At 35.2% G+C, this 59,598-nt stretch overlaps 1 protein-coding gene and 1 non-coding gene across 3 annotated transcripts; both read left to right on the forward strand.

The window, feature by feature from the left end:
• Nucleotides 1-9,243: 9,243 nt before the first annotated feature.
• On the forward strand, nucleotides 9,244-42,759 carry LOC18421920 (CA-responsive protein). Of its 2 annotated transcripts, XM_006826718.4 has the most exons (6): nucleotides 9,244-9,954; nucleotides 41,319-41,371; nucleotides 41,526-41,619; nucleotides 41,717-41,815; nucleotides 42,036-42,166; nucleotides 42,253-42,759. In XM_006826718.4, exons 1-6 carry the CDS (start codon nucleotides 9,328-9,330, stop codon nucleotides 42,287-42,289), a joined length of 1,041 nt encoding a protein of 346 aa, XP_006826781.1. In that variant the 5' UTR covers nucleotides 9,244-9,327; the 3' UTR covers nucleotides 42,290-42,759. The 2 variants fall into 2 exon arrangements, with proteins under 2 accessions (XP_006826781.1, XP_088723669.1); XM_088867543.1 differs by lacking the exons at nucleotides 41,319-41,371; nucleotides 41,526-41,619; nucleotides 41,717-41,815; nucleotides 42,036-42,166; nucleotides 42,253-42,759 and adding an exon at nucleotides 15,388-17,494.
• On the forward strand, nucleotides 40,432-40,532 carry LOC148781976 (small nucleolar RNA snoR99). The gene has a single exon (XR_016056731.1). It is a non-coding gene; the product is annotated as a small nucleolar RNA snoR99 (small nucleolar RNA).
• Nucleotides 42,760-59,598: the final 16,839 nt, after the last annotated feature.

Raw genomic sequence — 59,598 nt, forward strand, 5'->3', positions numbered from 1 at the left:
GAATGTTCAGCGGAAGTGTGCCAATCGACTTCTAATAAACTTCCACATTCATCTGAAATATCTTAAATACATAATTAGTTCATGCATGAATGGGGATACCTTCAATCGTGAATCAAAACTTAGGCAACTGAATAAATGAGGAAGAAGCCCTGAGGCTCCACCACTCCAAAGTCATTAAGGAACCATTTGGCCTCCAGAACCTCTATTTTCATATACATCTTTCATATTTGTCATTAAAAATAAGAAGAGTTTTTGTTGTTAGGGATAGATTTGCAAGTCAAACTACAACCCCACATCTTAATGCACCACTAGGATAACTGACTAAGGTCTTTAATAGATTCCTAAAAGAGCATGTGAGAGCACTTTTTAGTGTTTGACGCCATGGCTCCGAGGGCATAGAACTTATCTCCACAACCCTCCCTATGCCTTGGCTATCCTTACTCTTGAGCCCCGATTCATTACTAGCAAGACCTCTCTAAAGCTCTGAGGACCATCATTTTGTTGTCTTGACCACTCACATTTATCTTTATGTGAGCAGCCATCACTAGTGGCTCTCCTCCCCCAATCCTTATACCATATTTGTCAAACAGAAAAGCTCTTCTCACTCAGCCCAAACCTCACCATATCTCCAATCTTCTCTCTTTGAGACATCTAAAAAAGAAGGTTTTTGACCTCTTATCCTTGTTCACTCTAATTATGAAATTTGAGGTTTTAAAAATGGTGTAGATTGAGGATATCTATAGACACTTCAAAATCTTGAAAATAGATGGTCCAGATAACTTATGAATTAAACTTCTTTTTTTTTTTGGATACCATACATCTCAAGGCCAAAATGATCAATTGCAAAGTTTTTCATCTTCGGGATACACTTTTCTGCTAAATTTTTCTGGTGCACACTAAAGTACACACTCCAGCCATGTGTGTGGTCGCAACCCGGAGACACCGCTTCCGGGTAAGGGAATTCTAGGAAATTTAAAACCCCAGAAATCGTTTGAACTCTGGCCTAGTCATATTCTTGGACCTAAAAACCGACCCACTTAATACCTCAAAGTAATCATTCTAGACACCCCTAACTTAAGAAACATAGGAAATAACCAATACACAATTTTCACGTTAAAAAAATTGAAAGCCACACAACTTAAAAGTCTAAGCCTTCTAGACCCCTCAAAAATACCCAAATTGGACAAAACTTGATTCCAAAATATACATAACGTTGTAAGCATTCCAACGATTTAAAAATCGCCCGAGTCCGTATGCGGTTTGGAAGGTATGACCCGAAAAAGTTGGTTTATCCTATTTTCAAGCCCTAAATCTTCCTTAGTTGATCCTAAATACACTTACAAAACCTTAAACTTAATCAAAAACCTATTTCTCAGCGTAAAATACCCTTGGGACCGTACTATACCCATGAACTCTAGTCTACCCTACTCCATACAACTCAATACATTAATTAAACGAACTCAACTACCCAACTGAACTGGCTAATGTCCTAGTCATTTAGTTCATCATGAGACTTGCTAAAACACCTTGAAACCCTCCTAATTAAGCCTAAGACGCCTTTAAACTTACCAAATTAGGACCTAACCTACTAAGCTACATCTAGGCTTACCCTAAAATCTTTCAAAACAAGCTCAAACCTGTTTTAGAACCCCCTAATCGTGGGTTAGATCCTAATCAACCCTCGACCCCACCCATAACCCTAAATTTGACCTACCTCACTTATTAAAAAAGCCATGAATTGGCCATTCAACACCCAAAATCATGCTAAAACCTGCACATCAACGGTTATAAACATTCCTTAGAAATTTGGTGAGGCAGGTGCCCAGAAACTGTGGATCCCGCCAGACACTGCTTGGTGACACAGCACACACGCATGTTGATACAATATGCATGTATAGGGACACAACTCATGGATGATCAATGGCTCAGATTGAGCCACCACTTTGCCAGGGCCATTCCTAGCTTGTTTTCTTATAAATATGCCATTTTCAAGATGCTCTTTGGGTCATAACCCTTCCATTTAGACTTAACCCTAAAAATTATGACAAAATTACTATTCTGCTACTCAATCCTAGAAACCCTAGTCTTAACCAAACCCTAGCCTCAACTATACAACCCACTTGCAGTTCCAACAAATATAGTTCACTTATCTAAGCCCCACACAAATCCAAAAAGCTTCAAAATCCTAAGCTAATGACCACCCTAGGCATCCTAGTGCATCACGGTCCCTTCTTGCCTTAAAGGCCATACTTTGACCCAAAGAACTCTGAATTTGAGCGTCTCTCTCTGGCTGCGGACTATGAAAGACAACAGGAACCGCCCACTCACACTAACAATTCTGACTCGGGCCGACAACTCCAGGTGTCAAGCATGTGGGCCCGACTCTCAAGTGAGCTCACAGTCATTTTTTTTTCTTTTTTAATTTTCATCATTATTTGCTTAATTTCAACACCTTTTTTGTTTTAAAATCCAGCTCCGAAATTCCTATGCTTTTCCTAAAATTTTCTCTTTGATTTTCAATTTTACTTCCTCACAAGGCAGCACGACAAGTGGTACACAAAATGATACTCTCATGACTAGTTTCTCTCGGGACCGTTTGGATACCTGGAAATATATTGTCTGTGAAATATATTACAAGCATAATACATTACATCATAATACATTACCTGCAAGCAATTCGGGAAATACATTGCTACTGTTTGGCTATGTCTGGAAGAAATATGAGAAATGTATTATCATCCAAATATGAAAAATATGGTTATGTTTGGCTAACATGATTAGACTTTGGTTTGCAGTACCAATTTTTTTTTTTTCCTTTTTTGGCTTTATAATTCCTATTAGTATGTAGCTTAAACTTTATCCCTATTAGTATGTAGCTTAAACTTTATAATTGCATCAGGCATAAGAATTAGCCAAACCTTTTGTATGCCTTTCCATCTTGACTTGAAATCACATGTTTTCAAGATGTTAACACTTTGGAATAACATACTTTTATTATGATAAGCCATCATATTTTTTATGTTTTCTTTTCTTGTGCTAAAGCCTTTTTATCATCTCTCTAGAAAAACTTCCATGGGCAAATTCAAAAGACAAAATAAAAAAAAAATTGGAGAAGTTTGGCTAGTAACCTAGAAGGCTTTATGACTAAATGAGATGTATTGGAGAAGAAATTATGTTGAGGCAGGAGATTGAATAGGTAAATTAATTTAAAAAAAATTTGAAAATAAAAAAAAACAATTCAAGCACACTGATTTGACAATTCTACTTGAGTGAAGTCTAGTATTTCGAATTTATCAGTACACAATAGCAGCAAAAAATAAAAAATAAAACCAAAAAGTTAAATTGACTTATCTTAGCAGAGAACCCAAATCCGTTTATTTTTTTTGGAATAATAGCTACATTGCAGAACCTAAAAAATAAATCTTGGATATCTAAAAATAAACAATAACTAGTTGAAGAACATGGAGCTGTTCTGTAATTTTTAAGATTTAAATATATGTACGATTTGGTTTGCACAAACAATAGCTAATTGAATAAGATGGAGTTGAAAATGGAGCTGCTGTGTGATTTCTGAGATTTAAATATATGTACGATTCAGTTTGCACAGGGAGCTAATGGCCCAGAGGATGGGGCTACCAGCTAAGGTCAGAGAAGATTGGGCTACCAGCTAATGGTTACAGAAGATGGGTCCAACGTGGACTACCAGCTAAAGTTGGAGAAGATTGTGCTACCAACTAATGGTTACAGAAGATGGGAGGTTGGAGAAGATTGGGCTTCCAACTAATGGTTACAGAAGATGGGAGGTTGGAGAAGATTGGGCTTCCAGCTAATGGTTACAGAAGAGGGGGCTCCAACCTTAACATAGGGCTACCATCCAAGGTTGGAGAAGATTGTGCTACCAGGTAATGGTTACGGGCTCCAACCTTAAGATGGGGCGATAAGGTTGGAGAAGAAGATTGTGCTACCAGGTAATGGTTACGGGCTCCAACCTTGGGGCTATAAGGTTGGAGAAGATTGGGCTACCAGGTTACAGAAGATGGGGCTACCAGCTAAAGTTTGAGAGGATGGTACTACCCGCTAAGGTTAGAGAAGATGGTGCTACCAGCTAAGGCCGCAGAAAATGGGGCTACGTTTTAGTGGCTAGTTAAAGATTTTTTGTTTTTGTGGTTTATTAGGAGATGGGGCTAGTTGAAGATTTCTTGTTTTTGTGGTTTATTAGGAGGTGAATCACGGGATTTTTGGGTAAAAAAAACGGGCTCGAAAGATTTCACCCGATTAGCCGTGAAGAGTGTAATAGATTTTTCTATCTTCACCGGACGTAATAGTTTTTGTGATTTTTTGAGAAATCTCGGATAATTTTTTTCGATTTTCTTACCATTAAAATGTACCCAAACATTGTAAATATCATATTTCTATCAAAAAATTGTGAAGTGTATCCAAACTCTAGAAAGGTCATATTTTCGTGTAATCTATTTTCATGTAATAGATTTTCAGGTTCCCAAATGGCGCCCTTGTGAACCATAATTTTACAGAGCCCCAAAATTACCTCTGATTCACTCCGTTTAAGTTCGACATCCACCGGTTGGTTAGATAGAAAACGCTCGGGTCCCGAGTCCGATTAGGGCCAGTTTTGAGTGTCAGGATGATACACACCTCGTAAGATGTCCCGCCTAAAACCGACCGGTTGGAGGTCTAACTGGTCAATTTTCTGCTAACTGGACCAATTAGCCGAAACAACGGGTGGTTTTTACAAATAACAGGCATGTGAAAACTAACGGTTATTATTTTCCAAAGGAGGCCATTATATGTTGCAGGCCACTTTTTCGAGCTTTTTTTTTTATTCGTTTTGCTGCCATTTTTTGGCTTTTTTTGTGCTTTATTGTTGTAAATCACTATCTAATCTCTATAAAACAAGTAATTTCGAATGAAAGATTGAAAAAGAAAGAGTTCTTGCAGATTGAAGTGGCGGATTTTCACAGCTTTTGAAATTTCCGCCATCTTTAAATAGTAGCTTCAATACCAAATGCTTCTACATAAAATCTAGGGGTTTTGAATCGCAATCAAAGTATTTACTATATTTATGTTTCAATTTGTTCAAAACACGGAAGATTGGGGGTGATTCAGCCTGAAAAGCTGCGGCTCAAAGAACTTGTGTTCCATCCAAAAAAGCAGATTTTTTATCAATCTATTGCTCGTTTTTTATCAAATTGAGTTATGGATTTTGATGATATAGGCTCCATCTATCAAATAAAATGGATATGTTTATTTATTTATATGAATTTTTTCTTGGTCGATGTCATGAAAATTTCATAGAACTGAAATTTCCGCCATTTTTTCAATAACATCTTCAATACCAAATGGTTCTCGATGAAAGTTAACAGTTTTGAATCATAATCGAAGCATTTACCATATCCCTGTTTCAATTTGTTCAAAAAACAAAAGATTGGGAGTTGATTTTGGCCTGAAAATATGGGGGTTCTTGATGATTTTGGCTCGATTTTAGCGGTTTTTGAGAAATCGATTTTGGCTCGTTTCGATCAGCATATTTGGTTGATTTTTTTGCGCAATCTCATCTTGTTTGTATGGTTTTTAATCTATTTTTTGAGAATCAAATAATCTCATCTTGTTTGTATGGTTTTTAATCTAATTTTGAGAATCATAGTTTGTATTAATGAATGAGATATTTATTTGTATTGCTTACTTTTAAATAATTATTTCTGCTTTGTACTAAAATTACTGCTGTGAAGCTGCATGCATAATCTGTGGTGTTTGTGTGAAAAAGAATACTATCAACTGTTGGTGCTATATTTGCACCTTTGGTGTTCATGTGGGAGCTAACAGAGTGTTGACTGCTCTGTTAATTCTCATTGGTGTTTGTCTTCATTGTTAAGGTATGGAACCTGTATATTTCTTATTATCACATTTACAGAACTGTCATATTGAGGGGGTCTGGGATTAATCCTCTACCTCTTGTACCCTTGTGGACTTAAGTGCATATCCTGCTACAATGTTGCCCGTTGTTTGCTTACCCCCTCTGAAATTCTTACTGTTTGTTTTTCGGCGTTCATGACATTCATCTTAGACCAATATCTTCAATCCAAAACCATCACTTGTGTTCGGTCGATTTTTGCTTTTGCTAACTGCTCTATGTTCCATAGCGTTCCAACTTCTCTCACAAATTCTTAATGCTTGCTTATGGGGGTTCCTGACAATAAGCTGAGTTGAATATTTTAAGTGCCGAGGCACCAGTCATATAGCCTGGATGTTGCTCCCAAATTACACAGCCTTCCAATTCTCAAAATTCTTTCTTCTTTTAGTTATCCTATAGGGATGAACTTATCATAATAATAATAATAATAATTAAAAAAAATTAATATTGAAAGATGCTCGAGATGGGGAAACAAGTGTTTGGGCCTGGCCCTGAACCCTTGAACCAGCACTACTGACAATCTCTTTGCCTTCCTACTGCTGATAATGTAGGTGGATGGAAAACTCATGTTGCTTGCTTATATCATTGAAGCTTTGATGCACCCCACCTGATTGGCTCTTCTGAAAACCTCTGACTGCACTTAAAAATATGTTCAGGGCTTTAGCTACATCAAGCAAATACATCTTGCCCCATTTATGTACATATTGCCCCACTTTAAAAAAAAAAAAGATTGCTTTTTTGTGTTTTTGTCAATCAGGTTAGGACTACTTTTCTAGGAAACAGAAAAAAAAGGCCCTCAGAGTTCTCATGTTCCCCAAAAGTGTGCTCTCAAATAAAAATTCATATTAATGTCAAATTCTAAATTGTCTTGAATATCTTCAAAGTATTCATATATTAATTTATATAAAAATGTGTTTCGATTTTTTATTTTTTTAAGATAAACGTAGGAGATGTCTAGTTAACCACCCTGTTAGTCTGGTTAACCGCCTTGTTAGTTCGGTTCCGATTCTAACCGCTCCCGGCCCTATGTCCAGTTAACCATTCCGATTCGATTTTACTAACATTGGATCCAGCTGAGTAGTTGAAGCATTGTTCACCTCAAAAATAGGCTTAAACACAATTATAATTAGCAAGTCTCCAATTAAAACATGATTTTTTAAAAAATTCTTCGTTTTTTGAAATCTATGAAGAACTTAGAGTTTTTCAAAAGATCTTCAAAAAATCATTTTTTCTAATAGAACCAATTTAAATCTGTATTTTATCTTTTTAAAAAAAAAAAATTAAAAAACATTTTTACCTCCGTTCTCTTCAATAATTTGATATCTATTTGTTTTGGTTTGGAGATAGGAACATTGAAAGTGAGATTAAATTAAGAATATTGACTTAAAAAATAACTCGATCAAAATTTTCGAAGCAAATTCTCTTAAAAAACGTATTAAAAAACAAGGAATGTATTCCTAGAAAAATAATATCTCAAAACAATTCTATATATCAAAATAATAGGTAGAGCTCTAGAAATATTAACCCAAGGAAATCTTTTCTCCAAACCAAGAGCACCATATAAAGAGTAGGAGAGAGATTCAGTTGCAATTAACTATTTAGGTAGCTGTAAATTCGAGACGAGGTTCGAATATTTGGGTTTGCTTATACATATTTTCGGTACTAGTATGCATTTTGTTGCTTTCTTGTTAAAAATTTCGTATTGTTTCATTGTACGCTCCAAATTAATCCATGGTATGATTTGTGTAATGATAGCAGAGCAAGCATTGCCTTGTATTTTAAAAAAAAAAGTTTAAACAAATTTCTTCTCAACCATCTCTTTTGTTTTTACAAGAAAATCTTCTCAACCATCTCTTTTGTTTTTACAAGAAAATCTTCTCAACCATCTCATGAGGCAATGGAGTGTTAATGAGAATTGTGCCTTCACATATTAACTGTTAACCAACAATTTAAAGCTAATATACTGTTTGTACTTAAACAAGTATCATAGTAAGTCTTTCTTGTGATACGGTATGTAGATTGATGGGGAAATTACAAATAACCCTCAAGAATAGGTTTTTTATACAACTTACCCCAACCAAACATTTTACCCCAAAATATACTTTCATAGCAAATACGCCCAAGTAAAAGAGGGCACATTTGTTTTGATGAAAATACCATTTTTTGTATATAAAACATTAATTTTGGCAGGACATTCAGGTGGACTTATATGGGCTATCGGAACGCCATGCACCAATCACTAGACCTTGTTAAATTTAAAAAAAAGTACCGGACGACTCTTTGACATTGTCGAACTGCACTTTAGGCTTGTTGTTGGACTGCATGGGGCTGTTGCCAGCTGCATGGCCCTATTGCCAGACCGTTCATCGACAGTGCCAAGCTACATGGGCCTATTGTTGGGCTATTCTTTGTTAGTGTCGGACCGCTTTGGGATATTACCAGACTGTTTGTTTATACTATCGGACTGCCTTTTTCTGTGTTATGGGAAAAGTTTAGTAGTCGGAGCTAGAAGAGAGAAAAGGCATTTTGTTTCTAAAACTATACCTTTTTTAGTGGGGGGTATTTGCTAGAAAAGTTTGTTTTTAGACTAATAGTGGGGGTATTTGCTAGGAAAGTTTGTTTTTAGGGTAATTGGTTGGGGTAAGTCGTAAAGAAAGTTGGGTGGTCTTTTTTTTTTATTTTTTTATTTTTTTATTTTATTTTATTTTTTTTTTTGTAATGTTTCCTACTTTTATTATAAAGTTTATAAAAGAAGTGTGTTATTTATCGATGCTCTAAATAATCAAAGTTGAGCACACCTTCAAACAGTATTGATAAATATAGTTTCAATATTGAAAATGTTTGTGATATCATTAAAATATATATATTCGTCTCTAATTATAAAAATTTAAAGCTTCCAAAATAGTTTAGATCAAGCATATCAATGAAACTTAAAAATTTTGAAAATTGACAATCCAAAAAGCATTACAAGATGCACTATTTTCAAAATTTCGAATTCATTTTTTTTCTCATATCCATGTATCTTGTTGTCGAGATGATCAATTTGAGGATATTTAAGCAGCAAAACAACTTGTTCCCGTGAAATTTTTGATGTGAGCCCTAATTTGATTGTTTAGAGCCTTGGCTCTATAAAAACCGTTACCGTTATTTGTTAACAGTCCGTTAAACATTGTAACGAAGAGGGAGTGAAGAGACGGACACGTTTTGGGCAGTAGTAAAGCAACGCCCGTTCGAAAGTAGACTGAGAAGATGTCTTTCTTTAGCTCGACGCCTGACCTCCCTTCTTTCTCTCTCTAAACCACTTTCTCTCTCTCTAAGATCTCCTCCTGACCCAAGAACCTTCTGTTCCCTCTCTGTCTTTGCGCCCTGCGCCCTGCTGCGTGGAATGACGCTTAACAATGGCACACTTCTCTGTGCTCAATCCTCCTGCCATCCTCTTCCTCTTCTTGACTTTCTCTCTCTACCTTCTCTTCATCTCTCTCTGGAAAAAGAGAGATAAACCCAAAAACCCTGCCTCTCCCTTCGAGTGCTCCATCTCTGCAAAATCTCAGAGCAACCCAAGAAACCTAGTTGTAGATATCCCGGCTTCGAATGCGTGCTCCAGTGACCAGGCCCAGTCTCCTTCCCCGAGCTCCCTGGTTTGCTCCGAGCTCCCACTTTCAGGGGATGTATCGGAGGAGCGAGAGAATGTGGTTGTGAAGGTCGTTCATTCTCAGGAGGGGGATGAGCCAGATAGAGGTGGGGATGACGGAGAAAGTGTTGGGGATGAGAAAGAAAGGGCGGAGGAGTCTAAGGTGAAGAAGAAGAAGAAGAGGAAAAAGAAAGGGAAGAAGAGTAAGAATGATTCGGAAGATGCAGAGTGCAGGGAAGAGGAGGAGGAGATGGTCTGCCCTTGTCGAAAGCTTCATGATTCCGCTTGTTGCTACCCTTTTACTTCTCCCTCGAGTGCTATTCAGAGGAAAATAAAGGAGCAGTATGATCTGATCGTGAAGTCTGGTAATTCAAAGGGCCTCACATTGGAACAGGTTCTCTTCTTTTCCTCTTTTGTATTTCTTTACAACTCTCTCTTATCTCACTGCTTTTGTCTTTTGCTCCCGAACATTTTATCTTTGTCTTTCTACCGTTTACTTTTACTTCCAAACATTTGAATGTTCAGTGTGCAGCTCGGCCTTTGAGAGAGAGACAGAAAGAGAGTTTTGATAGATGTAACAGGATGAAAAACGAATCAGATAAATAGAAAAGGAATTGGAGAAGCTTAGAGTAGGTTATATTGAAGAAAAAAGGTCTTCAATAGAGAGACTGTTCTTTAGCTATAGTCTTCTTCACTGCTAATCTCTCTCTAGTTATGGTTAAAGAAAATGTTGGGTATTTGAGAGAGTAGATGAAATTCCTCCATAATGTGATGGAAAGAAATATTGGACCTTAGGCCTGTAAAACGCAAGGGTAGAAGCCCTTTGGTGGTGAGTCACACACTGTTGCAGAGAGGTCTTATCAACTCCACCTAATCTGTTTTATCATGAAATCCATAAGATGACATGCATTTAGTCTAGCAATTTGTCAAGGAAGTCTAATTTTACATGATCATATGCCTTCTATATGTATCACCTGACTACCTGCACTGTCCATTGATCATTTTCCAAAATTTGTCTGCCCCTAACAAATGCACGTTACTTAGGGAAATGGCAATGTCAAGAGCATCTCTCTTTGAGTAAGTAGCACCTCAGCAAAAACATAGCAGAAACTACCTGCATGACTCAGAAGCACCTCCTTTCATAAGAACTAAGCTTAAAAATGTAATGTGAAGGTAAGGATTTTATTAAGGTGGCATCTTATGGTGAAATTCCCAAACCACAACCATCATATCTTCCTTCATGATGAGTTCCTAGCAGAAACTCATAAACATTCATATAGTAAGTGCAAACATTGCATCTCTAACCCCTCCACCTAATAGCTTCTTTCCACTTTAGCTGCCATCTCTATCCGATTGCTAGTAAATGACCATCTGTTCAATTTTGGTTTCCAACCATCACTCCCAAATCGAAAAATCAAAGGACCATTTTCTTGTGTCAACTATAACAATATGCAGAAAAAGCATACAATCATTCGTAAATTGGATGTAGAAATGGCATACAATCATGTCAACCGAGACACTTGACCAAGTTGTGCATCTCTTGGAATTTGGCATCATATGGAGAGCATGGATGAAAGTGTGAATCTCCACAATCCATTTCTCCATCCTCATTAAGTAGTCCCCATGGTCCCCTCGATCAGAGCCTTTGACAAGGGAATTCTCTATCACATTACTTGTTTACAATTATAGCAGACATCTTCAGTTGATCAATTGAATGCCTATATGATTAAGGCCTGCTGGAAGGCTTTACGACATCCCATAATGGACCAACCATATCACATATCCTCTAAGCCAATTACACATTGGTGTTTTGTGACGCTTTGCCACAATATATCAACAACTTACAGCTATATGTAAGACGATTGGCGCTATGTACTGGTCTCCACATGAATATGGCTGAAAGCAGACTTATGACTGTGGATGTGATCACTGATGAACTATTGAGCTTGGAACAACACCTAGGTTGTAGCATATATACCCTCCCTGGCAAGTGCCTGGGCCTTTTATTGTGCTAAGGCAAACCTCTTGAATCACAATGTCATGGGATTGTGGAAAATTTTAAAGAAGACTCCTCTCATTGAAATGCAGATTCTTGCCATTGGGAAGAAGAATAACCCTCATTAAGGCCACCCTAGCTATGTATGAAATGACCATATTTGAGATGATTGCGAACTTTATCTGAGATGCTTGCGAACATTATCTGAGAGACGAAATTTCCTTTGTGGCGAAAACAATAGAAATAAATTTCATTTTGTATGCTAGGATAGAGTTTGTGGACCAAATAGGTTGGAGGATTGGAAATTAGAAAAACTTAAGGAGGCCAATATTTCATTGCTCAACAAATGGTGGTGGCGCCTAACAGTTAACCAAGATCAACTTCGGGTCCAAGTTGTCAAACAAAAGTATGGTTTAGGCCCCAAGGATTGGTTATCCACATGACAAAGCTAAACAGGAAGCTCGCTTAGTCGAATTTTGGGGATCTGGATAGGAAGCCTTTCCCTCAAACAAGAATACTGTAGCATACTTGGTTGGCTACTAGAAAGGGTGTTAGAGTTACGTTTTGACAAGAGCTATACATTGGTAGTGGTACCTAGTAATCAGCTTTCCCTGTATTATATATCATGTTAGCCAATGGCTAAGAAAGCATCAAAAGCGTGTTCAAAAGAATTTGAAGCCAACAAGTGTGGACGCCAAAGTTGAGACATAATAAGGATGATGAGACGATAGATCTCATTAACTTGCTAAACCGTAGTTGTTGGGATCGGGAGTGGTGTCGGGAGCAAGGGATCATTAAAGGTTAGAAGATCCCATTGGTTGGGAGCGCTGTCCATACAACACATATGTTAGGGATTGAGATGTGTTATATATCTTGGCAGCAGATGACTAAGAAAGCATCAAGCGTGATCAAAAGAATTTGAAGCCAACAAGTGTGGACGCCAAAGTTGAGATGTAATCTCAAGGATGATGAGACGAAAGATCTCATTTACTTTGTAAACCCTAGTTGTTAGGATCGAGAGTGAAAGGGATCGTTAAAGGCTTGAAGATCCCTTTGGTTGGGGGCGCCATCTATACAACGGATATGTTAGAGATAGAGATCCCTAAATGTTAAGGATCTCTATCCCAACGTTTTGTGCTTGCTCCCAACCTTAAAGAGTATATGTGGTCCAGGACTATATACTCTTTAATGTAGGGATTTCTTTATTTAAAGCTAACAAACAATGCAAATATATTAAAAGTATAGTTGCATTGCTAGCTAGATACAGATAAACAATATCATCATATTGATCTTATCTTGGCCTTTAACATCAGGATCGAGATACATAAAGTGGGGATCTAGATCCCAAATTTAAAAATCGAAGTCCCTTTCCTAGAGCGTCGGAACTAGATTTCAGAGTGGGATTGCCATGTAGGTTGGGAGATCCCAACGATATTGTGGCAGACATCCTCAAGTCAATCTTAATTCCATTGCAAGGAAGATATAGGCTAATCTAGTGTCGAAACGCCAAAGGTATTTGTCTAGGTCTCATTCTTTTTGTACTACACTATACGACTTAGGCCTAACCATCGATTTCCCTACTCATATGGAGCATTCCAGTGCTTCAAGTGTGCAAACCTTCAATTGGTTAGCCATCTCAAATAAAGCCCTCACCTTGAACACCCTAAAAACATTATGGGCTTCACACTCCTGAATAGATTCCCCATGTATCCTGAAGAGTAGGAAGTCGTCGATCATTTGTTCTTGTTTTACAATGCTGCAACAAACATATGTTCCTTTTTTTGTCTTTGTTAGGTTTGTCCAAGGTCCATGGAAAGCCTTTTTTCATTGTGGATGAATCCTTTGTCCCCTTGCACAGCCAAATATCTGGGGTGGTTAACCATAAAATAAATCAACACATCCTTTGTTGAAGGATCACAAGAATAAAGTAGTTGATCTTTTGCACCAAGTCCTGAACTATATGTCCATGGCATGCGAAGAGTTACAAGAGCTCTCGCCAACCATGCTACAAAACCTATGTTAGAAGGACAAGGAAACTAAATTCACTGTCTGACGTTGATTTATGTATCAAATATGCCAACTCCAAAATTGGTCTTTTAGACATGGCATGTACATCCATCATTTAGGTGTGCTGAGAGTTGGGATTTTAAGTAGCATTAAGTACTTCCAAAGTAAGACACAGGTGTCTAGGTTTTAATAGTGTTAGGCATGATTGTTGTGTCAATGATTTATCTATGAATGCCTAGAACTTTGGACACGTGTCCAAGTTACATCATACAAAACATATGGAAAGGCGTATTATGGACAACCAAAACTTTGTATTTCAGTTTGGACAACCTAGAAGAAATAATAGTAGGGGTCGCTCACCCCTCTATCTTAACCACTAATTACAGTTCCTAAAATGTATGAAGAATCATAAATCTTACCCATGAAATAGGCATTTACCCAGACTGGTTTTGGGAATTTATCATCCAATTCCCTAAAAAACCAAACAGTAGACTAGTTTGTTATATAAGGGCGTACAGTTCTCGATTTTGTCAACCCTTCAAGGGAACAGCCCATACTGTACATTTTGACCTTTCTTCAAGTAAAAGTCACATGTGGCAGCCATCCATTGAAGTTGTGAAAGTGCTTCTGCAACACAGGAAGGTATTTGAACAGAAGACCAGGCTGATATGAAGGCATGATAAGAAGAAGACCTAGAGTTATATGATACAAAGTTCCCAATAGGATGCTGAGTAAAAGAAATATTCTCCAAAGGGCCAAACCATGCCTGGCCCTGGCAAGCCCAAGCCCGGCCCTTGCTCTATCCAAGCCAGGTTGGGGCCGAGCCAATAAGTTTAGACAAAAAACAAAAGAACAAAACAAAGAAAAGAGGGGCGGGCTAGGCCGGTCCTCCCCTCGAGCTGTGGTTTTCCGGCCCTTGGGCTACATTTCATGGCCTAGGCCCTAGTTTTAAAGGTCTGGGCTGGCGGGGCCAGGCCACCTGGCCCATTGCCACCCCTAGTTAGCCTCTAAGTATAATCATTTAGAACTTCAAGCTGTAACATCTTCTTTCTCCTGATATATGTCTTTAGCTCCTTTTTAGGATGTATACCATTCTCTTCAAATAAAAGTGGCATGGAAACAGGAAGGGGAACAACATATGTGCCCATGCCCTCTTCATTAAAATGTATCTTTTTCTTCCTTGAAGAGAGCCCTCATGACCAATGGATGATAAGTATGGAATAAATTCCATGAAAGTAACATCCATAAAGACATAGTGGACTTCTTTATTAGTATCATAAAACTTAAATCTCTTTTGATGAGATGGTTATCCCATAAAAATACATTTGATTGCTTTAGTGTCAAGTCGTCCCTCTTTGGACCAAGGATGTGGACAAATCATAAATAACCTAACACTTTGTGGGGTAAAGGAAAGAGAGGAGAGTTTGGATAAATAATTTGAGCTGGAGATTTGCCCTTAAGAACACGAGAGGGCATCGATTTATTAAAAATATAGCATCAAGAACTTCTTCAAACCAGAAAATTTTGGAGAAGTTCATTCTTGGCAAGCGAGCTTGGGTGACTTCCTACAATGCCCTATTTTTCCTTAGCAATTCCATTTTGTTGAGGTGTGTATGGACGCATTGTTTATAACCCAATCCCTTGACCAATAAGATAATCTTTGAGTTGGTTTGATACATACTTACCGCTATTTTCAGAATGTAAGACTTTAATTTGTGCATCGTATTGAGTTTTAGCCATTTTGTGATAACTTGAAATAGATTAGCAACTTCCATCTTTTCGTTTCATTATATAAATAGTTGTTGATCTAGAACAATCATCCAGAAATATAACAAAACGGAAGCCAAGCACAAAGGGAACTGGAGGAGGACCATCAGAGTGTATGAGGGAGAAAGGAATATGATTATTTTAAGGGTGCAATTTCTATAAGGTTGAAACCTTAAACAATCCAATTAAGGCGCACCTCCAAATTTTATCCTAACATGTAATTTTGTTGTAAAATTTTTTTGGGATTATCTTAAAGTTTATTTTCATATCTAATTAGAAAATTTTAAACTCCAAAAATGGTTAAAATCAAGTAGATCTCTAAACATATGAAAATCTTGAAAATGGGCGGTCTAGATTATGTGTTGCAAGATGTACGACACAAAAAAAAAGTTTTTTAATATTCATACATCTCGATGTCGAGATGTTCAATTAGAGGGTTTTTCAACATTAAAACAACCTTTCCAATAGATTTTTTAGGTGCATCTGTGATTCTACATTTTAAGGTTGCAACCTTATATAAACTTTTCCCTTATTTTAATTAATGCTGATTGGAACTTGATGTTCTACAATGTTTTTGATAACTTACAAATATCGCATTGAAATTACACTTGACGCAAAGGCTCAAACATTTTAGGAAATAAAGAATGCAATGTAAAAGATAGCATCAAGAACTTCTTCAAACCAGAAAATTTTGGAGAAGTTCATTCCTGGCAAGCGAGCTTGGGTGACTTCCTACAATGCCCTATTTTTCCTTAGCAATTCCATTTTGTTGAGGTGTGTATGGACGCATTGTTTATAACCCAATCCCTTGACCAATAAGATAATCTTTGAGTTGGTTTGATACATACTTACCGCTATTTTCAGAATGTAAGACTTTAATTTGTGCATCGTATTGAGTTTTAGCCATTTTGTGATAACTTGAAATAGATTAGCAACTTCCATCTTTTCGTTTCATTATATAAATAGTTGTTGATCTAAAACAATCATCCAGAAATATAACAAAACGGAAGCCAAGCACAAAGGGAACTGGAAGAGGACCATCAGAGTGTATGAGGGAGAAAGGAATATGATTATTTTAAGGGTGCAATTTCTATAAGGTTGAAACCTTAAACAATCCAATTAAGGCGCACCTCCAAATTTTATCCTAACATGTAATTTTGTTGTAAAATTTTTTTGGGATTATCTTAAAGTTTATTTTCATATCTAATTAGAAAATTTTAAACTCCAAAAATGGTTAAAATCAAGTAGATCTCTAAACATATGAAAATCTTGAAAATGGGCGGTCTAGATTATGTGTTGCAAGATGTACGACTCAAAAAAAAAGTTTTTTAATATTCATACATCTCGATGTCGAGATGTTCAATTAGAGGGTTTTTCAACATTAAAACAACCTTTCCAGTAGATTTTTTAGGTGCATCTGTGATTCTACATTTTAAGGTAGCAACCTTATATAAACTTTTCCCTTATTTTAATTAATGCTGATTGGAACTTGATGTTCTACAATGTTTTTGATAACTTACAAATATCGCATTGAAATTACACTTGACGCAAAGGCTCAAACATTTTAGGAAATAAAGAATGCAATGTAAAAGATAGCATCAAGAACTTCTTCAAACCAGAAAATTTTGGAGAATTTCATTCCTGGCAAGCGAGCTTGGGTGACTTCCTACAATGCCCTATTTTTCCTTAGCAATTCCATTTTGTTGAGGTGTGTATGGACGCATTGTTTATAACCCAATCCCTTGACCAATAAGATAATCTTTGAGTTGGTTTGATACATACTTACCGCTATTTTCAGAATGTAAGACTTTAATTTGTGCATCGTATTGAGTTTTAGCCATTTTGTGATAACTTGAAATAGATTAGCAACTTCCATCTTTTCGTTTCATTATATAAATAGTTGTTGATCTAGAACAATCATCCAGAAATATAACAAAACGGAAGCCAAGCACAAAGGGAACTGGAGGAGGACCATCAGAGTGTATGAGGGAGAAAGGAATATGATTATTTTAAGGGTGCAATTTCTATAAGGTTGAAACCTTAAACAATCCAATTAAGGCGCACCTCCAAATTTTATCCTAACATGTAATTTTGTTGTAAAATTTTTTGGGATTATCTTAAAGTTTATTTTCATATCTAATTAGAAAATTTTAAACTCCAAAAATGGTTAAAATCAAGTAGATCTCTAAACATATGAAAATCTTGAAAATGGGCGGTCTAGATTATGTGTTGCAAGATGTACGACTCAAAAAAAAAGTTTTTTAATATTCATACATCTCGATGTCGAAATGTTCAATTAGAGGGTTTTTCAACATTAAAACAACCTTTCCAATAGATTTTTTGGGTGCATCTGTGATTCTACATTTTAAGGTAGCAACCTTATATAAACTTTTCCCTTATTTTAATTAATGCTGATTGGAACTTGATGTTCTACAATGTTTTTGATAACTTACAAATATCGCATTGAAATTACACTTGACGCAAAGGCTCAAACATTTTAGGAAATAAAGAATGCAATGTAAAAGATAGCATCAAGAACTTCTTCAAACCAGAAAATTTTGGAGAATTTCATTCCTGGCAAGCGAGCTTGGGTGACTTCCTACAATGCCCTATTTTTCCTTAGCAATTCCATTTTGTTGAGGTGTGTATGGACGCATTGTTTATAACCCAATCCCTTGACCAATAAGATAATCTTTGAGTTGGTTTGATACATACTTACCGCTATTTTCAGAATGTAAGACTTTAATTTGTGCATCGTATTGAGTTTTAGCCATTTTGTGATAACTCGAAATAGATTAGCAACTTCCATCTTTTCGTTTCATTATATAAATAGTTGTTGATCTAGAACAATCATCCAGAAATATAACAAAACGGAAGCCAAGCACAAAGGGAACTGGAAGAGGACCATCAGAGTGTATGAGGGAGAAAGGAATATGATTTTTTTAAGGGTGCAATTTCTATAAGGTTGAAACCTTAAACAATCCAATTAAGGCGCACCTCCAAATTTTATCCTAACATGTAATTTTGTTGTAAAATTTTTTTGGGATTATCTTAAAGTTTATTTTCATATCTAATTAGAAAATTTTAAACTCCAAAAATGGTTAAAATCAAGTAGATCTCTAAACATATGAAAATCTTGAAAATGGGCGGTCTAGATTATGTGTTGCAAGATGTACGACTCAAAAAAAAAGTTTTTTAATATTCATACATCTCGATGTCGAAATGTTCAATTAGAGGGTTTTTCAACATTAAAACAACCTTTCCAATAGATTTTTTGGGTGCATCTGTGATTCTACATTTTAAGGTAGCAACCTTATATAAACTTTTCCCTTATTTTAATTAATGCTGATTGGAACTTGATGTTCTACAATGTTTTTGATAACTTACAAATATCGCATTGAAATTACACTTGACGCAAAGGCTCAAACATTTTAGGAAATAAAGAATGCAATGTAAAAGATAGCATCAAGAACTTCTTCAAACCAGAAAATTTTGGAGAATTTCATTCCTGGCAAGCGAGCTTGGGTGACTTCCTACAATGCCCTATTTTTCCTTAGCAATTCCATTTTGTTGAGGTGTGTATGGACGCATTGTTTATAACCCAATCCCTTGACCAATAAGATAATCTTTGAGTTGGTTTGATACATACTTACCGCTATTTTCAGAATGTAAGACTTTAATTTGTGCATCGTATTGAGTTTTAGCCATTTTGTGATAACTCGAAATAGATTAGCAACTTCCATCTTTTCGTTTCATTATATAAATAGTTGTTGATCTAGAACAATCATCCAGAAATATAACAAAACGGAAGCCAAGCACAAAGGGAACTGGAAGAGGACCATCAGAGTGTATGAGGGAGAAAGGAATATGATTTTTTTAAGGGTGCAATTTCTATAAGGTTGAAACCTTAAACAATCCAATTAAGGCGCACCTCCAAATTTTATCCTAACATGTAATTTTGTTGTAAAATTTTTTTGGGATTATCTTAAAGTTTATTTTCATATCTAATTAGAAAATTTTAAACTCCAAAAATGGTTAAAATCAAGTAGATCTCTAAACATATGAAAATCTTGAAAATGGGCGGTCTAGATTATGTGTTGCAAGATGTACGACTCAAAAAAAAAGTTTTTTAATATTCATACATCTCGATGTCGAGATGTTCAATTAGAGGGTTTTTCAACATTAAAACAACCTTTCCAGTAGATTTTTTAGGTGCATCTGTGATTCTACATTTTAAGGTAGCAACCTTATATAAACTTTTCCCTTATTTTAATTAATGCTGATTGGAACTTGATGTTCTACAATGTTTTTGATAACTTACAAATATCGCATTGAAATTACACTTGACGCAAAGGCTCAAACATTTTAGGAAATAAAGAATGCAATGTAAAAGATAGCATCAAGAACTTCTTCAAACCAGAAAATTTTGGAGAATTTCATTCCTGGCAAGCGAGCTTGGGTGACTTCCTACAATGCCCTATTTTTCCTTAGCAATTCCATTTTGTTGAGGTGTGTATGGACGCATTGTTTATAACCCAATCCCTTGACCAATAAGATAATCTTTGAGTTGGTTTGATACATACTTACCGCTATTTTCAGAATGTAAGACTTTAATTTGTGCATCGTATTGAGTTTTAGCCATTTTGTGATAACTCGAAATAGATTAGCAACTTCCATCTTTTCGTTTCATTATATAAATAATTGTTGATCTAGAACAATCATCCAGAAATATAACAAAACGGAAGCCAAGCACAAAGGGAACTGGAAGAGGACCATCAGAGTGTATGAGGGAGAAAGGAATATGATTTTTTTAAGGGTGCAATTTCTATAAGGTTGAAACCTTAAACAATCCAATTAAGGCGCACCTCCAAATTTTATCCTAACATGTAATTTTGTTGTAAAATTTTTTTGGGATTATCTTAAAGTTTATTTTCATATCTAATTAGAAAATTTTAAACTCCAAAAATGGTTAAAATCAAGTAGATCTCTAAACATATGAAAATCTTGAAAATGGGCGGTCTAGATTATGTGTTGCAAGATGTACGACTCAAAAAAAAAGTTTTTTAATATTCATACATCTCGATGTCGAGATGTTCAATTAGAGGGTTTTTCAACATTAAAACAACCTTTCCAGTAGATTTTTTAGGTGCATCTGTGATTCTACATTTTAAGGTAGCAACCTTATATAAACTTTTCCCTTATTTTAATTAATGCTGATTGGAACTTGATGTTCTACAATGTTTTTGATAACTTACAAATATCGCATTGAAATTACACTTGACGCAAAGGCTCAAACATTTTAGGAAATAAAGAATGCAATGTAAAAGATAGCATCAAGAACTTCTTTAAACCAGAAAATTTTTGAGAATTTCATTCCTGGCAAGCGAGCTTGGGTGACTTCCTACAATGCCCTATTTTTCCTTAGCAATTCCATTTTGTTGAGGTGTGTATGGACGCATTGTTTATAACCCAATCCCTTGACCAATAAGATAATCTTTGAGTTGGTTTGATACATACTTACCGCTATTTTCAGAATGTAAGACTTTAATTTGTGCATCGTATTGAGTTTTAGCCATTTTGTGATAACTTGAAATAGATTAGCAACTTCCATCTTTTCGTTTCATTATATAAATAGTTGTTGATCTAGAACAATCATCCAGAAATATAACAAAACGGAAGCCAAGCACAAAGGGAACTGGAAGAGGACCATCAGAGTGTATGAGGGAGAAAGGAATATGATTATTTTAAGGGTGCAATTTCTATAAGGTTGAAACCTTAAACAATCCAATTAAGGCGCACCTCCAAATTTTATCCTAACATGTAATTTTGTTGTAAAATTTTTTTGGGATTATCTTAAAGTTTATTTTCATATCTAATTAGAAAATTTTAAACTCCAAAAATGGTTAAAATCAAGTAGATGTCTAAACATATGAAAATCTTGAAAATGGGCGGTCTAGATTATGTGTTGCAAGATGTACGACTCAAAAAAACAGTTTTTTAATATTCATACATCTCGATGTCGAGATGTTCAATTAGAGGGTTTTTCAACATTAAAACAACCTTTCCAGTAGATTTTTTAGGTGCATCTGTGATTCTACATTTTAAGGTAGCAACCTTATATAAACTTTTCCCTTATTTTAATTAATGCTCATTGGAACTTGATGTTCTACAATGTTTTTGATAACTTACAAATATCGCATTGAAATTACACTTGACGCAAAGGCTCAAACATTTTAGGAAATAAAGAATGCAATGTAAAAGATAGCATCAAGAACTTCTTCAAACCAGAAAATTTTGGAGAATTTCATTCCTGGCAAGCGAGCTTGGGTGACTTCCTACAATGCCCTATTTTTCCTTAGCAATTCCATTTTGTTGAGGTGTGTATGGACGCATTGTTTATAACCCAATCCCTTGACCAATAAGATAATCTTTAAGTTGGTTTGATACATACTTACCGCTATTTTCAGAATGTAAGACTTTAATTTGTGCATCGTATTGAGTTTTAGCCATTTTGTGATAACTTGAAATAGATTAGCAACTTCCATCTTTTCGTTTCATTATATAAATAGTTGTTGATCTAGAACAATCATCCAGAAATATAACAAAACGGAAGCCAAGCACAAAGGGAACTGGAGGAGGACCATCAGAGTGTATGAGGGAGAAAGGAATATGATTATTTTAAGGGTGCAATTTCTATAAGGTTGAAACCTTAAACAATCCAATTAAGGCGCACCTCCAAATTTTATCCTAACATGTAATTTTGTTGTAAATTTTTTTTGGGATTATCTTAAAGTTTATTTTCATATCTAATTAGAAAATTTTAAACTCCAAAAATGGTTAAAATCAAGTAGATCTCTAAACATATGAAAATCTTGAAAATGGGCGGTCTAGATTATGTGTTGCAAGATGTACGACTCAAAGAAAAAGTTTTTTAATATTCATACATCTCGATGTCGAGATGTTCAATTAGAGGGTTTTTCAACATTAAAACAACCTTTCCAATAGATTTTTTAGGTGCATCTGTGATTCTACATTTTAAGGTTGCAACCTTATATAAACTTTTCCCTTATTTTAATTAATTCTGATTGGAACTTGATGTTCTACAATGTTTTTGATAACTTACAAATATCGCATTGAAATTACACTTGACGCAAAGGCTCAAACATTTTAGGAAATAAAGAATGCAATGTAAAAGATAGCATCAAGAACTTCTTCAAACCAGAAAATTTTGGAGAAGTTCATTCCTGGCAAGCGAGCTTGGGTGACTTCCTACAATGCCCTATTTTTCCTTAGCAATTCCATTTTGTTGAGGTGTGTATGGACGCATTGTTTATAACCCAATCCCTTGACCAATAAGATAATCTTTGAGTTGGTTTGATACATACTTACCGCTATTTTCAGAATGTAAGCTCTTAATTTGTGCATCGTATTGAGTTTTAGCCATTTTGTGATAACTTGAAATAGATTAGCAACTTCCATCTTTTCGTTTCATTATATAAATAGTTGTTGATCTAGAACAATCATCCAGAAATATAACAAAACGGAAGCCAAGCACAAAGGGAACTGGAAGAGGACCATCAGAGTGTATGAGGGAGAAAGGAATATGATTATTTTAAGGGTGCAATTTCTATAAGGTTGAAACCTTAAACAATCCAATTAAGGCGCACCTCCAAATTTTATCCTAACATGTAATTTTGTTGTAAAATTTTTTTGGGATTATCTTAAAGTTTATTTTCATATCTAATTAATTAATTTTAAACTCCAAAAATGGTTAAAATCAAGTAGATCTCTAAACATATGAAAATCTTGAAAATGGGCGGTCTAGATTATGTGTTGCAAGATGTACGACTCAAAAAAACAGTTTTTTAATATTCATACATCTCGATGTCGAGATGTTCAATTAGAGGGTTTTTCAACATTAAAACAACCTTTCCAGTAGATTTTTTAGGTGCATATGTGATTCTACATTTTAAGGTAGCAACCTTATATAAACTTTTCCCTTATTTTAATTAATGCTGATTGGAACTTGATGTTCTACAATGTTTTTGATAACTTACAAATATCGCATTGAAATTACACTTGATGCAAAGGCTCAAACATTTTAGGAAATAAAGAATGCAATGTAAAAGATAGCATCAAGAACTTCTTCAAACCAGAAAATTTTGGAGAATTTCATTCCTGGCAAGCGAGCTTGGGTGACTTCCTACAATGCCCTATTTTTCCTTAGCAATTCCATTTTGTTGAGGTGTGTATGGACGCATTGTTTATAACCCAATCCCTTGACCAATAAGATAATCTTTGAGTTGGTTTGATACATACTTACCGCTATTTTCAGAATGTAAGACTTTAATTTGTGCATCGTATTGAGTTTTAGCCATTTTGTGATAACTTGAAATAGATTAGCAACTTCCATCTTTTCGTTTCATTATATAAATAGTTGTTGATCTAGAACAATCATCCAGAAATATAACAAAACGGAAGCCAAGCACAAAGGGAACTGGAAGAGGACCATCAGAGTGTATGAGGGAGAAAGGAATATGATTTTTTTAAGGGTGCAATTTCTATAAGGTTGAAACCTTAAACAATCCAATTAAGGCGCACCTCCAAATTTTATCCTAACATGTAATTTTGTTGTAAAATTTTTTTGGGGTTATCTTAAAGTTTATTTTCATATCTAATTAGAAAATTTTAAACTCCAAAAATGGTTAAAATCAAGTAGATCTCTAAACATATGAAAATCTTGAAAATGGGCGGTCTAGATTATGTGTTGCAAGATGTACGACTCAAAAAAAAAGTTTTTTAATATTCATACATCTCGATGTCGAGATGTTCAATTAGAGGGTTTTTCAACATTAAAACAACCTTTCCAGTAGATTTTTTAGGTGCATCTGTGATTCTACATTTTAAGGTAGCAACCTTATATAAACTTTCCCTTATTTTAATTAATGCTGATTGGAACTTGATGTTCTACAATGTTTTTGATAACTTACAAATATCGCATTGAAATTACACTTGACGCAAAGGCTCAAACATTTTAGGAAATAAAGAATGCAATGTAAAAGATAGCATCAAGAACTTCTTCAAACCAGAAAATTTTATAGAATTTCATTCCTGGCAAGCGAGCTTGGGTGACTTCCTACAATGCCCTATTTTTCCTTAGCAATTCCATTTTGTTGAGGTGTGTATGGACGCATTGTTTATAACCCAATCCCTTGACCAATAAGATAATCTTTGAGTTGGTTTGATACATACTTACCGCTATTTTCAGAATGTAAGACTTTAATTTGTGCATCGTATTGAGTTTTAGCCATTTTGTGATAACTTGAAATAGATTAGCAACTTCCATCTTTTCGTTTCATTATATAAATAGTTGTTGATCTAGAACAATCATCCAGAAATATAACAAAACGGAAGCCAAGCACAAAGGGAACTGGAAGAGGACCATCAGAGTGTATGAGGGAGAAAGGAATATGATTATTTTAAGGGTGCAATTTCTATAAGGTTGAAACCTTAAACAATCCAATTAAGGCGCACCTCCAAATTTTATCCTAACATGTAATTTTGTTGTAAAATTATTTTGGGATTATCTTAAAGTTTATTTTCATATCTAATTAGAAAATTTTAAACTCCAAAAATGGTTAAAATCAAGTAGATGTCTAAACATATGAAAATCTTGAAAATGGGCGGTCTAGATTATGTGTTGCAAGATGTACGACTCAAAAAAAAAGTTTTTTAATATTCATACATCTCGATGTCGAGATGTTCAATTAGAGGGTTTTTCAACATTAAAACAACCTTTCCAGTAGATTTTTTAGGTGCATCTGTGATTCTACATTTTAAGGTAGCAACCTTATATAAACTTTTCCCTTATTTTAATTAATGCTGATTGGAACTTGATGTTCTACAATGTTTTTGATAACTTACAAATATCGCATTGAAATTACACTTGACGCAAAGGCTCAAACATTTTAGGAAATAAAGAATGCAATGTAAAAGATAGCATCAAGAACTTCTTCAAACCAGAAAATTTTGGAGAATTTCATTCCTGGCAAGCGAGCTTGGGTGACTTCCTACAATGCCCTATTTTTCCTTAGCAATTCCATTTTGTTGAGGTGTGTATGGACGCATTGTTTATAACCCAATCCCTTGACCAATAAGATAATCTTTGAGTTGGTTTGATACATACTTACCGCTATTTTCAGAATGTAAGACTTTAGTTTGTGCATCGTATTGAGTTTTAGCCATTTTGTGATAACTTGAAATAGATTAGCAACTTCCATCTTTTCGTTTCATTATATAAATAGTTGTTGATCTAGAACAATCATCCAGAAATATAACAAAACGGAAGCCAAGCACAAAGGGAACTGGAGGAGGACCATCAGAGTGTATGAGGGAGAAAGGAATATGATTATTTTAAGGGTGCAATTTCTATAAGGTTGAAACCTTAAACAATCCAATTAAGGCGCACCTCCAAATTTTATCCTAACATGTAATTTTGTTGTAAATTTTTTTTGGGATTATCTTAAAGTTAATTTTCATATCTAATTAGAAAATTTTAAACTCCAAAAATGGTTAAAATCAAGTAGATCTCTAAACATATGAAAATCTTGAAAATGGGCGGTCTAGATTATGTGTTGCAAGATGTACGACTCAAAAAAAAAGTTTTTTATTATTCATACATCTCGATGTCGAGATGTTCAATTAGAGGGTTTTTCAACATTAAAACAACCTTTCCAATAGATTTTTTAGGTGCATCTGTGATTCTACATTTTAAGGTTGCAACCTTATATAAACTTTTCCCTTATTTTAATTAATTCTGATTGGAACTTGATGTTCTACAATGTTTTTGATAACTTACAAATATCGCATTGAAATTACACTTGACGCAAAGGCTCAAACATTTTAGGAAATAAAGAATGCAATGTAAAAGATAGCATCAAGAACTTCTTCAAACCAGAAAATTTTGGAGAAGTTCATTCCTGGCAAGCGAGCTTGGGTGACTTCCTACAATGCCCTATTTTTCCTTAGCAATTCCATTTTGTTGAGGTGTGTATGGACGCATTGTTTATAACCCAATCCCTTGACCAATAAGATAATCTTTGAGTTGGTTTGATACATACTTACCGCTATTTTCAGAATGTAAGCTCTTAATTTGTGCATCGTATTGAGTTTTAGCCATTTTGTGATAACTTGAAATAGATTAGCAACTTCCATCTTTTCGTTTCATTATATAAATAGTTGTTGATCTAGAATAATCATCCAGAAATATAACAAAACGGAAGCCAAGCACAAAGGGAACGGGAAGAGGACCATCAGAGTGTATGAGGGAGAAAGGAATATGATTATTTTAAGGGTGCAATTTCTATAAGGTTGAAACCTTAAACAATCCAATTAAGGCGCACCTCCAAATTTTATCCTAACATGTAATTTTGTTGTAAAATTTTTTTGGGATTATCTTAAAGTTTATTTTCATATCTAATTAATTAATTTTAAACTCCAAAAATGGTTAAAATCAAGTAGATCTCTAAACATATGAAAATCTTGAAAATGGGCGGTCTAGATTATGTGTTGCAAGATGTACGACTCAAAAAAAAAGTTTTTTAATATTCATACATCTCGATGTCGAGATGTTCAATTAGAGGGTTTTTCAACATTAAAACAACCTTTCCAGTAGATTTTTTAGGTGCATATGTGATTCTACATTTTAAGGTAGCAACCTTATATAAACTTTTCCCTTATTTTAATTAATGCTGATTGGAACTTGATGTTCTACAATGTTTTTGATAACTTACAAATATCGCATTGAAATTACACTTGATGCAAAGGCTCAAACATTTTAGGAAATAAAGAATGCAATGTAAAAGATAGCATCAAGAACTTCTTCAAACCAGAAAATTTTGGAGAATTTCATTCCTGGCAAGCGAGCTTGGGTGACTTCCTACAATGCCCTATTTTTCCTTAGCAATTCCATTTTGTTGAGGTGTGTATGGACGCATTGTTTATAACCCAATCCCTTGACCAATAAGATAATCTTTGAGTTGGTTTGATACATACTTACCGCTATTTTCAGAATGTAAGACTTTAATTTGTGCATCGTATTGAGTTTTAGCCATTTTGTGATAACTTGAAATAGATTAGCAACTTCCATCTTTTCGTTTCATTATATAAATAGTTGTTGATCTAGAACAATCATCCAGAAATATAACAAAACGGAAGCCAAGCACAAAGGGAACTGGAAGAGGACCATCAGAGTGTATGAGGGAGAAAGGAATATGATTTTTTTAAGGGTGCAATTTCTATAAGGTTGAAACCTTAAACAATCCAATTAAGGCGCACCTCCAAATTTTATCCTAACATGTAATTTTGTTGTAAAATTTTTTTGGGGTTATCTTAAAGTTTATTTTTATATCTAATTAGAAAATTTTAAACTCCAAAAATGGTTAAAATCAAGTAGATCTCTAAACATATGAAAATCTTGAAAATGGGCGGTCTAGATTATGTGTTGCAAGATGTACGACTCAAAAAAAAAGTTTTTTAATATTCATACATCTCGATGTCGAGATGTTCAATTAAAGGGTTTTTCAACATTAAAACAACCTTTCCAGTAGATTTTTTAGGTGCATCTGTGATTCTACATTTTAAGGTAGCAACCTTATATAAACTTTCCCTTATTTTAATTAATGCTGATTGGAACTTGATGTTCTACAATGTTTTTGATAACTTACAAATATCGCATTGAAATTACACTTGACGCAAAGGCTCAAACATTTTAGGAAATAAAGAATGCAATGTAAAAGATAGCATCAAGAACTTCTTCAAACCAGAAAATTTTTGAGAATTTCATTCCTGGCAAGCGAGCTTGGGTGACTTCCTACAATGCCCTATTTTTCCTTAGCAATTCCATTTTGTTGAGGTGTGTATGGACGCATTGTTTATAACCCAATCCCTTGACCAATAAGATAATCTTTGAGTTGGTTTGATACATACTTACCGCTATTTTCAGAATGTAAGACTTTAATTTGTGCATCGTATTGAGTTTTAGCCATTTTGTGATAACTTGAAATAGATTAGCAACTTCCATCTTTTCGTTTCATTATATAAATAGTTGTTGATCTAGAACAATCATCCAGAAATATAACAAAACGGAAGCCAAGCACAAAGGGAACTGGAAGATAACCATCAGAGTGTATGAGGGAGAAAGGAATATGATTATTTTAAGGGTGCAATTTCTATAAGGTTGAAACCTTAAACAATCCAATTAAGGCGCACCTCCAAATTTTATCCTAACATGTAATTTTGTTGTAAAATTTTTTTGGGATTATCTTAAAGTTTATTTTCATATCTAATTAGAAAATTTTAAACTCCAAAAATGGTTAAAATCAAGTAGATGTCTAAACATATGAAAATCTTGAAAATGGGCGGTCTAGATTATGTGTTGCAAGATGTACGACTCAAAAAAAAAGTTTTTTAATATTCATACATCTCGATGTCGAGATGTTCAATTAGAGGGTTTTTCAACATTAAAACAACCTTTCCATTAGATTTTTTAGGTGCATCTGTGATTCTACATTTTAAGGTAGCAACCTTATATAAACTTTTCCCTTATTTTAATTAATGCTGATTGGAACTTGATGTTCTACAATGTTTTTGATAACTTACAAATATCGCATTGAAATTACACTTGACGCAAAGGCTCAAACATTTTAGGAAATAAAGAATGCAATGTAAAAGATAGCATCAAGAACTTCTTCAAACCAGAAAATTTTGGAGAATTTCATTCCTGGCAAGCGAGCTTGGGTGACTTCCTACAATGCCCTATTTTTCCTTAGCAATTCCATTTTGTTGAGGTGCGTATGGACGCATTGTTTATAACCCAATCCCTTGACCAATAAGATAATCTTTGAGTTGGTTTGATACATACTTACCGCTATTTTCAGAATGTAAGACTTTAGTTTGTGCATCGTATTGAGTTTTAGCCATTTTGTGATAACTTGAAATAGATTAACAACTTCCATCTTTTCGTTTCATTATATAAATAGTTGTTGATCTAGAACAATCATCCAGAAATATAACAAAACGGAAGCCAAGCACAAAGGGAACTGGAGGAGGACCATCAGAGTGTATGAGGGAGAAAGGAATATGATTATTTTAAGGGTGCAATTTCTATAAGGTTGAAACCTTAAACAATCCAATTAAGGCGCACCTCCAAATTTTATCCTAACATGTAATTTTGTTGTAAATTTTTTTTGGGATTATCTTAAAGTTTATTTTCATATCTAATTAGAAAATTTTAAACTCCAAAAATGGTTAAAATCAAGTAGATCTCTAAACATATGAAAATCTTGAAAATGGGCGGTCTAGATTATGTGTTGCAAGATGTACGACTCAAAAAAAAAGTTTTTTATTATTCATACATCTCGATGTCGAGATGTTCAATTAGAGGGTTTTTCAACATTAAAACAACCTTTCCAATAGATTTTTTAGGTGCATCTGTGATTCTACATTTTAAGGTTGCAACCTTATATAAACTTTTCCCTTATTTTAATTAATTCTGATTGGAACTTGATGTTCTACAATGTTTTTGATAACTTACAAATATCGCATTGAAATTACACTTGACGCAAAGGCTCAAACATTTTAGGAAATAAAGAATGCAATGTAAAAGATAGCATCAAGAACTTCTTCAAACCAGAAAATTTTGGAGAAGTTCATTCCTGGCAAGCGAGCTTGGGTGACTTCCTACAATGCCCTATTTTTCCTTAGCAATTCCATTTTGTTGAGGTGTGTATGGACGCATTGTTTATAACCCAATCCCTTGACCAATAAGATAATCTTTGAGTTGGTTTGATACATACTTTCCGCTATTTTCAGAATGTAAGCTCTTAATTTGTGCATCGTATTGAGTTTTAGCCATTTTGTGATAACTTGAAATAGATTAGCAACTTCCATCTTTTCGTTTCATTATATAAATAGTTGTTGATCTAGAACAATCATCCAGAAATATAACAAAACGGAAGCCAAGCACAAAGGGAACTGGAAGAGGACCATCAGAGTGTATGAGGGAGAAAGGAATATGATTATTTTAAGGGTGCAATTTCTATAAGGTTGAAACCTTAAACAATCCAATTAAGGCGCACCTCCAAATTTTATCCTAACATGTAATTTTGTTGTAAAATTTTTTTGGGATTATCTTAAAGTTTATTTTCATATCTAATTAGAAAATTTTAAACTCCAAAAATGGTTAAAATCAAGTAGATCTCTAAACATATGAAAATCTTGAAAATGGGCGGTCTAGATTATGTGTTGCAAGATGTACGACTCAAAAAAAAAGTTTTTTAATATTCATACATCTCGATGTCGAGATGTTCAATTAGAGGGTTTTTCAACATTAAAACAACCTTTCCAGTAGATTTTTTAGGTGCATCTGTGATTCTACATTTTAAGGTTGCAACCTTATATAAACTTTTCCCTTATTTTAATTAATGCTGATTGGAACTTGATGTTCTACAATGTTTTTGATAACTTACAAATATCGCATTGAAATTACACTTGACGCAAAGGCTCAAACATTTTAGGAAATAAAGAATGCAATGTAAAAGATAGCATCAAGAACTTCTTCAAACCAGAAAATTTTGGAGAATTTCATTCCTGGCAAGCGAGCTTGGGTGACTTCCTACAATGCCCTATTTTTCCTTAGCAATTCCATTTTGTTGAGGTGTGTATGGACGCATTGTTTATAACCCAATCCCTTGACCAATAAGATAATCTTTGAGTTGGTTTGATACATACTTACCGCTATTTTCAGAATGTAAGACTTTAATTTGTGCATCGTATTGAGTTTTAGCCATTTTGTGATAACTTGAAATAGATTAGCAACTTCCATCTTTTCGTTTCATTATATAAATAGTTGTTGATCTAGAACAATCATCCAGAAATATAACAAAACGGAAGCCAAGCACAAAGGGAACTGGAGGAGGACCATCAGAGTGTATGAGGGAGAAAGGAATATGATTATTTTAAGGGTGCAATTTCTATAAGGTTGAAACCTTAAACAATCCAATTAAGGCGCACCTCCAAATTTTATCCTAACATGTAATTTTGTTGTAAAATTTTTTTGGGGTTATCTTTAAGTTTATTTTCATATCTAATTAGAAAATTTTAAACTCAAAAAATGGTTAAAATCAAGATCAAAGGAAGTAGCATCTTGCTGCCCACGCATAATAGGAGCAGCACCTTCACTAATTGTTGCTAGTTTTGCTTGAGAAAAGTTACGTCTAAGGCATCTAATCAGATACCGGCACGTATTCCTTGTGTGTCGAGTCATCCCACAGTTGGTGCACTTCAACTTGTCCTTCTCATCAAATGTGGGGTTTTCATGACCATGTTCACCACCACAGGCTCCACCTCGACTCCCGAAACGTCCCCCATCTTGATTGCTACTTGAACTTGAGAGTAGAATAGATATTTTTAGTTTGTTTGTAGGCACTGTTATTAATATGCCGTGAGTTTTCTCACATTGAAGAAGAGAGAAGACAGTTCCAAGTGATGGTGAAGTCTCACTACGTAGAACATATGCCCTATTTGATTCATATTCGCCATATCCCCTATCAAAAGATCGAAAAATTTTCATTGTTCTAAACTCTCTCTTTGTTCCTTTGCTCAGAGTGAACACTATATGGGCGAATGATGGCTCATTTCATCTTAGAAACCACAAAGACGAGCATAATAATCTCCTACTGACAAGTCCCCTTGTTTAAAACTACTAATTTGTTGCTCCAATTCATAAATCCTTGCAATCTTTTTCTTTTGGGAATAATCCTCAGAAACTGCATTCCAAATTTCCTTAGAGGTATTGCAGTTCATAAAAGTTCGACTCAAATTAGGCTGCATAAAATGCAATCACCAATTCTTAATTTCCATATCATCAACCTCCCAATCTCCATATTTAGGATCCTTGAGATGTGGTTTTTGCACTTTTGCTTCAATATATCCCAATTTTTCTCTCCATCTAGTGACAATCTAACTAACCTAGCCCATTCAAAAATAATTTGTGCCTTCAAATTTAACAATGATAATTTGGAGTCCAGATTGCTCCATATTTGATCTTTGTTGAGACATCTACTATGGTTGAGATCTGATTACACCCTCAGATCTGATCACACATCTGTTTTATTCAAAAGAACATTTCAGATCTCCTCCAACTCCAAAAAAAGAAGATTTATAAAATTTTTTATTATTTTAATGTTGTTAACCTTTTTCTCAAAAGAACATGATGGAAAAACCCAAACCCCAGCCTCTATGTTATAAATACTCTCTATGGGGGTTCTTTTCTCTACACCTTATGATTAACCTCTCTCTCTCTCACTCTCTAAACCCTAGGGCAGACATGCCCATCTCTATCTCTTTCTCTCTCTCAACTTAGCTTAGGGTCAAACTCTAAAAGGTAGAACCCTGAGGGGGGCATGCCCAAAGCTAAAAGGGGCTACACCCTAGCTTATGCGCATTGAGATTTGCTTATGTGTTGAGCCTTGATCAAATACCTATCCTATGTCATGCTCTCAAGAGGTTTTGCCTAGGCTTCTTGAGTTATGAGACAAGGCTAAACCGAGATCCCGTGTGTCATTAGTGGAGGAGACCCGGTGTGGGGTATATGAAGTCCGTGGGGGTAACCTGAAGCAAGGTATTTGGTAATTATAATTCTTCTATGTTTCTTGATTCTTTATACATTGTATTTTTGTATGGTTGTAAAAAATTATAATGCTGTGAGAGGGAAGATCCTAGGTTGTATTACGCTATATTTTATAAATAAAGTGTTATTTTTGGACACATGTAAGTGTTCTAGCTGGTATGAATAAAAGAAAGATTAAATAAAAGTTGTAATAATTATGTGTCATAACTATGTCATTTAATATATTCAATTAAAAAATTATATTCTTTAATATATTATATTTGTTTTCTATGCCTCTTTTATTATAGGTCTCACTTGTTGGGTACCACAAACATTTGCCGGATGCACTGATGTTAGTGGCCATCTGACACTCATTATAACGAGTAATCTATAAGTCTTGGAAATGCTTTTGCAAATTATGTGTTGATTATAGTTACTACTAAAATTAAACTTTCTATAAAAAAAAAAAAAAATTATGTTGATTCAGCTAGATCCTCCCTTCGAATGAAACCCCTTCCAAGTGCTATATTGCTCCAAATAGGTCCTCTTTCTCTTTTAATTTTTTGTGGCATGTTTTTGATGGACTCTCTCTCTCTCTCTCTCTCTCTCTCTCTTCCATTTCTTTGGTAGTATTATGATGTCCTGATATAATTAGGAACAAAGTATTGGGACTCGCCCCTTGGCCGAGACACGTTACTACGGCGAGTTTGAGTACTCGCCCAAGTCTTGCCTTTTTAAGAAAAAAAGAAGAAGAAAAGATACTATATATAATATGGGATTGTATACAATGAGACCAGTTATCTGTTTTACAAGGAGATCACTGTCTCTCCTACTCATTAGATGTCAATTGGATGGCTTGGCTTGGTTACGAAAGTTTAAGAATTTTTTATTTTTTTTTTAACTTTGAGGTTTTTGAATGACACTCTTACCACCCAATTTGAAATCGAAGGGTCAAGAGTGATTGTGACCTCCTTGTATAAAAAGTAAATAGTCTCTTTATATACTTTTTCATATAAAATAACTTACCAAATTTTTACAGAATGCCTGAAATGGTACATTGGTTAACTCTTGCGGATCTTTTCCAAGGGTCTGGGCATTGAACCCCGTCACATGCATTTCTGTTTGAAAAACTAACATACTCATCACATAAATTAAAAAAAAGAAGATACGATATATAAAATATAGGAATGATTTCATAAAACGATTGTATAGTAATATAATGAAACAACGTTAAAAATTAGGCTAGGGCCCCCCAATTTTTCAACATACACCCTTTTCATTCTAATGAACAATTTAAAAAGAAAAATTGAAAACACATCCTAAAAAGTGCTTTTTTAGCCCAAATAACATAGGTTGTCCATTTTTGGAAGATGCTTAGATCTAGATCTTAGAAAGAATTTTTCCCTTTCCAAAATTTTTAGATGCCTTTACTATCATTAGATAAACAATGGTAAACAGAAAAAACTGATTTTGAGTTCGTAACGGCCTCAGTCTTGAAATTCACCAAATGGATGGTGTAGATTCATTGTTGGAGGCGACTCATTTTGACCATATCAAGGATGCAAATTCAATTTTACTTTTTTGGGGATTGATCATTGGGATATAGAGAGGGTGTGTGCAATTTTTTGGATCATACAAATTCTATAAACATGGTTTTTTAGAAGCGTGGTTCCATTATATTATAATGGCATGATAACATGAAATCACTCTTCGGTAAAATGACTGCTCTTATTTAAGCGGTGCATGAAATGGCACGTTGGCTAGCTCTTGCAGGTCTCTCCGAAGAGATCTCGCAATCGAACCCCGTCAAATGTGGTTCTTTTAGAAAACTGACATTAGTAACATAAATGAAAGAAAGGGACAAGGGACATGCATTTAAAAGATTATGGTGGTATTTGAGGGGGTTCGAACTACCCCAAACATGTGGTGTACCATAAGTCTTGCATGTATCTACCTAACTTTGGCATTAGGTTGTTTTTTGGAATAACTTAGTATTATATACGCATAATATGTTTTTATGTCGAACCATTGTACTGATAAATTATTGACAAACAATAACATAATTTTTTTAAGGACACGGTTTCTACGAGTCCTAGCATTCATATATAAATATGCATCCCATATTTATGAACTACTTTTGAGGTTGATTTTGGACTTAGTTTTTTAGAAATATAAAATCTCCAACATGGAGATCATTAATATGTGAAAATAGATAAATTTTAAAAGCTAAAAATGAAATCTTGAGACTTCAAAAAAAAAAAAAAATATAAAAATGATATCTTTTGAAGAAAATTTTCAGCCGTTGGTTTTTATTTCTTTTGAAGGACCACCACACCACTTTACATTTACCGTAAGATGGATGTTTGATGCCTTGAGGGACACAAATGTAGGAGTGCGTCCACCAACGCATAAAGGACCTTTTTTTTTAATGCTTAACCTTTGTAGATATGATATGATGCGCATTGTAGTTTCACTCATTTAGTCTTGTATATTTTATATTCTTATGCCCTTTGTAGTTGAAATGGGTGACACTCTTTCTCTCTCTCTCTCTCTCTCTCTCTCTCTCTCTCTATATATATATATATATATATATATATATATATATATATATATATATATATATTGGGTGATTCTACTCGAAGTACGTATTTCAGTATATCTATTTGAAATCATATGTTCCTGATGAGTCATGTCTCTCTTTCATCCCAATAAAAAAACTTTATTTTTGTTGATGTTCTAAAATCAAATGCATGCCACCTGGAAGGCTGCCTAGGCATTGACTTGGTAATATTACCACCAATGGGCTGAAAATAGCCTATGATTGGGAGGTTTATGTTTATTTCCCCACTTAGAGTGGGCAAAAGTTCAAAGATCTCTTATATCAAAATTTCCTTGGATGAAAGTGGGACAAACCCCATTTCCTATATATTATTCTCGTATTTTTTTGTTATTGTGGTTTGTATGTACGCCTTTTCGGGGCTTGTTGGGAACTTTCATGCTAATATACCCAGATAAAGGTGTGTGGATACGAACAAAATGAATAGGGATAGGACGTGACATTTGTCAAAATGCCGGACACCAACATGGATATGAGGATCTTATATTTTCTCATCATTAAATATTTGTTTTATAGCTCGTATCGTTCATAGATATATTCATCCAATACAATTACATATTTACCATAGCGATACGCATCGTATTATATTTAATCCTTTTGATATTTTGTATGTTTATGTGATTTCCATTTACAAGTATCCTAGCAGTATCTTATATTAGTATTGGCCCGTCCTCTAAGCATATAGAAGAGCCACTGCATTATAGGTTATACACACTTGTACATTCACTTACCATCCATCTTCTGCTAAAGGGTGCCTAGGGCTTGGAATGGTTCGGGTCGGGTCCTGGTCAACCTGGACTTTGGTTAGGTCCAAGTGAATCGAACATAGAACAGACCCACCGGGCCAAGCCGGGTCAAGTCTGGATAGGGTCTTGAGATAAACAGTATATACAAAAATATGTTCAAGTGGAAGGCTCCAAAAGGCAGAAGACATGGATGGAAGTAGCGAGAAAAGATATGATGACTTATGGTATGACTGAGGATATGATCCTTGATACAGCAGAATGGCGGAACAATATTAGCCGACTCGAAATAGTCAGGATAAAGCTCCGATGATGGTGCTATTATTTCGATGTTGTAGACCATTTAATTTTTTATATTTAGAAATTATGACTTGTTTTTATTTTGTTCCTCAGAAGCGATGCACTGTACCAGACCCTGAGTACAGTGAGAAATGCGCAAGGGTTAGCTCGGGCGTTCCCCAAAAGCGACATGCCGCAGCGCCGCCCCGTTGCGGTGAAAAATAGGTAAGGGTTCCTACGACATCCTGGACGAGCACGGATAAAGACGCTTGTCTAAGAGAATAGGATTCGTTTAGCCACATGGAATATAAGAACACTTACAGGTAAGAGCATGGAGTTAGTGGATACCATGAGATGAAGGAGAGTAAACATAGTCCGTCTATGTGAAACTAAATGGAAAGGAGAAAAAGCTACAAAAATATATGGGTATAAACTTTGGTATACAAGAAACGATAGTAATAGAAATGACGTAGACATTAATAGTAGACAAAGATTTAAAAGATAAAGTAGTTAATGTTAAAAGAATAGGTGATAAGCTCTTATTAATTATATTTATATTAGGGAAAGAGATAGTTAATTAGTACTTATGCACCACAAGGAGGATTAGATGATAGAATTAAGAGACAATTTTGGGTGGACATAGCTGGAATAGTCCAAGACATACCAAATGGAGAGAGGACCTTTTTAAGAGGGGACTTAAATGGTCATGTAGGGAAGGATAGTAGAGGATATGAGGGGTACATGAGGGATAAGGGTTTGGGGAAAGAAATGAGATGGGTGAGACTATTTAAGATTTTGTTATGGCCTACAACCTAGCAATAGTAAACACTTACTTTAAAAAGTGAGATGAACATTAATAACCTTTAAAAGTAGATCACATAAAAGCCAGATAGACCTCTTCCTAGTTAAGAAGGTAGATTGACGATCATCTAAAGACTGCAAGGTTATCCCGGGAAAGAGTTTGACTACCCAACATAGGTTCGTGGTTATGGATGTCTGCATAAAGACATGTAAGAGAAAGGGTGAAAGTAATGGATGTTCAAGAACTAGGTGGTGGAATTTAAAAAATGAGAAAATTTAGGGATAAATTAGTTGAAGGAAAATGAAAATCTCTGACTATGATGTCAATGTAGTATGGAATGAGAATGCTGATTGTATCAAGAAAATAGGAGAATCTAAATGGATAAGAAACTCTGATAAGGAAACTTGGTGGTATAGCGATGCGGTTCAGAAGGTCATTGGCGAAAAATGATCATGTTATAAAACTTGGCAGTGTAATAGAAACAATCAAAACTTAAAAAAATATAAAAATGCTAAGAAAAACGCTAAACAAATAGTAAATAAAGCTAAACTTAAGGTATATGATAATCTATATAATAAACTAGGAATAAGAGAATGAGAAAAAGATGTCTTCAAATTACCAAAAATAAGAGATAAAAAGTGTAGGGATCTAAACCTTATTAAAGGCATTAAAAATGAGGATCAAAGGATTTTGGAAAACGATGACGAGGTCAATGAAAGGTGGAGAGTTTATTTTCACAAATTATTAAATGATGAACAAAATGGGAAAATAGCACTAGAAAGAACTGTTGGTACAAATGAGGGCATCGGTCATAGATACATCTGTAGGATTAGGATGTCAGAAGTGAACGAAGCTTCGAAAAGGATGGATAGGAAAGGCTTTAGGACCAGATGGTATCCCGATCGAGGTTCGGAAGTGCATGGGGGAGATTGGTATTGACTGGCTGACGAAGCTATTCAACAAGGTATTGAGAACAAAGGAAATGCCAGATGAATGGAGGAAAAATATTGTGGTACCTATTTACAAGAACAAAAGAGACATACATAATTGTGTGAAATATCAAGGGATCAACTTTATGAACCATCCTATGAAGCTCTGGGAGAGAGTGATTGAACAACGGCTAAGGTATGAAACAAGTGTATCTAAAATCCAATTTGGTTTTATGCCAGGAAGGTCAACAACTGAGGTTATTTTCCTACTTAGGCAACTGATCGAGAAGTTTAGGCCGAAAGGAAAAGACCTCCACATAGTCTTTATTGATCTAGAGAAATTTTATGATAGTGTTCCATGAGATTTGATTTGCTGGTTGTTGAACAAGAAAGGAGTCTCCAGACACTTCATCGACTTGTTGAGAGATATGTACAATAGAGCGCTAACTAATGTACGAACAACTAGTGGAGAGATGAGTGAGTTTTCAGTGACAATATGTCTACATCAAGGGTCATCATTGAGCCCATACCTTTGTCTTAGTTATGGATGCTTAATTAGGCACCTACAGGAGGAGGTACCGTGGTGCATATTGTTCACAGATGACATAGTTATGATCAATGAGACCCGAAACGGCATCAACTCAAAGTTAGAACTTTGGAGGGATGCTCTAGAATCCAAAGGTTTTAAAATTAGCCGGACTAAGACAAAATATAGAATGCAAGTTTAGTAATAATATGAGTAGAGACAAGGAAGTAGTTAAGTTTGAAGACTAGGAAATACAAAAAAGACCACACTTTCGATATCTTGGGTCGATAATCCAGGAAAATAGAGAGATTGAAGAAGAGATTGAAGAAGATGTTGCACACAGAATTAGAGTTGGGTGGGCGAAGTGGAGATGTGCAACTGAAATTTTATGTGTTCATCGCATACCAATGAAGTTGAAGGGTAAGTTTTATAGGACAACTGTGAGACCAACTTTGCTCTATGGGGCTGAATGTTGGGCGGACAAAAAACAATATACACATAGAATGCGTGTAGCAGAGATGAGGATGCTGAGATGGATGAGTGGCAAGACAAGAAGGGATAGAATTCGAAATGAATCAATTCGAGAGAATTTAGGTGTGACACTAATAGGCCATAAGATGAGAGAGAGTAGACTTAGGTGGGCTGGCTATGTGTGGTGTTAAACAGGTACAACACCTATTAGGAGGTGCGAGTTAGTTCAAATAGAACTGAAAAGGGCAAGGGGTAGGCCCAAAAGGACGTGGTTAGAAGTAGTCTGAAAAGATATGGGGACTTATGGCCTCGTTGAGGGCATGGCCTTTAATAGAGCGGTATGGCGGACCAGGATTCGTGTAGTTGGCCCCAATTAATTGGGAAAAGGCTATGATAATGATGATGATTACCTGTTTGTATTTATGTTAAAACTTAAGTATGTAACTTACAATGGTATTTTTGATAGAGCGGAATGGCGGACCAAGATTCGTGTAGCCGACCCCAATTAATTAAGAAAAGGCTATGATAATGATGATGATTACCTGTTTGTATTTATGTTAAAACTTAAATATGTAACTTACAATGGTATTTTTGACATACTTCTCTTGCTTGAGAAAAAAATTGTATCATAAACAACTCGTCATCATCTAAGTCTTATCTCAACTATTTGGGATCGGCTAATCATAGGATCAGGATTCATGAAAACATGTGGAAACGTTTTACACTGGCTCCCAGCCTAATACAACTCTCCTCCTTTCTTGTCTTGGCTTGAGACTGGCATGACCGGCTTGGACTAGCCAATACAACTCTCCTCCTTTCTTGTCTTGGCTTGAGACTGGCATGACCGGCTTGGACTGGCCAATACAACCCTCCTCCTTTCTTGTCTTGGCTTGAGACTGGCATGACCGGCTTGGACTAGCCATACCGGAGTATCATAAACAACTACGAATCTTAAATTTCATTATGGATCCTAACTAGCTGATTCTATTGCACTACTTAGTATGGACATTTATTGCATTACTTCTCAAGCTGGACTGGACGTTTGCCCCTTTGGCTTTATATATTTGTGCCTCAGGGCTGAACTCGTCCCTGATATTTAATCGTTCCCATCAACTTCACATTCTTAGGGAAGTTTTTCCTTTTTGTCTAATTCAAGATGGGCTATGCTTATTAATGCTTAACGTTCTTTTTTTACCTTTCACAAATAAAAGAGAAAAAAGAAGAAAAAACAAAATAGCTGCTAAGCTTGTGTTAAAACCTTTTTCTAAGGTAAAGTTTTGCATGACAATGTGCAGATGTTACTTTGTAGAAGTTAATTAGTTTGTGTTATTTGGTGGGATGTAGGTCTCCATAATTTATAAATTTATTGAAAGAGAATCTCTTTATTATTGTGAACTCAGATGCATATTTGGTTATATGATCATTAATCATAATTTTTGTCTATGTGGATGTTGAAGTTTTACTATTCATGAGTCTTTTGTTTGGATGCAAAAGTTTTATTATTAAGACTAAGGGTCCATTTCATTGTCAAATTTCACAATTTGATGTTCAAGTTCCAAGTACTGGTTGAACCACATGCAACTTGATAATTGTGGTTTGTTGAGAGAAGGGTGTTTGATTGTTCTGACTTATGTGGTGTGATGGTGGTCGAGGGTGTGTGTGTGTGTGTGTGTGTGTGTGTGTGAGAGAGAGAGAGAGAGAGAGAGAGAGAGAGAGACCAAACCACTCCAAGTGGTTTTGTCCAAGTGGTCTGGTCAGCATTTTTGGGCCTAAGGCGTTATAATAAAATGTAGAAAAATTATAAATTGGTCAAGTTACAAGTTGTTCACAGTTTAGCTGGAAATCAAAGGGATACTAATTGTCTCTGATTATAATGGTCTCTGCTTTAAGTTTGTCTTGCTTCGATTTATGTGGCAAGCTTTAATGTGAGGTTTTTTCTCAATACCTTTGCAGGTTGGTAACTTTGTTAATTGTCTACTTGACGCAAAGACTGCACTGCAACAAAAGTATGTTCTTCATTTTCTCCTTGTTTGCCATTTCCATCTTCACTGTAATGGGATTTGGTCTTCCTCTAAGTTGCATGTAACTCGTTCATCAAAGGAAAAACAAACAGAAAAGAAATGCATATGACTTGTGTGTCTGTGATGTTTGATTATACAGATCAGAGGTTGTCAGAAGAAAGCAAAGATTAGCCATGGCAAAGTTAATGTCAGCAAAGGCGGATAAATCGTCATTTGATCGCCTTTGTATGCAGGTCTGGTCTTCTTACATACTATAACATTTTATTTGCATGTTTCATGAAGCATCCATGTGGAATCTGTCTGAAGCATGCAGTTAATAAGTGTCTGCAGATAAATAGGTTAGATATTGAGCAGAAGAGATTAGCAGAGGATACTGCAGTCTATAATCTGCTTCAAGAGCAGCTGAAATGTTCCCCTGCTTATCAGAAGGTAAGAACTGGAGTACATATGTGCCTGCTCTCTCTTTCTCTGACATAGTCATTCTCATTAATAACATCAATATAATTACTTATGATTTGCATCTATCAAGTACTTCTTCTCTCTTATCCCTTCCCGTTTATCAGAAGGCTCACAAGTTATTTAGTTGTCTATGAACTCACAAATTCTCTCTCTCTCTCTCTCTCTCTCTCTCTCTCTCTCTCCTCCAAAGATGCTTGAGATCCGCAATTCTCTTCTCGAGATGAAGTCCAATTCTCAGCAGTTGCGACCAATCCCAGATGTTGGTGATGATGACATATCATTCGAGGACTTACTGGCTCAAGAGAAGAAGGATTCATTCTGGTAAACTTTTGAAAGACGATGGGACCTTCCATTAAGTTTTTGGTTTACATATGTTAACAGCCTTGTACTATGCTTCTCTCTCATAGGCAAAGGAACGGCAAGCTGAGGTCATGCACAACTTGAGACGCTGATGCTCATTCTGCGATTTTCCCTGAAAGCAGTATGGACCATCATCATCATAAATCGAGTAGACCATTGGAGGTGTTTTGCACTGCAGGTGCTCCTTTTGGGTCTGTTTTGAGGTCCCCTCTGCTTTGGACATACAATTTAATCTATCTCTCTCTCATGGCCTCTTATGCTGGCTTCTTTTATGGTGGGTTGAGGCATTTCTTCTTACTTATCTAAATCTTGAGAGTTCCCCTGCCATCTGTAGAGCTGTTGTACTTGTTTTGCTCTTCTTACTTACCTAAATGGTCTCGAGTTTCCCTGCCATGTTTAGGGCTGTTGTTCTTGTTTTGTTGTACCAATCTTAGTGTAGTTAATCCCAAAAGTGAGAGCTGATGCCTGAACTTCACAAAAATATAGTCCTTTCTTAAAGAATATTGAAAGAATTCCTCAATAGATGCAATTCCTTGTGGCGTTTGTTTTGGCAATGTTGATGATACGAACCCCTAGGGGTGCAATAGTGTGTGTGTTTGTGTATGAGAGAGAGAGAGATTCATGAAAATGTTGAATAAACTCTCGAAAAATTGGAAATAATTAAGAAGTCTTTATCCCATTGGAACCCAAAACTACCTTTTAGAGAGAGAGAGAGGAGCCATTCGATTGAACTCCCATTTTCTGGTGACCTGAACTAATTTCTCATTTATTAAGAGTACACCACCAAATGCTCATAACTGTGGAAAATTAAAGGAAGGTAAAAGTTCATATAAGGTGTTAACATTATACTATAGAAGTAAGGTGCATCTAAAAACCCCATCATAAAAAGTTGTTGTCACTCGAAAATTCTCCAGTTAATCATCTTCATTTTGATGCATATGGATATAAAAGGAAAATTGAATTTCAAGCTCCAAAAATAATACAGCTTGAAACACATTATCTAGACCATCCATTTTCAATATTTTTTAGTACTCATAGATATGTTAGATTTGTACTATTTTTTAAGGTTTCAATTTCATTATAGGGGCAAAAAATAGATTTTTAAACCATGATAAGGGTTTTGGCACCAAAATACATTTTTTAATGAGAGTTTTTAGGTGCACGTAAGGTTGACTCCTTATAGAAACCTCACCCTCAAAGAAAACCTATTCACTTAATTTCCAAACAATTCTATACTTCAATGGAGCTGTTGGGCATTCGCATTTAGGCAGCTCAAAAATAGCCCCTTCTTAGTCATAAGCCCTACCAACATATCATGCTCCCAAGTAACCTGAGTGGAAAACTGTTTGCATTTTTAGTAAATTATGTTCACAGTAACTAAATCCTTTTCCGATCATAAAATCCTATGTGAATAAATAAAATATTAAACCATGCAATTAATATTGAATAAGTTAGGACAAGTGAATGTTAAAACTTCTAAGTCACAGGCTTTAACTTCAAGGTTGTGTTTATTTTCTGTTGGGCTAATTGCTAAGGTATTGCACATCTGTAACTACTATTCACATCAGATTACGATGGATGATTGCTAGAGATGGATTTTGGATATAAACAAAATGTTTTTTCGCCTTAACAGTGATTTATAATACTCATCAAACGAACAATACAAACATGTTTTACCCACACTTCTAAAAATATAAACATGAATGCTTTAAAAAAAAAAATCTCCCTGACTGCATCCAAAACATGGACAATCTTTTGTTCAATCTTAAGAAGTTACTTTTTCTGGGCTTAGATTTTTCATTTTTGGTTGATTGCTAAGTTGAGTAGTTGCATCCAAATTTTGGAGTCCTAAAAATGCTCCTGGATAGGGTTTTACGTGAGGGAGTGAATTTATGATATCCTCTCATGGGAGAGCATAAGCTTTCGCCTTTCAAACTTTATATTTTGGGTGCAGCTGGCATACGGATGCATCTATAGCTGTATAGGTAAGGTGCACCTTCAAATTTTATCATGGTATATAATTTTGGTGTAAAATGTTCTTAGGATTCTCTCAATATCTATTTTTATATCTAAATATAAAAATTTAAATTTTAAAATAGTTAAAATCAAGTAGATCTATAAACATATGAAAATCTTGAAAATGGACGGTGTAGATGATATGTTGTAAAATGCACTATTTCTAAGATTTAAAATCTTTTTATTTTTCATGTTCATACATCTCGATGTCGAGATGATCAATCAAAGGGTTTTTCAACATTAAAAATACCTTTTCCGATGGATTTTTGAGGCACATCCGTAGTTCTACATTATAAGGTTGCATAAACTTTTTCCTTATATTTTAGAACTTCATTATCTTAAAGAGCAAAAAATATTGCGAGTTTAAAAATAAGGGAAAAATTATGTTGAGACCCAAAATGAATTTTGTATACATTTTCCTTTTTTTTTGACGAAGTTCAATATTTATTGATATCAAAGCAGGATACAATATAGCAGATACATCATCAACAATCACCAGCGCAGTAAGAGAAGTACCCCTTTTAGCTAAAGAGTCCGTTAAGTCATTGGCTTCCATATACACATGAGCTACGGATAAGGTCAAAGAGGACAGCAGCTGAAAGATCTGATGCCCAATGGATTTAAGTTGCCAAGAAAAGCGTTGCTCTTTCAAACACCATTTAATCACATTCATCGAATCCCTTCAATGATAACACATGCCACTATATTTCTGGCCACTAGAATTTTCAAGCCATGAAAAATCGTAAGAAGTTCTACCTGATTTGCCGTAGTGATTCCACACGGGCCAGCATATGCAATTAAGATATTTCTTTGGCAATCACGTATTGTACCACTGTAGCCAGCTAGACCTAGATTGCTCAGCAAGCTTCCATCAAAATTCAGCTTACGCACTCTTGGATCAGGTGGCTTCCATCTAGTACAAGGTCTAACTTTAGGCACATCGAACTGAAAAAGGTTAGAGAGATTAATAAAAACATCAACCTTGGATAAACCCTTGCCTTCTTTGATGACAGCTAGCCATGACCAAAGGGAGATTTTAATATTATTTAATACCCTGTCAAAACAATAGGCTTTCCTTTCAAAGGTTATTCGATTTCTCTCCAACCATACTTCCCATAGAACGAAAGCATGAACGATCTTCCAGAAAGAGTTCCCAATTTTAGGTAAAGGCACCTCCAATTGAGTGATCAATCCAACACATGTTGCGATAAGGTTAGGTTCATCCCCAACAATTGCAAGCATGACCACCAGATTTTGGATATAAACGAACAATGGATAAAAAGGTATGCCCCACTTTCACTATCTTCCTTGGACATCAAGCAAACATTAGTAATGAACTTCCTTCTTTTAATCAGATTGTCAACAGTTAGGAGTTTATCTTAGGTAGCCAACCAAAGAAAGACCTGCACTTTATGTGAAATAGGCCAATTCCATATTTGTTTTATCTTCGGAAGAGACCAGTGCACTATGTCAAAGAAAAGTAATCTATAGACCGACTTAACAGAGAACTCACTATCATTTTCAATTCCCATACCACTTCATCATCAGCATGCTGCCTAATGAAAGTTTGATCAAGGTCTTGTAGCAGATTAAGAAACGAAAGAAAGAGATAACTCTGAAGTCTGTCATAAGGGAAAGTGATATTCCAGTAGCCTTGTTGATTCTAACTTCCAACAAGTCTGCCACCGTAGCCTGGGGAATATTAACCTTATCTAACAAGAGGGGATAGACTTTCTTTTAAGGTCCATTACTCAGTCATTTGTGATGCCAAAAGGAAACCGTGGATCCTGAACCAGGCAGCCATCGAACATTGCGATCTAAAATCTGTTAGAGGGCATAGATATCTTTCCAAAGAGGGGAGGTGCTCTCCCTTCCCTCTCCTCTTTTTAACCACATCCCAAATCCATCCACTTCGTACTTTGATAGCAGCACTTTATACCAAAGCTGCTCTTTGCAAGTGAGACTCCGCCACCACCACTTACATAATAGTTCAACGTTCATAAGCGGCAATCTTCTTACCCCTAGGCCTCCCTCTCTCTTCGGTGTGCAAACCTTATCCCACCGAATAAAGTGGTATTTTCTTTCCTCTCCAAATGAGCCCAATAGAAAGTTGCGCATCATACATTCAATATGCCTAGTCACTGCCCTTGGCATTCGCAGAAGGGATATTTGGTAAATAGTGAGATTTGCTAAGCATGAATTTAACAAGGTGACTTTGCCCCCCAAAGATAAGTACTTAGGCTTCCAAAGGTCTAGCTTAACTTGCACCCTTTGTATGACACTGTCCCACACAGCAATGGGTAGGTGCCCATTGGAGATTGGTAGGCCCAAATATTGGAAAGGAAATTTGTCCACTCTACAACCAAATCTCAATGCTAGATCTCTAACTAGCCTCATCACAATTCACCCCAATCATTGCCGTTTTTTCAAAATTAACTTTCAGCTTCATTAACACCTCACAACAAATCAAGAATATCTCAATCTTATCAAATTGCTCCCTATCAGCATCACAAAAGAGAAGTATGTCGTCAGCATATTGTAGGTGAGTAACTGGAAGGCCATTCTAAGATACTTTAAATCCAGAAAAATACCCACAAGATACAATATTGCAAATCATTTTACTAAAGCACTTCGTATACAATGTAAAGAGAAAAGGTGATAGTGGGTCACCCTGTCTCAAGCCCCTAGAAACCCTGAAAAAGCCTTTCGGACTACTATTAATGAGAACAGAAAAATGAGCAGTTGATAGGCATCCAAAATTCCATTTTCTCCCAATAAATTTCCCAATACTTTTAGTATCGCACTCTTAACTCGGCCACTATTTTTTCTTATTTTAACCCCACAATCAAAAACTAAATATTTTAAAGACTTGACTACCATTTCCCTCTTTATCTTTCTCTTTCTCACTGTCTCTACTCGCTCTCTCTCTTTCTCTCTCTATCCAACCTCCATCTGTCTCTCTACCCTCCTCTCTCTCTTTCTCTACCTGCCATCTATCTTTTTCTCTCTACATGCCCCCTCTCTCTATCTACCCGCCCCTCTCTCTCTCTAGACTTGGCTTTAGACGTCCCATAAGATGGTCAAACACAAAAGCCGAGTCTAGAGAGAGAGAGGTGGGTAAGAGAGAGAGGGCTAGTAGAGAGTGAAAGAAATGGTGGGTGGAGAGAGAGAGAAAGAGAGAAAGGAGAAAGGTAGTTTAGTCTCTAGAAGATTTACTTCTTTATTAGGGGGTAAAAGCAAGAAAAAACAATTATTGGGTTAAAAATATGATAAAAGTATTATGGGGTAAAATGTTTACAAGGTCATTTTTAGGGGTATCTATAAATTTCCAAAATAAGGGAAAATCAACATTTTCTTCATGGCTTTATTTTCACAAGATCTAAAGCTATAAATCAATGTTTCAAAACATGGTTAGTTCACTTGGATCGCCCCTCTTGAAAACTAGTCCGAGTTGGAGGTCCAGATTGGCGATCCAACTGATTGAACTGGTGAATAAAAAGTTAAAAAATTAGAAAAATGAAAAATATACAAATTACATGTGGGACTGTATTTTTGGCAAAACATGCTGCCTGTTCAGTCATAGAACCAGCTAGAACTGGCCAGTTTCGATATGTAGGTGGAACCAGACCAGCTCGACAAATTCCAAACGAGTCGGCTCCGATCCAGTTTGTGAATTTTTTAAACCATGCTATAAATAGATAACTATCACAATGAAGAACCTCATTGTGTCCCTTTGTGTGAACCAAAAACCCCAAGAAATTCCCTTCCTCGGGGTGATTGTGGGACTGAATTTGCACCACTTTCAGTACTTGCAAAAGTTGATGAATGAGCAACTGGTGTGAGGGAGGCTCCCCTAAGCCCATCACACCTCACATGGATACAGAGAGGAACAGATTCTATTTCTCCTTTTTTTTACTAAAGAGAGACAGTCACGTTTTGCTTCTTTTTTTTTTTTTTTTTGATGTTGTTGTTTTGTTTCTTGTGGATTTCTTTAAGAGAGAGAAAGAGTCACGTTTTACTCCATTTTATTGTTTGTCGTGGAGTGAATTAAGATAGGGAGGCAGGCCTACAAGAATATTGAGGGTAGTCGTACAAAAGCACTTAGGACAAGGAAAGGCCCCTCTTATCTCTGACCTTTCTGGTTAAACGCAATGCATGTGAAATTAGATTCCCCATATTTCAACTAATTTCTCTCTTTACAACTAATATTTGAGTTTTAACCCCTTGCTTCTCTCTCTCTACAACTAACCTCAATGAAAAACTCGAAAATGTTAAAGGTGGTAGAGGGTCAAGACCATAACTAGACCAACCAAAAGCCACGTCCATTTTCAATGTATCTATCCATTTTGTGGGCGGCAACGGATGCTAAAAAATAATAAAAAAAGGTTAGTTAGGTGCCCAAATCCTTTGACAAATGGCTAAACAAAATCTCACTCTTTCTCTCTCTTTAACTCCAATGGGTTAGGTGGCGCGGCTTGGTGCTTAGGCCACAAAATGTGTCAAGTGCCAAGAGGGCTGCCCCAAGGTCGGTCCGGGTGGGGCAGGTTGGGCTTGGATCAGGGCCAAGATAGGCACGGTTCAACATGGCCTGCCCTTAATTTTTTTTTCTTTTTTAAAGATTTTATGAGCCTGGCCTGGTCCAGCTTGGCCCAGGCCCGTTGCCAACCCTAAAGTCCAAAAAGAAAAAACAAATACAAGTATTTGGATTGTACACAACGAGTCCATTTACCTTTAGAAATCAAAATTACTTATAACCATAGGATATGAAATCAAATCTGGTACTTGTGTCATAAAGTTAAAAAAAATTTGTTTTGAACTTTGAGTTTGATCATTGAAATAAATGCAACCACCCAATTTCGCATCCAATGTTCAAGATTAATTGTGACTACCTTTCGTACCAAGGGTAAATGGTCTCATTATATACTTTACTATTTGAGACATAAAATTGAAACAAAACATTATTTGTGTGATGGATAATTGTTGGATACAACGTAGTATTGAGTTATAGCAAACGTAGATCAAATGGACACTACCGCCTATGTATTCTCGCGTAATGCAAAAAACATGATTGTGAGCCCATCGCAACCGTCTATCCCACATGCAAAAGAAGATGCAATAGATCATAACCGTCCACTCTGGACAAAATTCAATTAGTGGAGCCCACACCCGAACGGTGAGATCATGTAACAAGCTTTCATGGATCAAACAATCTGGATTGGGTGAGGGAATTAAAGACGCCTCCATAGTATGGAGTGTTTGGATATGGTTGCATATGTGGCCTTCTTATCCATCACTTAGAGAGAGAAAGTGTGTGTTAGAGAAATAAACAGTGTGTGCAGAGGAGGAAAGAGGGGTTTGGATAGGTTCATGCATGGGACCTACTCATCTTTCCTTGAGAGAGAGTAGCACTACTATGAAGAGGTTGTGCCCTACATTCAAGAGAGAGAGAGAGAGAGTTTGATGTGATTGGATGCATGGCCAACTCTCTCTCTCTAGAAGTTGAAGAGAGAAAAATAGAGAGTTTGGATATGGTTGGATGTGTAGCTCCCGTGGGGCGAGAGAGAGAGAGAGAGAGAGCATTGGTATGAAGAGGAAGGAGGGTTTGGATATGGTTAAGAGAGACAAAGAAGACTAGGGTTTTGTTGAAGAGGATGATAAGGGTAATCTATGACTCCATTCCTTAATGAGGAGAAGATAATGAAAAAATAAAAGGGAGTTGGGGGCTCGAAAGCGAGCCATGGGACGGCATCTTGCCTTGTCCCATACCTCGTGGTTCTCCTACGTCTTATGGTCATCCCCTCCTCTCTATTCTTCTATAATAGTGAAACTATAACATCACCATCACCAAAATACAAAAGTGAGATCACCTGTGTAACATTTTATCCATATTTTTTAGGGAAAATTATAGATACTTTCCAAATTCAGGCACCCGATACTTTAATACTTTTTGTATCATACTCTAAATCTTAATATAATATTGTTTTTTTATATTTATTTCCCCAAGTAAACAAATTAATGAGTTTAAAACAAAAATGCCTTTACTCTTTCTGTTCTTAATTTTTTGGATCATGTGACTCTCTTTTTTCTCCTCTATTTTGGGGTCACGTGACTCTCTCTTTCTTTGCCAACACTCACAATCTCTCTCAAAGTAAAAACCCCATTTCACTCTCTCCTACCTCTCTCTCTCATTCTCTCTCTCTTTTTTTCTCTCTCTCATTCTCTCTATTTTACTCTGTAATAATTCTAAAATGCCAAAAAAAAAAAAAAAAAAAACTTTTAATAAGTGATGGTTTGTATGAGCATGATGGTCCTTAGGGACCATCACTATTTTCAAAAGCTTTTGGTTTAAAGCTTTTGCTGCCTTGCTCTTGCCACATCCACTAAAAGATCATAGGCTTTAAGCCTTTACAGTGTAATTTAACGGTTAACTTAATAAAAAATATAATATAGTATCCTAAAAATTTAAATACAAGAGGCGATGACTCCCACCCTAGAAAATTTTGAGATCTCTCTCTAACCGAATTTTTATCAGAAGCTCCCTCTTAAATATTTTAGGTAAGTGATTTCATTATCTTAAAAAATAATTCGTTCTTTTTAAAAATAAAATGAAATAATTATTTCTGCTTATTATTATGAATTTTAGGCGCGATAAATTTTATGCACAAGTGACTTCATTATTTTGAAAAATAATATTTTTAATAAAATTATAATATTAGAAATTTTAAATGCTGTAAATTCTTAGAAATAAATTAATTTATTTATTTATCTTGTCTATTGTTAGAAAATTTTAGAAATAAAATTATTAGAAATAAATGTGATATTTCTTCTGTTAGTAAAATTATCAGATTTAGACATTATAAATTTCATGTGCAATGACTGCCTTATTATTTAAAAATTGATATTTTTGCAATTGATTATAGCATTGTTGTGAAATGTTTAATTACGAATTGACATCTCATAAATTGTGATAATTTTGTATTCTTGAAATTCTATAAGAGTTTTTCTATACATATTAAACTGGCAAGTATGCTAGAATGTCTTTACAAACTGTGACCTTTCTAAATTTGAGCCCAAAATATTTGATTGGTTTATTTTTGAAATGTTATTGAAAGTGACTGTTATTAATGGTTTCAGTGAAATTCATATTAATGATTTCAGTGATATGTTGAGTACATGATATTGCTGCTTTCGAATGTTTAAAGAGATTTAAAAATACTTTAAGTATGCAAGTGGACTCATCTGGTTTGCCGGTGAGGTTTAAGTGGACCTCTACAATTCTGGTAGGGATTAAGTGGACTCATCCGGTACGCCGCTGATGCATAAGTGGACCTGCAGGAATTAAGTGGACCTATTTGGGATGCCCATAGGGATTAAGTGGACCCATCAGGACGCTGATGGGTTATATAGGTGACTTACTTGGGATGCCAGTAGAATAATTTTGTGGAATCTTTTGAATTATGCTCTGCCGTTAAAATGTTATATGCATTTCAATCATTTGGATTATGTTTAATTGTGCATTTCTGAAAGTGAAATTGTTATCGATAAATGCTTGTGCTAGCATTGTTTTTAATTGACCTCCATTTTGAAAGTTTGTTTATATCTTTTATCGATTATTATTTTTAGGATTATGATGATCACTTACTGAGTAGTCAAACTCATCAAACTATGGTAAACATTTTTTAGGATAACTGCGGTTTCATTTTGAGTGCTCGTCAGGATCAACTTTGGAAGATATTGTAGTTGTGCCTAAGCTTTCTTTTGTTACTTTGTAAGAATTCGCCACTGTAAATTTGTCCTATCAAGATATGTATATATGTTTTGACTGTCACATCTCAGGAATAACAGTATTGTAAATTCTTGGGGTGTGACATACTCTCTCTCTCTCTTTGAGTTCCAATAATGTGGCTTGTAATGTGGTCAGACACCTTGTGTGACGGACCACATTGAATTCATGTAAGCTTTTCTCAAGCTTATAGTACAGTCCGGTAGGCACGGTGCCGAAATTCTAACCGATCCAACACGCTGGGTGCCAGACCGCAAAAATATTAGTTCATAGCTAGAGAGAGAAAGAGGGAGGGTGGGTAGAGAGACTAGAGAGAGAAAGAGGGTGGGTGGGTAGAGAGACAAAGAGAAAGACAGAGAGAATGAGAGACAAAAAGATAGAGAGATGGGCTTTTACTTTGGAAAAGAGAGAGTGTTGGCAATGAGAGAGAGTCATGTGACGCCAAAATAGATGATAAGAGACTGAGTAATAGTATTTTTATCTTAAATCTATTGACTTTTTGGCTTGGAGATAAATATAAGGAAAAATCATATTTGGGTTTAGGATGGGATACAAAATGTTTTGGGGGTAGGATGTTTAGAAAGTTGAATTTAGGGAAATATCTATAATTTTTCTTATTTTTTATTTAATTTTCAAATAATGTGCAGAAATTGACTCGGCTGAGGCACTCGCCCGTTGGCCAAGCCAAGTGACACGGCCAAGTCCGACTTACTCGACTGAGATAGGTACACCCCAAAAAAATAAAAATAAAAGTTTCACAAACATTAAAAACAAGAAAAAGTTTGAAAGATCAATCGAATGGGGCAATTTGTACAAGGTTGAGACTCTAAACAATCAAAGTACAACTCACCTTTAAATAATGTTGAGAAACATGATTTTAATACTAGAAGTATTTGTGATTGCCTTAAAATATATTCTCATATCTAATTATAAAATTTAAAGCTTCAAAAATAGTATAGATCAAGCTGATCTATGAAAATCTTGAAAATTGACGGTTCAAAAATGCATTACAAGATGCACTATTTCCAAAACTTGAAATCCATTTTTTTTTCTCATGTCCATGCATATTGAGATCGAGATGATCAATTTGAGGACATTTGGACATCAAAACAACCTTTTTTTAGTGAAATTTTTGAGATGGGCCCTAATGTGATTGTTTAAAGCCTCTCACTTACATAAATTTTTTCCTTAGTTAGAATTGCTAGGAGACTAAAGAAGATAAAAAATGCTATAAAAGACGGATAATTGAAAAAGTGCACATTAAGTATTCCCCAAAAAAAATTTGAAAAGTACGAAAGTTCCCCAATGATCTTAAAAACTAAAAAATCTCCTAAGTACTTTTAACCATTATGCTAGTATTTCTTATTTTTTGCATATTATTTATTTGGGCCTGAAAAATTGTACACTAGACTTGCTAGGGGGCCTATAGGGTGAGGCTGAGTCACTTGGTCGAGTCCAACGACACTTTCAAAATACCCATTAAAATAAGCATTGGAATAATTGAAAAATAATAACATATTAAATTGTTGCAAAGTGCAATGTATTTTGATAAATATGACTTCAAACTTCCCTTAATGGAAGGATGCTGCGTAGTCCTTATGGGTTTGAGTAAAAGCAGTATAAAGGTTGAATAATATTATAACAAGAGTTAGCTGGGTTGGCAAAGGGATTGAATGGATTTTAGACGCCTTTCTTTCCATAGAGAACGAGCCTACAAAAAGCCAACAACATTGAAAAGGGTAAAGTTTTTAAACCTTGGCAGTGTTTGAATGTTGAAAACGGTTGGTGAGGGGTTCGAGATTTGAGGGGGAAAACAAATAAAATTGGTGGAATTTTGGCAAAGTAAAACACAAAAGATTTTCAACAAATAAAAGTAGTTGTGCCTATGTGTCTCAATTAATATAGTTGGTTAGTATGAAAATGAAATTTGATGCAATGTACTTATCTTCTCAAATATAAAATGATTTGATAGGGTTGGAATAAATCGAAAATGGCATTTGATCCATGTTAGATATTTTTCCAGTGATTAAAACCATAGTCTAACCTCATCTACTCACGATGAAATTTATTCTTTGGCAAGAATTTGGTATTTTAAATGATTATTGGCCTATGATCAAATGGCATAACCCGTCTCTTTCTTTGGCCTCTCACAAGATGAGATTAGAGTAAGGTTTTAATATTTTGATCTTTTATCAATCTATAATTGGCATGTTTATGATCGTAAGAGTCCAAATTGATTGTCCAGGATTATCCTAATACATTTAGGACTATCCATTTGAGAGCAAATGGCAAGAATAATTAAAGGAAAAAATTTATATAAGTTTGAGGCTCTAAATAATCAAACCAAGGTGCACCTCAAAATTTTACTAAAAGAAGACGTTTTGATGAGGAAAAACTCAAATTTGCTCATCTCGACCTTCGGATACATGGATGTAAAAAAAAAATGGACACTTTCAAATCTTGGAAATCATGCATATTATAATGCATTGTCTAGACTGTCAATTTTCAAGTGTTCATGGATCTACTTGATCTACACTAGCTTTGAAGCTTTAAAATTAGAATTAAAGATCTTGCTTATTATAAAATTTTTCGATATTGAAACGACAGCTTTTGACACTCTTTAAAGGTGCGCCTTACTTTGATTGTTTAGGGCCTCAGCCTTATCAAAACTACACCTATAATTAAATCAAAAGCAGAATTATAACAATGTAAGCTACTATAGTTAGGGCTTAGGACAATTCACTCGAAAGAAAATGGTATGCATAATGAATTGAAAGCGAACTACAACAATGGAAGCGACTATTGTTAAGCATAAATTGCATTTGATTTGCCAATAACCTCACATATAACAAGAAGGAACTTCTTATCACAAGTTCATCAACTTAGCAGTGAGTTTTGTTCATTTTACTATGATTTGAGGATTTAACTTTAGCAAGGGATCAGATGGAAAGATTAGTGGAATTAAACATCAGAACATAGGAACATATTCTTAGATGCCAAATTTGAGAACTTGGAAGAAAAGAGAGTGCCCTTACTTTGTAAAACTTCACAATTTTCAATGAGATTAGAGGGAATTATGATCCACTACCCCACAAAGCCTTTTTAATTGGAAAATGAGTGGATTGGAGATCAGAAGGAATTATGATCCACTACCCCCACAAAGCATTTTTAATTGGAAAATGAGTGGATTGGATAATGGTTAAAGAGTTGTGTTTTAGACAAAAAGGTTGGTTAGGCAAGGCATCTTGAACGACTAAAAATTTGTAGTTCTTTTTTTTTTTATGACTAAGTGAAGTCAGGGCACCTTATTCTTGGTAGGAATTGAATATAGGACGTAGCCTACAAAATCATCAAGCGCTAACCAATTAAGCTCGGGCTCTTTTCCTAATGAGTGATCCAAGAAAATAATAGAAATGAATGAAAAAATAAAAATAAAAATATAGATTTCCTAGGTGAAGATTTAATGGGGCTAGAAAAACATTGGGTAAGCTTAAGAGAAAAGAAAAGAAATATAAAAGCGACGGTTTTAGGGGAATGGGGCCAATACCCAAATATGTTCAATCCCGATCGATTTCCATCCAAATTGGTGATCTGGATAAAAAATCATGGGATTTTAGAACACTAAGTATCATGTACAATGCTCATATGGAATATTATGCGCTAAAGTTAAAGAGAGATATAGTACTACTGAGTTTTGTTGTATCGATGTGGAAAAAGTTTATACCAGGTTGCGACCTTAAAATGTAGAATTAAGGTTGCACCTCAAAAATCCATTATAAAATGTTGTTTGGATGTTGGAAAACCCTCTAATTAATCATATCGACACCAAGAAGTATGAATATGAAAAGAAAAAAAGATTTTGAGTGCACAAAATAGTGTATTGTGCAACACGTTTTTTGGACCGTCCTAAGAACTTTTGATATCAAAATTATATTTATAATAAAATTTAGAGCTGCGCTTTAATTAGATTATTTAAAGTTGCAACCTTATGCAAACCACACCCTATAAATATATTAATCTCACTGATCCATTTGCAAATAGAAATGCAATGAATGCAGTGAAGATCTGTAGACAACCTTCACCATATCTCAACCATCAGATGTCAACAAGAGACAAGTGGTGTGTTCAGTGCCTCCGATCAAAGTCCGGAAAATCGTTAAAACTTTGAGCAGAGGAAACGACACATCTTAGCCGTCCACATTTGATATCAAATGGCTGATGTGATGTGAATGTACTGTAAGAAAAGTCACTGAGCTCATGATGCACAAACCTTTTGCCCAATACCTGAAAGGAAAATTAGAGGGGTTATGTTCTTTTGTGCTTCCTCCTTTATAAAGCAAATGAATAGAAGGCTGGGACTTTGCAACTTGGGCAATGATATCATGAAGTAGACCCATGGGGTATGCCATCTAGAGATATTTAATACAAGGCGTTGTGTACTATGCACCTGTAGGAGCAAATTGTATGCTTGGTCTCTTGCACCAAAAACAAACTCAATGAAGAAATTTTTATTTGAATATATGGGATCTACTTTGGGCAATCTCAAAAGGAAAGAGAAGATCTTTAAGTTCTTGAACACCTTGATCTGAACAGTAATCCTGATTCTTTTTCAGGATTTCTTTTTCAAAGTTAATGTTTAAGAGGTCATTTGCCCCCAAAGTAGCAAATGTGAAATTGGCTTCCGGGGAGCATATTATCTACACTGAATATAATATACCCCAGCATAAGGGTCGTAGTGGTAGCATCCCTATACCCAGTTACCACATCGTGATATCCATTCCTACCGCTAAGACCATCAATTAACATATTCAAAATGTAACTCGCTAATCGATTGAAAAAAAAATGAGTAGGGACATGTCTTCCCCACTGAAGTACCCAAAAAAAAAAAAAAATGAGGTTTCTATGTGTCAGCTAACTACATATGCATCTCCTCTCTAAAGCATATCTTAAAGATGGATGTTTTGTCCAATTTTTTAACGATCCATGATATAGGTCAAGTTTATCATTAATATGAAAAAAATGGTTAAAAATGTGCCCTTTTATGGGGAGTTTTTTTTTTTACCATCCATATGGAGTTTTTGTCCAGGACAACTATACATGAAGCCAAATATTAAAGATGGACGTTTGTGGGTCAACGGGCTCACATAAAACTTTTCCTAGATCCCATGAATAAAACATTTAGAGCACCTATATCATGCTCTTGCCGTGGAAGCACATGGGAGGATTTTTTCAATAAAAAAATATGGGATCCAACTAATAATCACTACATTATTCAAGAAAATGGATCTTTAGTCCTTAAACATTTCGATCCAACCGTATAAAAAATGAATGGTCCCTAATCAATATATTTGATACGAATCTTATTTGGCACTCACGGAGTCCAAGTATTATTACTTTGTTGAACTTGGTTTCGACGTTCAAGATGTTACTTCCCCAAAATATTGGATCATAAAAACGATATAATAAGACCCTTTTGATATAAGAAGGTCATCTAGGCACAATATTCAAAATAGGATTTCTCAAACCTTATAATTTTAATGGCTAAAAATTGATTGTGATTTTTTTGTATCAAAAAAAAATAATGTAATGGTATACAATCCTTATAAAAAATACTCTTAATTCGAGTTCTTCCCGAGGGAGCAAATGTGCAATACGCTCCCTTGGGAGCAAGGAATCGTTTCACCAACATTTATGTCTTGTTGTCTTTTCTTTAGTATTTGTCAAGAAAAATGGGGTATGTTTTCATACGTACGGCGGAGAAGACCAAATTCAAGAAATATTTTTCGGTACAAGAAGTTCAAAGTTGAAGATGGTCGTAAATTTGAATTTAATTAATTATTACATAGGAGAGAGAAACTGGCGACGCAGAGGAGAAATTTGTTGTTACTTTTTAAGAGGGAAAAGTGACCTCAACAGAGGGAGAAATTGTTGTTACTTTTTAAGAGAGAGAAATGACCTCATCAGGGGTGACTAGTATTTTAAAATTTGTTGAATTGATCCTGAATAGAGTGATCTGGATTGGATCTTGAAAAAAAACGGGATTTAATAGGATTCGATATAGGTATGGGTGACACCAATTAGAGTCACTGGTCCTTTTTTTAAACACTGGAGCTGACAATGAACCAGGCCGGAGCTGACTGAGCTAGATGCAACCTAAAAAAAAATAAAAGAAAACTTAAAAGATAAAAGAGGGCCATGGTTTGGCTTAGCCCTGTTGCAGCCCAAGCCCAAGCTCGGCCCAACACATAGGCCATGATGCCTCGGTCTTTGCAACAAATATTGTGGCCTAGGCCCCAATTTTTTAGGACTGGGCCTTGTCGTCTGGCCATTACCACCATTGCTGAAGAACTAAATAGTTAGAGAGATAGAGACTAGGGTTGGCAATGGACCCAAATCCAGGTATGGTTTCAAGAATTAGACCCAACGGGTCAGGTCCATGTCCAAATATACTTGAACACTATTCAAGTCTGGGTCCATGTCCATGTGTACCCGACCTGGACCCTAACCCCGACCCGAACAATATTATTATATAAATCATAGTTAATATATAATATTGAATTAATATTTAAATAAATATAACTATATATTTTAGTTATAATATTTAAATAATATATATAACATGACATTTAAATATATGTATATTAAAAAAAATTCAAATATATTTAAACATATATAGTTTTTATTTTTGAGATGAGGACAAGTCCGAGTCCAGTTGGATCCAATCGGGTCCAAGTCTAGGTCCAAAAACTTCGAGTCAAAGTATGGGTCGGGGTCGGGGTTCAATCAGACCCGACCCACTGCCACCCTAATTGAGAGAGAGAGGAATAAGGTTCATAAATGAATTTGTTGACAGACAGGCGGTGGCAGCGGTCCCCCAAGTCCAACTCCAAGTCTCTTCCCCTACCAATTCCGCTAATGTAAACTAATTTTATTTTCCTTTTCAGTGATTCAGGTGCATGTATATAATAAAATGATTAATAATGAAGAGGGCAACCATTTTTTTTCTCAATTTTGATTCTCTCTCTTTTTTCTTTTTTTTTTGATAAATTACAATAAACTTATATCACTTGAAAGTAAAAGAGAAGGCAAATCTACTCCCTTTTTTTTAGAGGATCTGCCAAAGCATTAGCCTCCTTTAAAAAAAAATGACCAAATAGGCCGACAGATCAAGAATCTCACTCCAAACCGATCTCAGTTCCCAAAAAATTCGTTGTTCTTTATTACACCACTTAATCACATTCATAAATTCACCTTCCACTATGCATAAAAAACCCAAACCTTGGTCATGAAATGTTTTAAACCTTGAAGTAAAGTTATAATTTCCGCATAATTAACCGTACCGACACCTATCAACCCACCAAAGAATAAGATCATTTCTCTATTCCAATCCCTAATCACACCCCCTACGTCAGCTTCACATGGATTACCCAAAGAAAGACTCTCTCTCTCTCTCTTCATGTATCTCTCTCTCTATTTTTTATAGTGAAGACTTTCAACCAACTGATCCATGTTCAAACCGGAACATGTACTTCTAGTTTGGCTTAAGATAAGCATCTAAATTCACATCTGGTAAACCCTCATTTTAATTTTTATT

The sequence above is a fragment of the Amborella trichopoda genome, chromosome 5, assembly GCF_054954075.1.
Source record: "Amborella trichopoda isolate Santa Cruz 75 chromosome 5, AtrichopodaSantaCruz75HAP2 v2.0, whole genome shotgun sequence".
In the NCBI taxonomy this organism is placed as follows: domain Eukaryota; kingdom Viridiplantae; phylum Streptophyta; class Magnoliopsida; order Amborellales; family Amborellaceae; genus Amborella; species Amborella trichopoda.

Excerpts from the sequence above, each read along its gene's own strand:
- LOC18421920 (XM_006826718.4), top strand. The coding sequence starts at position 9,328 with ATGGCACACTTCTCTGTGCTCAATCCTCCTGCCATCCTCTTCCTCTTC. Across the intron at positions 41,816-42,035 it reads GTTCCCCTGCTTATCAGAAG|ATGCTTGAGATCCGCAATTC; the intron begins GTAAGAACTGGA and ends TCTCCTCCAAAG. Across the intron at positions 42,167-42,252 it reads GAGAAGAAGGATTCATTCTG|GCAAAGGAACGGCAAGCTGA; the intron begins GTAAACTTTTGA and ends TCTCTCTCATAG.